A 72,089-nucleotide genomic window follows, 5' to 3' on the forward strand; every position below is an offset into this window, starting at 1 on the left:
CAAAAGCAAAGCGGAGCGCAGCGAAGCGGAGCGGAGCGTCTCCCCACATAGCGGAAACAATACAAGTCTTCAAAGTTTGAAAGCCAAACGAATATAATAACCTTATAACCTATGCCATAGCATTATTATGCTATTCAAGATTTGGCCATACCATTATTAGGCAAAACAAGATTATGCGAAATAACTTTTTACTAAACGAGATTTATGCCATACGGTTTTCGGCGAAACGAGACTGACCAAACGTTACTATGCAATACGAGATTAGGAAAATAAATCTTAGGCCAAAAAAGGTAGAACCCCAAAATACCGATCAACGATTGAAATCGAAAATTAACAAAAATAACTTTAAAAAAATAGCACGGTCTTTGCAGTGCTTTTTAACTAATTTAACTTTTATAAAAAAATTGTAAAGTCATACGAGTAAGTAATGTAGATAGAGGTGAAATTTGATTGATTTTGAAATGTAGTTATGAGTCACACAACCTTTTGTTCGGGTAGACTACTTTTAAACGTGTTCATACTGGATGCTAAAGAATATACTACTTCAGCGTTACGGCACAGTCGTGCAGATTCAATATGCCTATTTAATATATACGTATGTCAATGGCCTATTTGGTTTCTTATACCTTCTTATGCAAATGTAAACTTATGTGCATGTAAGCCATTCACATCGATCTTCGCTGTGCGTATTCGTTACACGTTGAACTTATAACACCTCTCTTTTTACGTCAGGGGTTAAAAATATACTAAGGAATATAAACAGAGGTAGGCAACATTGATTACAAAATTACATCTTATACAGACGGGCCTCCGACCCCAAGATAGGTATAGGCTCTAAATCGAACCCGGGACCTTCGGTATAGCAGTCAGGCCACTAACCACTACACCATTCGGTCGTCACTATGTAATACTCTATAACCAGTAGTCACACCCTTCTATCGCCATTGTTTCCGCCAACACTCGCCGTTTCACTAAACGCTAATTTGCTTAAGTTGTGATTATCCGCCGCAGCCTGCACAGATATGCTCGAGCCTCTGGACTCGATAGGCATCCAGCTATGAGATCGTTAGCAGCTAGCTTAGAACAATGGACAGCGGTGCGAGAGAAGTGCATATATCGCAGGCACCTGGTTGAATCTCCTTTTTGATTGAATCACTAGCTCGTTCATTGAATGGCGCTATTTAATTGTATGACTAAAGAACAACTCATCAAGTCGTTGAATATAAAGTTCGACGTCTTGACTGAACGTCATTCAGCGAAGGCGTTGAATGGGATATAGCCGAACTATACCTACACTCGCGACCAATGAAAAAGTTCCAACTGCCATTTCCGTTCCAATATATACAGGTCGAGTCTTTGTAGCATACTTTGTAGGTGCACAAAAAATGCCCCAATACTATAACTAATACCTTATTCTATACACGGAATAAACAAAGTTTTGTTTATGATTTAATTTGATTTATTTATTCGTATTTTAGTTTTTAGTGCTTAAAACAGTAGGTGTATAAGGGCAACAAAAAATAATTATTATTTGTAGTTCTGTTACTGACTGGTACATCTTCTCTTCTTATTTCATTTAAGACTACCAATTAAAGCAAAAAAGTAATCTCCCACCTCTCAACCGTGGCAAAGTGAGCTTTCTCGCACTGTTGCATATTCACATCTCCCTATATTATTGTTCCGGTCCTAAGCTATGGCGGGCATTTTGCTGCAAATTAACAATTATGGCCCAAAGCCCGATTTGTTTGTTGGAAATGTCGAAACTCACAAGAAACGGGTGTGTTGGTAGATATTTAGTAGATTAGTGAAAAAGATAAGTGGGTATTTTCTAATGAAATTACATAGTTAGGGGGTCGTGTATACAGGGTGATTGGAAAGTCGATGTATTCCTTTAAATGGGTTGTAGTCGAAGACATTTCCAGTCGATTGAACCCCATAATGCATTATCCGAAAGTCAACCATTTTAAAGTCAAAGTTTAAAAGCAAAATATTTCAAAAATTAAAATACATCGACTTTCCAATCATCCTGTATAATAAATTAGTTGTTTCTGAAACTGGCCTAGGTAGATTAGATTATATTTTCAGTACTTACTCTATCTATCTATAATTATGCTATAGATATTACGCGTATTATAATATTTTTTTTTAATGCAGCGTTTCATGGCACCTCATAGTGCAATAATGTTTTAATAATAGTTCTTCATCGGATACACGCAAATATTTCTCTTCAATACACAATACACAAACATTAACTAATCCTAATCGTGTATGTAAGCTTCTTGTTTCAGTATATAGGAAGGTAATAGCTACATACAAACTTTACTTACTTTATAACAGTATATTTTATATCTTACTATATAAGTACTTACAGCATTAGTAAATAAAAAGTGTTGCACTTTCAGTCCATCTGTAGAACTGTCATGCCATTATGGAAATATAGTAGGTAAGGAAAAAATAGAGTGCGAAGTGCGATTTTGCAACGTTTTTCCATAATAATTTAAAATTATTTACTTAAAATTTAATACATGTTCAAAATTAAATAGCGACCGATAATCTATTTTGAACAGATTCGTGCTTAAATAAAGATCTGAAATCAACAAAACACTCACTCAAATAATAAAGTAGTACCATTTCCGTTTTCATAACTTTATAGAATCAGATGGACTACATTGCGTTCATTATTCTACAACCTAGAGTAACCCTGCAGCTCAAACAGCGCAGTATTTAACACATCCAACACCAATGGGCAGTTTTCACAAAGCCGAGCGCCGTTTGGGTAAATAACCGGCGATTACTGTCCAGCTAACCATTCCGGAAGACGGACGGGTCACAGTACCAACACACGTCTCTCCGGAATCGACTGTAACAACCTTCGACATCACACGACGGGTAGGGATGTCTGGGTGGACGGTTTCGGCTATCGATATCGATAATTTTCGGCAATTGAGCGGTTATGTTTAGTATCAAATGGTATGTAAAGGGTGGTTTTTTATCACATAAACAGTCTAAAGGGACAAATTGTCAGGTTTAATCAGGGGTCTGCGGCAACTTTTCTTAAAATATAGTCCATAGTCCATACATTGTTGTCAACAATATGGGTAAAAGCATAATTTGTATTGTAATATCAAACCACCTTCTGGTTATCTAAAGGCAAGAATGCTACCAAAACTAATGTTACATTCCTTATTTAATGTTATGTAGGTATACCTAAGTTAGGTTAGGTATCCAATGAAATGCAAACTATGAAAGCCGACATTAATTCTCATTAACAAGCTCATACATACCCTTCAAGGCATATTGTTTAGATAAATTACCCGCCACTTCTGAGGTTCACCGAGATCGAAAAACATATTCCAGTAATTGGCTCGCTAAGTTCTTCTGGAATTATGCAATGGAATGACATTTTCAAGCAGCTAACTGAAGTTTAAGCGAGCGCCGGCGGAGTAAGGAGTAAATTCAAAAAACGTTCCATGCCAGTTACCCGTGGTACGGTTAAATCTCATCCCGGACTAGGTAATTACCCTGGCGACACTCCAGTGTCGCGCTCATTTCAATTAGCTCTATTAAAATATTCAATGTCTTTAAAATAGGCTGCGCGATTCCACGTCGTCCTCGGGATTAGTTCGGAAGTTTCATTATATCCGTCGGATAATTGTTGACTGGAAGACCCCTCTCCTTTTATTTTTACGATGTCTCCATGCCACGTTTATGGGTTTGGTACTTCGAATTTTCGATTCAGATTTTGGAGTTGGTAAAATGTAATCTTGGAAAGTGAGTTAAGAGTTTGACGTCACTTTGTGACACTTATTATTTTCTGAAGTTTAACTTAATTTGAAGACCTTTAAGAAGACTTTTGTACTGTTTACGTCAGTACGTAGTATAATGCTTCCCCTATGGTGAGTTCATGATGATTCACCGCCTTAAACAAACAAAATGAAAATCGGTTCTACCGTTTGGGAGCTATGCTGCCACAGACAGATACACAGACACACCATGACGTTACATTTGTAACACCTGTCTTTTTTCGTCGGGGTAAAAAAAATTGTAAAATTAAGGTTGTGTTGCATTTGTTAAAAGATTTTTTTATTTGTGCAATGTTTAAACACAAAAGTAAGTGTTTAAATTCAATGGGCAAATCCGTGAAGTCATTAACGAAACTATCGACATTGCCAAGAATGCGGCCGCCCCACCCCTAGACGCATGCGGACTGATGATCATTGCCCGCGCATGCTCTCTATAAATAATATGTTGTAAAACGATTTTCGATAGATTAATCTGAATCGTGAGCGTGGTCGTGCGCCGACCAGAGGGATCTATTGTAGATCGATAGTGGGCTCGGAACCCGTAGAGGTGGCGCGGTAAACTGACCATTGTTGTTTGTCTACGAAATGTTTTTTAAATGGATGGTGATGATGAAGTCAATGGTGATTAGTATTGAGAAACCTGTTAGGGGTCGAGTTCTATCAAGAAAAGTACAAAATTTGTCAGCCAGTTCCTTTAGGCCAGATACTTTTAATTACTTAACCTTGACAAAAATATCCTCTACAGTACCGACAGCCATAGTTCGGTTAACTATGACTCTATCTCGTTGCACTAACCGAGTACCGATCGCACGACATCTCACTCCTCTATTTGCTCTTTCTTTTGTAACGCAATATTATTATTTTTTTTCAATAAAGTTACATTGTATTCTACTGCATGTCTATGACATTCTTAGCTCTATGGCAGGAACGCACGCGTGGCCCGTACGTAGTAAATGGTCCGGGACGCGGCCCGCGACTGGTGGGAATGATGCCGGACCACAGACACGCCAGATTAATGCTCCCACTCCGCATGTGAACTGATCCACTGTTGTGTAGAGAATTCGCAGACGAATGTTTGCTGGGATGATTGATTTGGGGTGCACGAAAGGAGTGAGTCATTCGAGTGACGTATGACTTATACATAATACGTTCGGTGCCCCCTAGACAGTCAGTGAGTGAGTGACTGACTGGGCAATCCTTCCAAAATGGCGACGAACCCAAGATTCTTGCGTTTGTCACCGACAAGACATGATAAGAAGAATGATAGAGCAACGTTTACGAAATCAGGGATCATCAATTTATTAAAAACATAAACTCTAATTCAAAGTACCCACCTATGTATCTAATTGGGCAAAAATTTAGTTAAAACGTCGAAACTACCAGATTTAAACCATAAACCCCACATACACACAGCATAAAATCTAAAGAGGCTTTTACACTTTTATCATAAAGTTTAAAACAAAAGCGTGCGAGATAAAGCTCGTACACACTCGGTGCCGTGCGCAGTTTATGATTATATCCTAGTTGCGAGCGAGATTGCATTTTACGCTATTTAAGTATCGGCCCGAGAACTTATGTGGAGCACGCCTCAAAAGTTTTATGGAGCTTTAAGCTCTGGGTGGCGAGCTTAGAGAGTTTTACTGTATTGTGGGTGTATGTTTGTTTACTTGTAAAAAAAAGCTTTGCGTGTGACTGAAACTTTTGACAGTATGAGCGTTTTTATCACCACTAACCCGCACTAGGCCAGCGTGGTGGACTAGGCCTAAAACAGACAAAACTCATTCCTGATCAGAGCTTGTAGAACTTTTAACAAACACTTTACTGGTTCTGACATAGATCTTTTTTGCAACAGTTTGTCCTCAATGAAACATCATCTCATAAATGTGTGCTGTTAGTTTAAATTAATAAGACCCTTTGTTTTTTATGTGATTGTGGGTAGGTACCTATTTGGGTTTTTATTTAATTGTCACGGATTTTTGTTTGCTCCTACTTACAGTCATTACTTTTGTGTTATATGCGGGAACCTGTTAATGGCATCTAGTTGTTATATGTTCATAAGTAATATTTAGTTATTAACAAAATGCTGTTGGTTCTCCACGAAAATGTAAAAATAAAATAAAAAAAAATAAAATAAAAATAAAACCCTTATTTCATTGAATGGGGACCCGTGCCCCAGCAGTGGAGGGTCGTGATGTGTTTTATCTATTTAGCTTCTTACGACCTAATAAGGGTCAATAGGCATTTTTTTTACAATTATTATTAATAATAGGCCAATTTTCTTGGTTTTCTAATAACAGATTTCCTGGAATTACGACTAGTGCGGTGGCTGGCATGCTAAATATTGTGTCGTTTGCTAAATATTTTATGAATCTAAACATGATGATGATGATGATGAAATCCTGTTATCCCTCATCAGGGACATAGGGCTCGCGGCCGCTTCCAGGTCATCCCAGTGTGTAAGTTTGGTAGCGGACTGGTCGTCAAGGAACTCTTTGGTTCTTAACCCTGTGATATCGAAATTTATGATAATAGGAACTAAAAAAAACAGATTGGAAATATTGAAAACCTACAGCCAGATATAACATAAGTGTTGTTAAATCTTTCCTTCATAATGCCTATTTATAAAAAAAAAACATAGGTAGGTGTACATTACGATTTGTTTTAAAAACTTGTGGCAACACTGCTCAAGTTGCTTGAGAAACTGCGGCGGAGTCAAGCTTTACTCTTGCAGCGCTCTCTTCAAATAGGAATTCTCTTTGTTAAAGTGTTGCGCAGTTTTTAATTAATAAAATATACTTACTTGTAATATCGGAGGCTGTGGGCGGTGTAAGAAAGAGTTTTGAACCCTACATCGTAGACTTAGTTCTTTTTAGTTGTAATGTTTTTAATTTTTGGGGTAGGAAACCTTTTATGATTCATGACCATCATTTCGCCCCGGTGAAATTGCTTGTCGACAGCTCTAAATGTTTATCACCAATGTTTTAACTAATAATAGGTAGAGTAATCTGCTACGAACCCATATTACATTCAAATAAAGTAGTACCTAGTTAGTTTCAGATGTTTTACCTATTTGTTTCTAAGAAGAAGAAGACGATTCATACCTTGCTTATTAGAAATACCTACCTAAGATACTTACACAAAACTACCTACTGAAAAATTAGAAAAATTACAAACATAATCGCTCCGAGTACAAACCTACACAACACAGCCTAATATCGTCACATTATCACACGAGCTCCACAATATACAACGGCCATTTGAATTTATTACAAAATTACCATTTAGAAATCTAAATCCAATATTCGAATTCATTATTCAAATATAACCGCGGCTACATGTTTGCCATTTCGCCGCGCGACAATCGGCGGGCGCAATCACAACAACGGCCGAGATTTTGTCACACACACGTGCTGTGTAGCGGCTGGGGGGCTATTCTAGTGTCTGCACCACATCGGAATAATAATAATAATATGTGAGGACATCTCACACACGGCCATCCGACCCCAAGCTAGGCAGAGCCTGAGTTATGGGTATCGGACAGCTGAGATATCTATACAAATACATACATATATATTACTGTATTGTATATATATAGAGGGTCGAAATATACATACATAACTGCATAGAATGAAAGTACACTCGCAAGCAATGAAAAAGTTCCAGTGAGAAAAGAACCTAATTACCTAATTTTAAACGGAAAAGGCTAGCTTAATGACGCCGTCTGCAATACAAACAGACCACAAAGGCATATTGTTGATACTCAAGAACATCAGCTGAATATAAAAGAAATATTCGTATAATTTCTTAATTAACTGTCAAGTAACTAAACAACTACTAAAATGTGGTTTCCTCAAGGGCCTGTTTCACAAAGTCTGTGTCATTACCGAGACTTTTTGAAACAGGCATTGAGGAATAACAGCTATAACAATAATTGACTGCCTGTGGGATGAAATACACTATCTCAAAATGTATAACTTTAGAGAGTGACAACATGTCTTATAATACCTCAGGAAGTAATTATCCAGAAATGGTGAAACAGTCTAAAAATCACATACGAAAGTCAGCTTCTAGAATAGTCCACTTAACCTATAAATGCATTGTCTGCACGCCCATTAGTCGGTCTGAATGCAGTCGTTTTTATCGTTAATTGTGATCGCTCCCTGTCATTTTACGCTTACGCATAAGCAATAGGTTTGCCTATCGATTTCGGCTGATCTAAAGGATATGCAATGTGAGAGATAGTTGAACTGTTCGCAACGGTTTCGGTTAAATATGGAGGTTTCGGTCATTAGCGGTACTTGAATGATTATCTATGTAGGCACCTAGGTTAGGTATTTGAAGTATTTATGTAGGTAAACTAAAATAAAAACATAATTCCGACTGAAGGTAATATGTGTATTGTGTATTACCCGACATGGTAAAATAACCACACGTGGGCACTTAGGTAGGTTTTCGTAGACAATCAAAGCTTCGGTTTGTTACGTAGATACGTACGATCATTGTCATCGGCCTTCTATCAGCCACTAGTGTTCACATACTATTCGATCCCTTTCTTATCCCCTGCTTCTCCGTAACCATGCTGTTATCCAGCATATCCTCACACCTTTTGGCTCCCACAGGTCCAAATTAAATAAAATAAAAATAAAATCCGAGAGAATATTAACTAATTAATATGTACTTATAATAAAAGTTTATATTTATCTTCGCACCCAAGAAGCATATTTGTAGCCTTCTTCTGGGATACTACCAAATTTTAAAACGTCGACTATTTTCACTTAAGTTCAAACCCACGCCTAAATAATATGAAGACGTCCTTCCACTTTGGCAGTCCGCATACGAATGAAACGAATGGCTCTTATTTTGTCATCGACAATTGACAAGTTGACAAACGGCTGCGATTGGTCGTCAGATATGCGCGCGCGTCGATTATTTATGAATCTTTTGATACAGATTGTGTCGGGCAGACTGTTGTGATTTGTTCCCGCTGATTGGTGGAGATGATTTAGCTCCGTTGCGGGTAGATCGAGTGTTTCCAGTGAGGCAGACGCTCACGACAAGTCATGGCTGTGTTGTAAGCTAGAAGATAATGTGGTGAGTTTTATTTTCATTTTTGTTGGTGGGATTTACTTGATGTGTAACTTAATCTAATTTTACCTGTACCTACCTATCGTGAACTTGTTTTGACAACGATTTTGAGATTCAAAATGTATTGAATATGACACTAATTACTTCGTAAATGATATTCGATACTATCCTTCTTTGAAATTAGTCGTTTTTAAATATATTTAGAACTCTTTTCACCCTTTTTGCCTAGATAGATACAACAAGCTACTTACCAAAAATGCAACTTATTTCTTGTATTACTAAAATATATAGGTAGATGTGTATTATTTATTATTATAATTTAGAATCGCACATAGTTAAGTCACGCAATGTAATTGGTCACGTAAGTTGTTGTAGCACATTCCTAGCTATTCTATAACAAGCCCAAGTACATAAACTTGCCACACGTCCACAATATGAAATCAGGTAATGCCGTGCTCTGGGGTTAGTCCCGGTGGGTTACTTTAGCTTTCTTAATACGTAGCAAACTGTCAATTGTCATGCAATCGGTAACGTTTGAAAATTCATTATCAATAAACGAGCAAGATTGAGTGTCGGTGCAAAAGATACGTCTCCACGAATAACTGTACAAGTGAGCTTTTATTTTGAACTAGCTGTTCCCGCGCGCTTCGCTTCGCCTTAAAAAGTTTTCCCGTGGGAATTCCGGGATAAAAAGTAGCCTATGTTTTTTCCCAGGGTCTAGACCGTATGTATACCAAATTTCATTCAAATCCGTTCAGTAGTTTTGGCGTGAAAGAGTAACAGACAGACAGACAGACAGACAGACAGACACAGTTACTTTCGCATTTATAATATTAGTTAGGATTAGTTCAATACAATGCTGCAATGGTTGTCATTAGGTTGATCTTAATACGGTTTGACAGTACATAAAATGCGAACAGTTTTTGGCTTTGTCAAACAAGAACTTGCATAGGCAAAAACTAATTTTAATCTAAGACTAGAGACTAGTCTTAGATTAACGATATACGAACGATGTCGACTCGACAAATCTAAGACAATAATCGTGATTCGCACACTGTTGTGTCTGGCATTGTACACGAAAGGTCTAGTTATTATTTTCTTCAGTATATTATAACATCTAAGTAGTTAGACACACCCTGTATAATGCAGTACATATTGGTAGAACCGGAGTGCAGTCTCGCTGTAATGACAGACCACAGACCACACGCTGCCGAGGGCAGTTTTTGCACTTGATCGGGGAAGACGGGGCGAAATGGCCTCATAAGAACATAATAATTATTTGATTGCATACAAAACAAAATATTTACAAATAATTAGGTATAGAACAGTAAAATGTATATGTAAAAATACTCAAAGTTGGACTTATCGCCTGAATGCGATTTTTTTCAGATAATTTTTTTACACAAACGTGTACAAAAAAATATTTTTTTGTGCACGTTTCTGTAAATTTTTATACCTTGTAGAATTAAAATTTAATATATTAATTAACTACTATTGAATTTATTGTCCGTTTTTGTGTTTTTACTTTGCCAGGGTAATTAATAGTATAATATATTTATATATCTGATATAAAGTGGGAGTTTATAGTACCTATGATATTAATTATCATACGATACTTACTGTTCACATTATGATTGTGGAAAGTTTATCTGAGATAGTTTCTGATTCTAAAATAACATCACGTTAATTCGATTATCTATCGTTAATTCGGCTATCATTAATACGATTTCTACAGTGGAATAGTTAAGCCATAACTGTTGTACCTCAGCATCCACCATACTTGAGAGCCATTGCACCCCATTCCCCCCGATCTCAGTTACCCATTTGACACAGATCCGATATAATTGTAGCCATTTACATCTAAGTCTCGTACGTTTGCTCCGGACATATGTCAAAACATATCGACATATCCTTACGCAACTTTTGATTGAGCTATTCACTTATAATCAGTGTCATTATGCCAACTTCACTCTGGGTTAAGTAACGTATGAGTTAAATATAGGTGACCAGTGTGATTGTCCCTTTAGGTTGTGTCTCGGCTTGTTTTGCTGTGTAATGTTGATGTATGTTGAATGGCGGACACCTGGTATTAGGTCTAAGATGCTGTTTAGTTCCGAAAATCCCCAACAGTTATATTTATGACAAATAACCGTATAAATTCTAAAGAAACAAGGCAATTTGTAAACTAATGTACTAGTTATCGAAGAATCTCAAAAGTAAATAATGTCCATACAGTCAGAAAATAACAGATTTTAATAAAATATTTATCTAAAGCATTCAAACAACAAACATAGTAATACATAAGTATGTTACCTAATATGTAGATACCAATTAGTAAAGCTCTGTTGCTCAAACCAAACTCAAAAATAAGAAATCTCAATTCAGAAACAGAAATAGGCTTTGAGAACGACTCAACCTCAAAAACTTAGTTGCAAAAACGGATGATAGAATATAGTATTTGTTCAAACATCACTGAGCTTTAGTTATGTTGGTCTGGTTGAACCACACCATGAATAGTTCCCAAAAGCTCTCACTAAACGTCATTACGTGTAACGCGGTAGAAGATCATTTCATGCCGCATTGTCGCTGTGAAGAAACCAATTAACGGGAACTTGGTACGTACATTTTAAACACAATATAGTTATTTAAAAGCCATTCAATTAATTTAGGTTCAAGTCTCCATGTGACAATTATTAAAAAATGAAATTATCTTAATCATTGATTGGTTAGTTAAGTTTAGTTTGCCAAACTAAGATTACTATGATATGAGATTCATAGATGTCATAATAATTAAATATAAAGTACTCAAGTTACTCTTTAGATGACGTATACATCTGTATCTAGCAGTGGATTATAATTCGCTGATGACAATGTGAGAGTACAAAAAAAGGTAAGAATAAATATCATAGATATAGATTACCTATGAAACGAAAATATAATTGATTAAACCTTAGATTTCATTTTACATTGCCTTAATCCCGTTTATATAAAAAATACTGTATACTAGATCACAGCAAGTGCAAAACCACCACGCATGAGCGCCTACATATCACGTCATCCGGAAAATTACTTCTAATTGCTACCACCGTAACTGCCGACCAAAATACAACCAAATGAACTTAGGAAAATAGCTTAGGTCACAACTTCAAGCCAACTACGAACAATACATTTTGATTCCTAACGTACAGAAATAAGACTCGGTTTTGTGAACCCCTATAAAGGTAATGTTAACTTTGTAACTCCACACCCGTGACAAAACGGCTAGAGTGTAAACACAGTGTTAAATGTAGAGAACACTTTTTTTTTCAAAAAGAGGTTTGACATCATTTCACGTCGATCAGTGCTGGCTGGCGATGAAAGACCCGATAGAGGTAGCTACGTAAAAGAGGAAAAAAACGGGCAGCCTTCTCAATGCGACTCATTTTATGAATGAAATAAGATTTTTTCCTACGGAACCGCGGCGAATACGTGCTTTCCTCTCGCCGTCTGGCAGACGTGCATTCATTCTCTATCAGACTCCAACCTACCTATCTCACACTCGTCCTGTCACTCTACATCCAACTCTAACTTATCCCCACTGAGTGTAATTTCCTTCAGCAGGCTTCCAAGGTGTTGATAGTACATGGCAAGTTTCTTTGAGGAGTGTAACTGCGATGGGAAGACGTATTGGACTCTTTGAGCAGATGCGGTTTAAGTAACGAGATTTTATATTCTAAAGGGTGCTCCAGAGGTGATTAAGTTTTTAAATGAGATAGACTGAGAGAGGATACATATCCGTATTAAATAGTTACTTCAGACTGTATAAAATTTACTTACTCTTTGGTGGCACTTTGTAGAGTCAGAGTTTTGCAGGGCGCTAATAAAGTGTATGTGTTTTATGTATGCACATAAAATTGAAACCTTTTATAATTAGGTGAATTTAATGAAATAAGTGCATTATAAATATGTGGGTATTATGAAAAATCTGCCCGTTGTAAATTATGAATGATTGTAACTTTTTATATTTACAAATCGAATATAAGTATAGATAGAGATATTGAATCTGTTTGATTATAATTTTAAACTTCTGACACTCTGTATCACAACATCGTCTCGGTACAGTAAGCTCAGGCTAGCCCTTCTATAAAAAAAAACTACGGACTCATGGGAAGACTATTACGTTACGCCATTACTGAGATACAGTCGGACAAGTACAATTTACCAAACACACTTAGTAACACTCTTATTACGAGTGTCATTAGGCCTATAAGATTTATTATCGATAACTAAAGTTATACAATCGATGCATTTGTTACTGTTCCGTTCACTCTTGCTTCTGAATGAAAGGTTTTTTGGAGGAAATTCTTATAGTAAGTAGACACAGGAATTTTATCAATTATTTCCAAGTTGTGGAGAGTAGTGGAACGGGAAATGACTTTGGGAGGTAAAAGCATGGGATTTTGGTGACTCATCTTAAGGTTTTGATTCCTTCAATGGGTTTATGGTGTATCCTTTACTTACAACATTTCATGGTAGGCAATTTTTGCTTACATTTTAGTCTCAAAATATAAGTTTGATATATATAAGTATGTACGTAGAAAGCTTATATTATTAAATTCATGATTCTAAATGCAAAATTGCGCTAGTAATAGTACTTACATCCAACGATGATTCGAACTACCTTAAAATCCAGGAATCCTTTTGGCTCATAAACCAATAACCAGACAAGTCGCCTCGTCAACGACTGTGTTGCAAGACTGGTTGTCTCAAAAATCGTTCATAATCGCTCATTACAAAAGCCCTAGGTATTTCGCATTACTCGGTTCACGCGCGTCACGTCATCACGTCTCACGATATCGATTCTAAGCTGGATCGATCTGATTGGATCGTGGCCAAAGAATAAACAGGGACTAGATTAGGCAAGTCATAGATGTATTCATATACTTCAAAGTCTGAAGACATCAGCATATATATAGTGGCTGGACCAAACTGGATGAGTGTGGCACAGGACCGTGGAACTTGGTCTCACATAGAGGAGGCCTATATCCTGCTATGGGTAGACAATAGAAATATAGGCTGAGGAAGAAAGAAAAATAATAAATAAAAAAATATTGTAAAATTTAAAAAAATAATGAATCTATTCAATCAACTCCGAATATGTATATAATTTGAATTGTTCGAACACTTAAAATTAAGTATAAAAGTATTTTAATACATATTTTTTTGTGGTTGCATGTTTAATGAATTTTAATTTTGTTTTCTTTTTATGTATTACTTGCATGCTGGGAACACATATCTTTTGGAGTGTTAACCGTACCAGAATTTATTTTTTTATGTTGTGTTATTGCTAAATTGTTAACTCTCTGTATTGTGTTCCAATAAATAAATAATAATAAGTAAATAGATAGATAGATAGAAAATACTCCACAGAACGCTATAATTACTTATGTGTAAAGGCGTAGATGCCAATTGTGCTACTATTAATAATCATTCCACTTTGAATAATAATTCGTACAAGTACTTACGTGATAAATACAAAATAATACATATAAAAATACAAAGGCTCCGACACTAAGAAGATGAAATGGCGAAAGAAGCTTCTTGAGCATCTGCGCAACATACTCTATGGCCCGCCGATCGACTACCGTTTGGTTATTGTTCGATATGTTTTCTAATAATCCGTCGGATTACCGGGAAAGCCGCTTCGCACGGGCAGCCATGCCCACGGAAAGTAGTTCAAATGCGTGCAACTCGTAACTAGCTTCCGTACGCTTTTGACACACAATTACTTTGTGGAATTGGCAGCAAAATAAAAGAAACTTTGCGGAAAATTCGACACGGTCGGACTCGCGACACGATGGGCCCGCAAAAAAGTGTGTGGGTTTATTGATTTCTACTTTCACTCGGCATAGGAATCTGTGTAAATGGGAATATATAAAAATTTAATTAGGCGGCTGTCGCGTCGTTTCAAACCACCTAGGTGTAACTGTAAAAGTATAAGTTACTAAATTTACACTAGTAATAGATACCTATTAGTTGTGTAGCTTACCTTATTTGCTTATATAAATGCAAGTCTTTGTCTCCCGCTAAACTGAACTGCAGTTTGGAAGTATATATGTAATTTTGTAAGTTATACTCTGGTCAATAAATAAACGTTAAAATTAAAATTAAACTGCGATGCATACGAAAGAGCCTTCTTTCATCCAAAGCATGCGTACATTCCGCGCCATACAAATAAGTCAAAGGATACCATGTAAGCTAACATTACCCGATTGTTACACCGATTTCCTTATAACTTTCTAACAAATCATGTGGCACATAGCACATGCATTCATACGACATGATGATTATATATAATATCTGTACCGACGACTACATAAACCACCTGTATCCTTATTACGGTGCGCGGAGTGCCAATTATATCTGCGGCCGACACTACTGTGGGCTATTCTACGACAGAATATGATTAATCGTCAGTTAGTCGCGAGTTAGTGAATCGGACCGCGCTTTAGGCGAATCTGACGAGTCTACCGATTGAAAATGGACATCGTACATACTTTTTATTTACTAATAAATATTGTCTAGATTTGATTGCTCGTAAATACAAATGACGACTCGTTTGGCAGTTAGTTACTTGTAGATTATTCGATTTAACTTATAGGAGTAAAAATGATTTATGTTACGAGTAGAAGATGATCTGTACTTAAGTGTATGCAAGGTGATCGAAATATGTTAAAAAAAAACGTTTGCTTGGCGCTAGAATAGCCCATCGACACAAACATATTTAGAAGTATCACCTTCGCAAACCTAATAATTAGTACGGTATAACATGACTCCCGCACTGCGCATGGAGTAGGGCCCCGCGAATGCACTAGTGGTGTCCTGTCATTATCGTATAAATCAGTGGCGATCCGAGCGGTAATTGCATCGATTCTTGCATCGATTCCTGCATCGATGTATCGATATTATCGCCACTCGGACGCCGGCTTCCACTCGTTCTTATCGGATCACTCGTATCAGTGTTCTGATTGTAAATTGAAAAGTGCGTACGGATCTTATGGGTATGCGGAATGTAGATAAAAATAAAAATTGTTATTTTGAGATTCAAATTAGTTTAGCAATACTCCCATATTTCATTCAAGAATCTTTTTCTCAAAGAATGTAAGGAGTCATTTACTTTTCGGTTCTTTTGCTTTTGTTTTACGGGATTGTGATATTTTTGTTCATACACTTTACCAAGTAAAAGGATGTCATTTAAAAGCAATGTGCAGGGGTACCTACATTTAATTAAATGCCCTAACGTCATTCAGTGACAAAAAAAGCATTTTTATTTTAAATAATCAATCTTGGATCGGTAAGGAACTAGCTCCAAGTATTCATACACTGCCTATAAATTAGAGGTGCTATCAATATAATTTAAGTGAAGTGTGTGACGTTTGATAAATCGGCCTACAACTGGTAGTTCTCGTGTTACATGCTAAATTATAACCTATATTATACAGGGTGTTGCAAAAAGATATAGTAAGCCGAAAGGGTATGACTCAGAAGGTGATACTTTTGAAAATTAAAGATCATTATGACGTGTGTAGGTAATTCAGTAATAGGTGCCTATTACGATAAGTCTTAAGACTGTTTCCTGTACGGAAAAATGCTGGTTTGAGAAAAATATAGGTGTGAGTGTTGTGCAAGCGAAAGTGTCCAAAGGAAGTTTAGAATTACATACATACATATGTATTTAAGTGTCCGCGTGGGACGCCCTCCAGAACACTGGACCAACGATCTAACAGAAGTAGCCGAGTGGCTGTATGAGGAATTGTTGTGGGTGGACTATATTTGAAAGTCTCCTTCAGGTTTTCCAGTTGTTCTTTATTGTTCGGATTTTGTTTTCTTGAATGACTCTTCGATAGACCACTGTTCAGTAGGTCTGCCAATTTCTTTCTTCTGATCTGGCTCCTCGAAGGTCCAATGCTGAAGAAGACTTTCAAATACAGTGCACCCTCAACAGGAAGGCCGAGAACAGTGTTGAGGCTCTTATTATGAGAAACCTATATCTAGCAGTCGGTGATATTTTGTTTGTAATACATAGCTTGTTATTTAACTAGTAAGTCCAGTTTTGTCCAAGATATTTAGGAGGTCATACTTACTGATTTTCCGTAGTAACTAAAATACATGATTATTCTATGATTAAGTACTTATAGGATTTGGTAGCTTAAATTTTTTCATCACAGTAAGTTTAATAAGTATTAATCAGTAAATAGTTATAATAAAAATAGAACAGAGAAATAAAATGTTGGATCTCATGCGGGGGGTTATTACACTCTTTTGACAATTTCAAACTCACAAATCTCGTATTTGACTATGTACTCAATTTGACTGCTGTGTGTACTTGTGTAGGTCACGAGCTCACGAGATATTCGAGTTCTGAAAATCTCCCCCCGGGCTGTGACTGCTAAAACGGCTACGAAAGTCTATTCACCTCAAAGGGTTCCTTACCTTTTGTATTCTGTGTCAATGAGCTCTCATTTAGATACTGCCTTGTTATTTTCTCTGCCTAAGTTCAATGAACTTACTCGAGGAAGTGTTTTCGCAAATATTAGTATAAATAATAAGTACTTACTTATTTAGCTGTATGACGACTAGTCTTTTTTGCTCGACTAAGGTTTGTTTCCATATTAAAAAAGATTAATACGTCAGTCATATTTGTTTTCAGTCTCTGACTGCCCACTACCTAGGGTGCGCCGGACGTACTTATGTAAATACAAGGTACTAAGTTGATACGTCACTCGTGGAGGTTCCTTTCAGCATGACTATAGTTACAGACCCGAACATGTACAATTGTACAAATGGATCAGTTGAGAGAGCCACGTAAGTACTAACAGTAAATTTATCCTTTCCAGAATAGAGTAGAGTAGAATACAATAAATACTTGGCAGCGTAAAGACAAGTCCTATCAAGTTGACTGGAAAACATTTCCAAACGGCTTGTCACTCAAAAATTACTTTCATTACATCCATAACAGTATTTACCCAGTAATCCAGTTGGGTCAATGTTTATGTTAAAATATGCCCGAGAGAGACGATCAGGAGTCATAAATAACGCAGGCAGGGACGTGCGCGCCCAGTAATTGCAGCCTTGAGCCCTCCCGATGACATATTCCCTCAAAGAACCTAACGGTCAACCGACAGCGCATAAATTCGATACATCAATATGAGAATCGAGTTCTCGGGTAAATTACTCGTCTAATAATCGTATGTTTTATTTAACATATGCAAAGAGAACATCCCCGGGGACGTGGAATCGATTATAATCGATTAACATTAGTTATGGTGCAGCGACGGTAGAGGGCGATTAGGCGGTGTTTATGCTTAATTAGAATGTGCCAACTTGTTGTATAAATCTTGTACATGTGTATAATTGGCGCGAATGCTGTTCGGATTATTGGGAGGCATCGTTGATTGGGTTCCGTAATGGATCGGGTCCGGACGATACAGGTGCGGGTAATTGCGTTTAATACGCACCCAGATCGTAACAAGAAGCTAGCGTACCTAGGACCTAGGTATGTGTGCTATTCTAGTCTTGGTCCCAGTGTGTTCGCGCCCACATCACAAAACAAGATCTCAAGAATCGCAACATTTAAACGCTTAGCCCTTGAATTAATCATGAACGATTTTGTGTTACAATGTCCTTTTCAATAACATAGATTACCGATGATTGGTAAGTAGGTACTTCATACGATTTTGATACCTACTTACATAAAATTTTCAATCTGTCCACATTCATCTGTAGATCTAGTTATTATTAAAATTGGCAGGAGACGAGACTTGATAATACAACACTACCTAGAGAAAATGGTAAAAAATACATTTGAGTATTGCGTGCTCTTAACATCTTAATTATTTATCACGTTTAATACAGCATAGTCCCTTACATAACAAGTACCCAACACACTTGCTCATTTTACAAACAGAAACAGGCACCCCCAATCGGCGCAAACAAAATCGAATCTGAATAAAACGAAACCAAAAGTGACCCGGCCGGGTTTGAACCCGTGACACAGTTCTCTCGCCACTACCTGCACATGCCGGGCATGCCAGCTGTAATCACCACACTCGTAATAAGCACTCCGGTGAGGTTATAATATCGGCTGGTCAGTGTTAAGGCGAAGCACTTCTTGTTGGCTAACGAGACCTGTCATATTTGACAGGTGGCAAAGATATTAAATACGAAAATATTATATTGTACAAATATTTCATTAGATGGTTTAATAAATTAGGGCCATTTAGTGTCGGCATTTTGTAAATGGAACTTTATCAAATGAGTTCTGACCTCTTCAAAGGCTAAGTTTTCATTTTAAATAAGTTTTGCAATGGTTATCTTGAATTATAGTAAATTTAACTTAACCTATAATTGTGTGACATAAAAATTAAGATACTTAGTGCCAATTTCGCCATTCTCGGTTAGAGCATAACCAGGGAGTAGTGGTTGACTTTTGACACATCTGTCATGAATTTTATATGGAGATATAACGTTAATTTATAAATCAATCCCTGTCGGTTAGATAACCGACAATGGAGAAATTGACACTTAACCTGATTATTACTCAAACAATTTAAGATACCCCGTGCTTTTTTGAAATGTCCTCTTAAATTGTAAAGCAGTTACATTACATTACATGAGAACGCTGGTTTTATGTCAGCACTTAACTGAATTAGCGATGTAAATAATGATTAGAGCCTTCAATAAAATTTGTATTTTTTACTACTAAAGACTTACACTACACCTGTGCCTAATAATACGGCTGTACGATTGAGTAATATGTACTTACCTAGGGATAAATATTTGTACTCGCAGGTTCAAATCGATGTTTGCCTATGTAGGTACCTATTATTGAAGTGGAATGAATATGAAATATGTATGTAGCTAGTGTTAGAACCACATGTACGGTGGCCTGCGCCTAAAAGTATACAGGCGGAGTTTTTAAAATAGTGATCTCAAGCTCACATGCTGCTCAAGCACATCCACATAAACACCACTGCTACACACATCAAACACAACAGGTCCCCGGATTTATAACAGATGTAGCTGGTCCCTTCATCATCAGGGATCGCTATTTTAAAAACTACGCCTGTATACTTTTAGGCTCAGGCCACCGTACAGGCCATCTTGTTCTACCTTTTACCCGACTGCCGAAGGAGGAGGGTAATGTTTTTCGATTGTATGTTTGTATGTATGTATGTATGTATGTATGTATGTTTGTTTCTTTGTTCCCTCCTGAGTGAGGTATTGTTAGAAGCGTCTTAATTGCGCAATAGTTATAGGCTTTGTGACGTTACATTAAAATGTATATAGTGCCCTCTAGAAGACATAAAGTGATGATCGAAAAATTTATACTTTTCCAACTATGCCGTGTGGGGTATGAAATGAAAGCGCTTCATTAGCACATTACAAAAATACGCATATTGTAGGTAAGTATATAATCACAACACCAAAATAATTGAAATAAAAAAATGTTCATAAACTAAAACCCGACTACTGACATAATATTTCATAAAATATAAAATAACGAAAAAGTTTCAAATAAAATAATATAATTATAAACAAACAAAAAACTCGACTGCACGCTAAAAATATGAAAACAAGCCCCAATGTTAATGGAAAGTATCGCAGGCGGGGCCCGGGGCACGGGTCTCCTTCCAATAAAGAAAGGGTTTAGTTAGACCTTAGTCCACCACGCGGGTCCAGTGCGGATTGGCGAACCCCAACACAAGCAAGCCAGCGCTGAGAGAACCGAATGTCAGTTTTTTTTTTGGCAGTTCCTCTAATCGATGTTCAGTCTACCTATTTGACAATCAGTTATAGCGACATCATTATCATCAGCCAGTAGTGATACTATTGAAAATACTAGTCGTTATTTCTGTTGGTGCTATACTAATCCCATCAAAAACAATACTTGTCAAAAAAAAAGTCTCGTAACTCAGTTGTTCTACGGTAAAAAGTTGTGAGATCCATGTAATACCAAGTCTTATCCACGCGGGCATCTCAATCTATAATAATCGCAATAAAAAATATTTAATTATATTATTAAATATTTAATATAAGGTAGATATGGCCGAAAACAAAAACTGTGACATGAGTCTGATGTAATATAACCTTATTTACAACGTTTTCTGTTCTTGATACCGAAGTATAAGAGAAAATGTTGCATGTCTAGCAGACGATTTAATGTGGACCTGCGTGCGCTCTCAAATAGCGACATGGAACTCCTATATAAGATCAATCTGATAAAACATATTTATAGGATAAAGAACGACCACTTTCTAATAAGATTAATAAATGTCTTCGGTCTCCAATATTAATCACACGTCCACTTGAAACATTGCTTTACGATATTAGATGCACAATTTACTCGACCGCTTACGAAACTAATAGAATGCCACCGCGAAATTACTTAATACAAGCGAGTAACAAGTAAATTAGCAGCGCGAGCCTAAACAACGGCATCTTATTGATTCTTGCCTTATTATTTCACAGTGGAACTCGCTAATAGTTCCATATATCAAGCTGTCGAATACCGGACCAATTGCCGTGTTTAGCCCGAGATCCCTACTCCGGCCGGCTTCCATCGAGAATTCTTGCCAGGGTTTCGCAATATCAGCGGCTATCGAACTCCGCCCAGCTCAAAACCCACCCATTACAGAGCTATCCGTTCGCTACCGAACAGCCTTGACTACCGACTGCGCGCGGTCTAATACCGACCATTACCGGAGTCTGCGGACGCACGCATAAGCAGGGTCCCTGTCGCGTCGTCACCACGGGCTGATATCTCGTCGACAGCTCGAATTACGTTCGGAATTATCCTATTTTCCGTCCGGGAGCCCGGAGCGAGCGGCTAACAAGCGCGCTTCGATGCGATACGTCAAGCCGCTCCCATATTTCCTTCTTTAATAAAACCGATGATAGTCCCAGGGTGTGCTTAAAAACGGCAACCACTACATCAAACGTGCTCAGCGAATAAGTAGGTGCTCGGTACGAGTATAAATTCTAATAAGCGTTTATAGTATAAGAGACTCCCGAGGCAACAATGCTCTTAATCTCGGCTATTTCTCTAGCGAGAAAATTTTAAAATCTAGGAGAACGGTAGTTGGTATGTTTATGGTTAATTTTTAGTTGCTGCCTACGCCGGGCCGGGTAATAACTCAACAGAGTCGCTGCAGGTTCGTTGCTCTTTTGTCTTTTTTTTTCGTACTGTGTCGTCGAGGTAAGTGGTCTATGCGGCCGATCCGTCACGCTTGCTCTATGGGAGATAATTCATATGGTGCTCTACCTGCAATTAATCTTCCTTAGCTTAAGTGGCGTTTACCGGCTACCACTCATATATCTATGAGTTGAGTACCTATAGTTTTTTTTGTGAGTCACCTATCTGAAAGCGTTTTGTTTATTAGCTTTAGCTACGTCACATTTGATCAGTTATGTTATGATATGAGTGTAATGTAACAAAGAGTAGAGATTGCACAAGGATACGATATAAGGTAGGAGGCTGCGATTGGTTATAACTTTGAAACACTATATCTGGCGGAATACAGCACGCAATCACTTTCATATAGGCGGTCCAGTGTAAAGCATAAATTCACTATCAGGTATTACGAAGAATAGGAAGATAATTTGCTAAAGTGGATACGTTATACAAGGAACTATTATTAACAGAATGGATTGAACTAAATTATTGCAATATTTTTATAAACATTTGAAGATAGATAAGTATATATAGAGGGCCGTATAATAGGCTTAATTGATTTATATTGTGAATATTTAACTCTAGTAACGCCAAAGCCAAAGCACAGGAGTATTGACAGACTCGATAGACCTAAAATTACAAATTAATTTATGCTGTTTTTGTACCAATATTCAGGTTCAAGTTTTAATAAATGTACTAATCCAAGTTTTGTAGCTCCAAGTCCAGTTCGTGATACATCGCTCTCCCATCGACCATGTCCTGAGGGTTACAATTCTCATTGCCATAGGAACGCGTAATGTACACCGTCAAGATATTACGTGATCGTCCTATCGAATCGTCCTATGAATATTCGCACCTTGTAGAGATGAGTGGCTCATGTTATTTTTAGATTCTTTAATAAGATTAGCAGAAAGTTTAATTCACTAGAATGTTTAAAAAAGGTAAGCTCGTGTTTTACGTGAATGTCTTATTTTCTATGTTTAGTCTTTCAGATTTCCTCAGCATGTCTGAAAATCAAATAAATAATAGGTACAATAAATTAATATTGACATGTCCACTGAAAACTGAAGAATCTTTCTATACACTATCAATGATGAAACTTGAGCATACTTCTTCAAAAGTGCAGGTGCAGACCACAAACTTCTATTATGATAACTCTCACATTTAAACCTTCAATAACGTAAGTTACTATAGTATTCAATACTATAACTTAACAATAGAGCTAGCTTCGGGCGATCACACGGTTCGCTAGATAAAGGATAAGATCTCATATATTATTATGCATTACTACCACTTCTTCTCAACGATGGTTTAAGCGGGATTTTAATGATACGAGTGCTTAACCTGATCGAAAATTTTAATGCTACGAATATTCTTTCCATATGTTCGAGTTGATTCGAAAATACCTAGTATCGAATCTTGTGATCGCTGTACTGCACATTGTACAATTGTAGACAGTTCATTCGACCGCACTCAGAAGACTATGGCTAATTTGTAGCTTTGGATCAAACCCTATTTTTGGAAAAAGAGGGGTGTTATAAGTCTAACGTGTTTGTGTATGTGTGTAGTGGCGTAGCGTAGCTCCCAAGTGTTTAACCAATTTTAGTTTTTTTTTAAGAATAAGAATAAGAATAAGAATAATTTTATTTCCATAAAAATGTTACAGTAACTTGATATACAAAAACAACAATTGGGTATGTCTCTACTCCCTAAAGTAGGGTGAACCCTGTGTCTTAGGATGAGTAGTAACACTTCCCGAAAAATGAGAATTTATGCTAACAAGTCTCAACAACAGCAAAACAAAGAATTATCCAAAAACTAAAAACAATAATAGAAAAAAATAAAAATAAAGTATTTTACATGCATATTTATCTTACTATTTAATTTAGATACAGAAGATAAAAAAATAAAAAGTGATGTGTGTAGATTTGTGTAAGTTTTAGAGAAGATGTGGAGTGTAGTGCATGTATGTAAAGTGTATTTATAGTGAGTGTTAGTGTAAAATGTATGTGATTCATTTTCAGTCAGTGGTTTATATTTTAAGTAATATAATTACGATGTCACTGAAATAACTCTTTCAGTTTCATCATAGTTTTTAGATTTTAGCCAATCAGTTATAACCTTTTTACATTCAAAATGGGTTTTTGGTCGTCGGTTATGTTACCCCGACTGTTTTTAGCTATATTTTATAAAAATCTGCTTATCCGTTCAAAATGTATGCAACTGGATGGATGGATTTTAGCTCCCAATAACTAATTCAACTCGTAAGTTACCTTCTCTAGTTTATAGGACACAGTGGCTAGTGAAAGGAGCGAATATATGAATAGACCGTATTAATATTAACATTAGAAATCGCAAGTCCTACTCTTATTATGGATAGGTGAGAGTGTAGGTGCTAGGGTTTGGGCTACCGCTACTGCTGCTGATATAAGAAGCACATAATAGATTACTACCAGAAACGGTACTTCAATTAATTTGTAAGCACAAAAGCCAGACCTAAACACATTTAACTATGAATATAGAAACCAACACTATTTATTTATTGAGAAAAACAAAGTTATTGCATTGGCAACAAAATATTAGATTTGATTTGATCTGAATTTAACGTTACCTAAGTTAAGTATATCTAAATAAAATTAATATAAAAAACGTATTATTATTTTAACTATTAATACAAGTCGGGGAGGCCTTTGCCCAGCAGTGGGACACTGAACTGGCTATAGCTGCATAGACAATATTAGAGAAGTGGTCTAGAAACCGCAAATGTAGCCTTACAAATATACGTAAAGTCTATTAAACGAGTAAGGAGTACCTACTATACGCGATGTAATAATATAATGGTACTGTTAAGCTTCCTTAGCTGTGCCGAAGCTGATAGTAGGTTTGTGCAATATTGAGGCTTATGTCGGTAGCGGTAAATGTGTAATTGTAGGTTAGCACAGGACCAATAAAGAGAAGCCTTGATCTCATTAACACATTTGTGGACCGACCACGTCAGGTAACTTTAGAGCGAGTCAACATTAGTGCATTATTTACTCAATTAATATGAAAAGTATAATATAACATATTCAGCATAGAGTTCGTTTTTCGTTGCACTTTTGTTTTAAATGAGGACAAATATATACAAGATATAGACAGAACGTCTAGGTAATGGTATAACCAAAATTCATAATGACCAGCTACCGTACCACAGTCGGTCACCTGTAAATCATCTATCAGATCCATACAAGTTACATCAGATTTGACAGGCGAGCGACGCTGCTTATGGATGTCTGCTAGTGCTAGGTGGTTCCCCACAGGGCGTTTTCCTAACACCCTGTTTTTTTGACAAGGTGTTAGGAAACCTTTAAATATTAGAAATGCAAACCCGTTGTCAATAACCGATTGCATACAACAATTTCCATCACACATACACAATCTACATCGCCAGTGTCGTCCATCTGGCTGTCAGTGCCCACACAATGCCACACCGCATACGTTAGATGCTCATCTCACTTCTATGTGCCGCCGTACAGGCAAGGACGGGGTCGCTTCCGAGACAGAGAAAGACAGGGAAATGATTGGAGACTCTTGTGATGAAAGATTTTTTTGGAATTGATACTGCGGTTCGAGATGTTGATCATTCCTGATGATTTCCTTTACTGCCTTGATGTCTGCAAATATTTTACATGGCTTGGTTTTAAACTGTATAAGTAAGTATACTATAAACCTAATAAATTTGATATTTCTTTATGATGCATGTATAATTATCGATAAGAACATAATTATAGTTAGGCTACAAAATTCAAATGAATTCATTAGCTAAAACTGTATTTTCCCTATCGGTAAATTCCGCACCCATTTGATTTGTTTACGTGACAAGCGTACCCAAGCGTAGGTACCGGACCACCGCTAATCGTCTTGACTCATATTTTCAATAACCATTACCACGACTCTCAAGTTATATCGTATTAAGTTATTAAATTACAAATTACCATATGTAAACGTGCATCGATTTATTTAATAAGTAGGAAACAAGATTATCAGCTGGTTTGTGTGCACAAGTCTTGTCGTGAAATTGATATAATTGCACGCATTTAGAGAGTGAAGCCATTTGACGGATAACATTCTCGCATGTTTACTCACTCATACGCGTTTGTAAATTACTATGAAGTGAAATGTTTTCCTACTATACCTGCCACTTAAAATATAAATGTGTGTGTACCTAATAAGGTTAATGACAAAAAGATAAAGTTATGCTTATAGACAACGCCTTCGATTCATCTTTGATTATTCAAATCATTCAAATGACAGAAAATAAATACAAAAGAAAGGTTCTAACATAGGCAGACCGAACAAAACCAACTAAAATGGTCGACTCCACGGATTTATGAATCTAAGGACAGCTCAAAGATATACCGTCTATGGAGCTCCATTCATCACCAAGCAGATACTAATCTCCCCACTATCGGCCCAAGATCTGCCCAGTCCGTATGATTAGTATTGTGAGCATTATTTTAATAGGGCAAATTTATAGTCAGGCTTTACCAAGCTACGTATTATGTCGTTGCGCAATCTAGACCGAGTTGGCTTCATTCTTTGAATTTTAATGTAGATTTTTTGTGATTTAGAGTTTAGGTTAGTGATTTACATGATTGGTAATTTACCTACGTATGTATTTACTAGTAGTGGTATAAATTCGTTGTACATAAAAACATTCTAACTCATAAATAAAACACAAAACAATATAGGCGGCCTTATCGTTAAACGCGATATCTAAGGCAACCGAGATATATTTAATGTATGAGGAAGACCGAGTGAAATGAGACTTGTCAGCTGATACATGTATGTTTAATAATAATAATAATAATAATTTATGGAGATGCTGGAGATGTTGGAGCATCCCCATGCAAAGAGAGGATCCTCCGACCAGGCCGGGTGGTGTGGCCTGGCGGGCAGCTGCCCAACGGTTAGCGTTGGGGATTTCTATATATTGCAGAGTAGGTGAGAAACTTCGAATGCGCGATGTAGGATCTTCATAGTAATTTGCGTAGTTCCCATACATCTTCTCTGTATTGCGTTCCGAGCGCCATCTGTTGATCTTCGTCTGAACTAGTAGCTAGGAGTCCGCCACATCACTCCCCCACCGAGACCGGAGGGCGATAGTTTTCAGTGCAGCCGAGAGTCTTGATTGCCAGCCAGTGCCGCGTAGTCCGCAGTGAGTCGGGACTGTGAGTGCGGTGAGGAGTCCCCAGTGAGTCGGGGTGATGCTGCAGTGGCGATGTCCACGGTGAGTCGGGATGAGCCTGCAGTGGAGCATGGTGGCAGAGTGCTGCGTCGACCAGGAGAGGATGGCTCTGCTTGCTGACCGGCCGAAGTGCAGTGGTGCTGTGCCAAGTTGCTGGTGTGGGTCGAGGGTGTGACCAGGCCTGCGCGTTCGCTGCATGCTGGTGGTCGTGATGCCCTTTGAGACCGGATGCTGGCTGGTTGGCTCCAGGGGCTGCTTGCTGAGAGTTCTGCTGCACGGCTGTTGAGGTGAGGAGAGAAAGTCGATGGAAGATGGCGTGGAGGCTGCTCTGCGGGTCTTCAGAAGGCTGCGCTGATGTTCTTCACGGGGTCACCACTATGGAGATGCTGGAGATGTTGGAGCATCCCCATGCAAAGAGAGGATCCTCCGACCAGGCCGGGTGGTGTGGCCTGGCGGGCAGCTGCCCAACGGTTAGCGTTGGGGATTTCTATATATTGCAGAGTAGGTGAGAAACTTCGAATGCGCGATGTAGGATCTTCATAGTAATTTGCGTAGTTCCCATACATCTTCTCTGTATTGCGTTCCGAGCGCCATCTGTTGATCTTCGTCTGAACTAGTAGCTAGTAGTATGGAGATGCTGGAGGTGGTAGAGCATCCCCATGCAAAGGGAGGATCCTCCGACCAGGCCGGGTGGTGTGGCCTGGCGGGCAGCTGCCCAACGGTTAGCGTTGGGGATTTCTATATATTGCAGAGTAGGTGAGAAACTTCGAATGCGCGATGTAGGATCTTCATAGTAATTTGCGTAGTTCCCATACATCTTCTCTGTATTGCGTTCCGAGCGCCATCTGTTGATCTTCGTCTGAACTAGTAGCTAGGAGTCCGCCACAAATTCTTCATCTCTGGCTTGCCTTTATTGGTTGTCCAGAGTGAACACTGACGAGGAACAGGATCTCCCACCTCTTGCTTGCCTTCATTGGCTGGCTTGAGTGGTGTACCGCTAGAGCAGCAATGCTCGAGGAAGGATGTATTACCCAGTAAGGTGCTTGTAGGGATCTTGACCGATAACGCGATTGTCCTGAGAGCCGTGGAATACCTCTCCATCCTTAGCACCTCATGCCATGTTGCCCCCTAGTTGCTACGTCACTGTAATGTGCTAGCGACTGTTTTGGGGGGCCCATTTACTGTGTGTGCGAGTCACCCCCTGCCTTTTTATCCGTGTGTGAAACATAGGCCAGGCAGGGGTCATAGTCCTTCCATAGTCCCAGTTACCCAGTCCATTTAGCACCCCCTTCCATAACCCTGTATTAGTTTTCTCCATATTCTACAATAGTCCTGCACTAACCGGGGGTTTTCCTTGGGTTTACTTCTATAGTTTACACAGGGAAAATCGTCGGTAGGTGTCACATTTCATATAAATTAATGTTGTCAAACGGGCCTCTACATGTTGGCTTCGGCCCCATGCACGCCTTCCAAATGCCCGGGACCCCATGGTCCCGTGATGGTAACGACACAACATAATAATAATAAAGTTCTTTATTTACAGGTAAGACCCATTAAAATACAAATACAATAGTAAAATTAAATGATGTACACTCACGGGCAATTAAAAGTTCCACCCACAAAATGCCGTCACCAAAAAACCCTCAATTTTTTCAAACATTAAAATTTTGAAGTTTTTTTTTTTAGTTGGTAATTTACTGATGCACTGTTAAATGTACTTCAATGTTGCAGAAGGCGTCATTAAGATAGCCTTTTCCGTTTAGAAGTAATTTGGTGTTTTTCTCAGTGGAACCTTTTCATTGGCCGTGAGTGTATATTGGTGAAGTAAACTTCATGACACAGCCAGCACAACGACCTATGACGTGAGTACAAATAAATGTACTACGAAAAGCGGGTGATTCGCTTGCGAGTCACCTCTGACTACAGCCGATAGAGAATCAAAAGAAATCATCGTGGCACGGACTGCTACACCCACCGCCTCTCGAGGGTTACTCTACACTGACAAAAAACGAACGTACAACGTAAAATACAAGGTAGAGTCGTGACTCGAGCAGCGCACCGAAACTTAGTCGACATAATATAGAGTGGCCTCCATTAACAAATAGTAGGGTGACCACACGACACACATAGAGTGACCAATGACCAGTCCATCTGTCAGTGCGACTGCCGGATTCCTGGCGGCCCACGTGCCCCCGCGGCTGGTCTCCCGCTGGGCATCCATTTGTCTTCACACACACATACGGGTCAAAAATGTCTCATTTGTTCATTAGTATTCTGATTCATTGGACTCGCATTTATTTAATGCGGTTAGATTTTATCGGGATGCACTTTGGTGTATTAATAAGAACATATTACGTGTACACAAACGTATCTATTATAGATACCTAGTCATGTATGTAAAAGCTATGGGTTTCCACGGGACGAAATCATAATAGTTCAAAGGCTACCCTTGTTAGGTAGTACTCTACGACGAGTCAGGTTTATTTGCCCTAGACTGTACTTAAATTCATCGTAAAATGTTGCTTATAACATAGTAATGTTGTACTCAGGTCTCTGTGAAGAAGATTTGCCAAAGTGTTGAAAATTTACGAGGACATCATACTGTTTTACGAAAAGTAAGAACAAAATGTCATACTTACGTTAAGTGGCCAAGTAAATAAAGTTTAGGTATAAATAAAACAATCTGAACAGTAAGTATCTTACCAACCAGCATGGCAGACACTAACAGGTATATCTCAATACAAGTTTAATTCTATTTCACTCAAACTAGGTCAACACACTATACAATTCATAGCTGTGTAGCGGACCACAGTGCACGTATCTGCACGATAAACTTCATCCTACAACATAAACTCGCCCATTTTAATCTCCAATAAATTCTGCGGAACTCTTGAACCGAGCTAGCTACTGTTGCCACTCCTTAGTACCAACACATAGCTGGCTGTGTAAATTATTCCATCTGTGCGCGTGTAAGTAAACCCAACTGAAGTCGCAAGTTCCCAGCGCTCATCAAACTTAATACACAGTCGAGCAGACATCCACGGCTATATAACTGTATTTGCATAAATTTAGTGGACGAAGCCACGCAGGTTGCGGCGGATTTACATACTCATGACTACGTCTACTTGCAGCCAAGTTGCTTGTTACTGCGAGCATAATGCCAGCTGTATAAGAGATGGCCAATTAACTCCAGATAAGTGAAACTCCAGAGCCTCTACAGTACTTGAACCCATCGCCTGGTCCCAGAGTAATCTCGATAGAGAATGCCATTAATTCAACCAAATCCACTATGCCGGTCGGGCTCCCAATATGGCTGTACTCAATTTTTCCGCCATTAATCCGTTCTCCGGCCTCATTTTCCAAGTTTTAATCTCAATCTCACCTCATTACGGCTCCCGAATACTCGGAATAGCCAATTTGCCCATTAATTACGGCGAGCAGCGCTTACCCTTCCTTTTTCGAGTAAAAATAAATTATAAGTCATTTATCGTTACGCCCGCGCGGTGTCTTTGCCGGAGAAGGAATAAATTGGCGTCACGTTTATATCGCACACAGCCTTCTGAAGGCTTGTGACACGGAGGAGAGCGGGGAGGCCACGCCCAGGGACATGCGCAGTGCGACGCGCACGCCCTCGCGCCACACACGGCCACACACATGCCGTGTGTGGGCGGACCGCGGGGCGTGCCACATGTGCCCACAGCCGACACACATAGCCCGGGCCACGCATTGGCTGACACCAGTACCTAACCCCGCAACCCCGAACAATCCAACACCAATATCAGAAAAACCCAAAACATCAGCCCGACTAAAAGAAATAACCCTCCCACCTGCGGTCGCAATTATCGGCGCAAACCACGGAAAATTGCTGGCGAACGCCAAACTGACACCCGCGGAACTTCCTCAAAATAAAACTTAGTAAAAGTTCAACCGGAAAAGAAAGAAAAGCGAAAGAAAAAAGCCATTGACTCCCGACCGTCCGGCCTCGGCCCCAAACTTTCAGATGCCTTTTTAAACATTCCCACGGATGAAATCTTTCTCGGCTACATTTTTTTCAGTATTTCAATAAACTTTTGACTTTGAAACTTATCGACATTACATCACCATAGACTGGCCGTGTTGCGTAATAACTCTCGTCGTAACTTAGCAGCGGAGCGGGGTTCTCGGAATGAGACATAAAACAATGAAATACAGCTGTACGGACCTTTACAGCGCGGAGTCTGAAATAATATGGCAGAACGTAACACCAGATCAATACTATATAGGCTAAGAAAATGCGGGCACAGAGTAGGCGAAGCGGTGCGAGGCATCGGGCTACATGGGCCAGAGAGAGCAAAACAAATCAGAGCCGGGAGGCGCAAATTGAACACGTACCCGTTCCGGCTAATTTTATTTTGCAATTACCCCCCCAACCCACCCCCACCCCGCGGTCTCGGCGATTGCGGCATTCTAAGCGACAGCGAGTTTAAGAAGTAGAGCATATCTGTGATGTAGTGTAACGTTTTCACGCAATCGTCACTTGTTTTTGCCGTCAAACTAAACGTTTTTCTGTGAGCGCGCTTCAGGTACTGTATGCGATATTGTGTCATGCCACGGTACTTGGACTTACCTCATTGTCCAATGTACGGCTGTTACTGCACAGTTTGCTTGCTTCATCAAACTTATTTACATAATCACATGTAATTTTATTTTCAGTCTGAGCGATTTACTTCAAACACTGTCATATACCGTCGTTGTTTCATCACTGTGTAATAAGTACATGTCTTAAAGGCTTCTTCTGTTTCCTCCCACTGTCTTAGGGTGCTCTGTGCCACCCACCCTCTTTAAAAAGGTTGTAAGAAGGCGGTGGACAGGGGGGCCGGGGCCGATCGTCTCAACCCTTTCGCTTTTTAGCCGACCGTCAGCGCCCGCCAAACAGGGTGCTCTTATTTTTTTAATTGTTTTTATTTTACTTTAATGCCGATTCTAATAGTTTATACGAGGTCCACCAACCCGCACTAGATAAGCGTGGTTGACTAAGATCGTTGTGGATGCGGAAAGCTAAACATCGTATCCAGTGGCGTGCTTTGGGAGAGGCCTACGTCCAGCAGCGGACAGCTATAGGCTGATGATGATGATGATGATGACTAAGATCACCCTTCCTTCGTTGGAAGGGGACACTTCATCCAGCAGTAAAGACGTGATGGGTTGTGATGATGATGATTATACGAGCTCACTAACTATCACGTGGGTACAAATGTAGGTACAGGTAATAGCTCTCTGTGCTATCGAGCCACCTTTACTATCCCTTCGGGGATGATTATTTGTGTGTATTACATAGGTTCTAATAGTGGAATCTTCAGGAAAGATTTAATTCATTACACTGAGTATAGGATTTTCTGGGTAGGGATTATTTAAGCCACCTGCAACGGATTATTAAGAGGTTGTGTGTATGTTGCTGTATGTAAAGAAGTGCTGGGTAGAAGACTGAACTTGAGTCTATACCTATAACGACTGTAATCACTGAAGGGGTAGTGAATAGTGATATGTGTTAGAACTGAGCCATCTACTTTTCACTGCTGTAGGTCACGAGATTTGTAGCCGTTTTGAATTTTGTATGCTTTAAAATTATTGTTTATTATTTATTATCAATCTTATTTCCGGAGCATCCTGTATCTGGTAAGCTTCTAGCATTTCTTCGTCGCTTCTTAAAGTGTTTTACATACAGAGTCGTACGGTGGTGGTGTGCGTTCGTATTTACTCACGCATAAATGTGTGAGTCAATACGCATTTTTGCTTACCCCCTCTTCCCCCCAAGAAAAATATCTTACCCCGTTCCCTCCCCGCCCCTTTGATGTACGCCGCCTCGGGTAAAGAAGATATGAGACTTTTTCAAAAGCTTAATTTAAATGACTTGGAGATGTCTCAATGAGAATATTTCTTAATTTGAATGGTACCTTGAGGGCTAGCGGAGCGGGGGAGCTGAGAAAAATGGTCGTTTTAATTGGTATTGAATTTCGATTGAAGACGACACTCTTTTTTTATTTTTTGCGGAATTGTTTAGCGACCTTTTGGGGGATAAATAGGATTTAGCGAGGCTATAAAGGATTGTTTTTAATTCTTAGAAAGGGTTAACAGTTGTTGCAGGGTATCGGTACTTGGATTTTTTGCATGAAGTGGTTGAGCCAAATATCAAAAAGTGGGGCGTCATAAGTTGGAAGTGTAGCGTTATTCAAAATGTTTTTGGTATTGATTCTTCTTTGACATCGTCTAGTTCCTGGTAAAAAATGTTTCAGCCATTTAAAATAAATATATAGACAGTAGAGGCCGTATATATCATGAGCTGTTATAGGGTGTAAGCATTTATTGAAACTGAAACTGATACTTTTTTCAATACTTGACAAACACCTTTCACATTGACATTGAAGAGGTCCATTGATGGGCCAACGATGGTGTTTACAAATTAGCTTATTTTTTTTTAAACTTCAATATTTTGATAGTGCACAAATAAAGAGTAAGTAGGTGCTGTATCTATCTGTACCTAATCATTGCTAGCAAATCAAAATATTACTAGTCTTGACAACGTCGAGGAAAAAGTTTTTCATTTCATTTCATAAAAAAGAATACATTACCATTTCCACATTGCCTTAATTCTCAATAATTGTATGCATTTAAGTATTTAACGGTATCAGCTTATAAAAATTTAAATACCTTACATTTTACTCTAAAATTAAAAACACATGCAAACTTTTAAAATGAAAATTGCCGCTACCCAAACAACCCTTTCCCTAAAAATCAATACGAAAAACGAATTTCAAAGACGCACCACCTCATGACAACCGGTGCACCCTTTAATGAAACAAAGAACTCTAAAAACCCCATTTAAATACATGCTTCTTAGATTTACATCTTGCAAGCAAAAATTTCACACACACACAGATAAGGCTGCCGCACACTAGCGCGTGTTCGCGCGTACACGCTGACGGGGTGTTAAACACCCCTACAACCCTTTCTCGTCCGAACGTTTCTTCCCTTTCTTTACATTTATTTCTTATGGCCTGTTTCTTCTTCTTAAATTATAAAGCTTGGTGTTGGTGGAACGAGTTTGATACTTGGGAAAAAAATCATATATTCACCTACGAATAATGAACATTATAAATGAATATGTTACGGTTAATGTAAGATACAAACTTTATGAAATTACATGCCCATGCCATTGGGATCTTCTTGGCGTTGCGATGTGGAGTCAAACACTACAGGTGAACTAGGGTTTGTCGCCGCAGTGAGAAGAATAGCCAGGCGGATCATCAGCCGCCTGCTGCCCAGGGTGCGATGGACGTAGGTTTATAGAAGTACAGATGATACATCACTCTCTAAAACTCTTAAAGTCCTAGTAAGTTCAATGATAATCCCAGGTATACATACAAACCATTATCTCTTCACCAAGTCTCAAACCCGTGTGTTCCTACTACACCAAGACCCAAATGATGTTACAAAGGCTCGGAACTGGGCTAACACAAGTTTTCTATATTACAGTGCGTACCCCTTCCCCCTACCTAGCGGGCTTAAAGGGTTCCTACCTACCTTTGAAGATACGCAATGCTTTTTCTTTCGGGATGGGATGGTGGCGTTTCTGAAAAATCGATTCATTAAGAAAATGGTTCTTTGTTAAGTTTTAATAAATTAATTATTGGGGAATAGATTGAATTTGTGCTGTTTTTTTAATAGTATCATATGTCATGTTTACGTTGACAATGGCCTATGCTTATGTCCAGCAGTGTACATAATTAGGTGTAGATAATTAGATGAAGGTTCTTACGTAAAATATTTTATTTCGCGCCCTGAATAGTTATAATTGGTAAGTAGCATCTATAATATCAATATACGTCTATTATGTGAACCAGGAAACGCATAAAAGCTCTATGTATGTGGATACTTATTACGTAAAAGTATATTTAGTATATTTATGTAGTACACAGAGAGTCGATAAACGAATATATTTTAGAAAATCACTTTGCCATCCCTAGTTCTTGTAAAGACTGTAAACGATTTAAATTTCGTTAAGTCTCGAATTTCTACGAGCGAAAAATAATTGCTCGCGACGCTCTCCGTTCCATCGTTTATTTGGAAAAATACTTAGAGATTTCCAAGGAAAGGTTTAATTTTAATGACGGTAATATGATGTGATTAGGCTGCCCGTTGGTTAAGTTTTTAATTTTTATTCCATGAAGGTTATTAAAATGTATTCTTACTGTGTCGGTGTCAAAAAAAAAACTAAAAACAAACGAACAGACAATTTTGATTAATGATTAAAAAAATTCATTAATAAAGTCATACACAACGGTGTGTGGCAGACGTAAACGCGAAACGATTCGTTTCTCGCGACGTACACAAGGACAACTCGACAAGACACCGTAGAGATGTGCGATAGAACACGCGTGAACTCGACAAGGGAAGGAAGCGCTCACTACTGTGGACACGGCTTCTTATCACATATTTAAATTGAATCCTGCAAAATCTTTAGATAAAAATATATGATGAAAAAATCAAATAAAAAATATTCGGTTTCTAGCACCATGGCGAAAACAAACACTTCTTTATAAAATAAAAAAATAAAAAGATCTAATAATTATCATACATTTATTGTAGAGCGGGGTTCTACCTTTTTTGGCATAAGATTTTTTTGCCTAATCTCGTATTGCATAGTAACGTTTGGTCAAAGTCTCGTTACGCCGAAAATCGTATGGCATAAATCTCGTTTAGTAAAAAGTTATTTCGCATAACATTGTTTAGCCTAATAATGGTATGGCCAAATCTTGAATAGCCTAATAATGCTATGGCATAGGTTTATACAAAGTAATAATATTCGTTTGGCTTTAACTTTGACGGAGCGTCTCCCTACATAGCGCAAACTGGTGCCTTGTATTGTTTCCGCTGTTTGGAAAACGCTCCGCTCCGCTTCGCTGCGCTCCGCTTTGGTTTTGATGAACATGTGCACCTAACACGCTCCTCCTCGCTTTGCTCGTCGTCGCACCTATTTTTAGGTTTCGATCTCATGGGGTTTGTAATAATTATATTGGTCGTTAACTTTCGATTTTTTGATCATACAATATCATGATTTTTGGGATGTAGGAGAAAAATACCACAATTTGTACATTTACTACATACTTAATATATTATTTATTAAGATAACATTAGGAGAAACAAGATTATACACAGGTACCTATAGACGAACATAAATTTGAGCAAACGAAACTTAGGTGTTTAAAGATTGTGCCTAAAGAGTTTTAGACGAAACGAGCCTTATGCCACATAAGTCTTGGCAAAGTGATGGTTCGGCCAAAAAAGTTTAGACCATACGAGTTATGCGAAATGAGTTTTGGTCAATAAAGATTATGCCAGATGAGCGGAACCCGTAGAGCGGTGGTAGCTCAGTCGGGTGAGCGCCCGCTTCTCAATCAAGAGATGCGGGTTCGAATCCCGGCGCTGACATGTACCAATGAGTTCTTTTAACTTAAGTACAATGTATACCATCGCTCTTACAGTGAAGGAAAACATTGTGAGGAAACCTGCATATCTAGATCTAGCACATCTAGATATGTGAACCCACCAACCCGCAGTGAACCAGCGTGGTGGGAAATGGTCCAAGCTTAGGAAGGCAGTTTAGACCTTGGGGATATGCACAAAGGTTCCACACGAGAGAGCCAGGTGCAGGTACTTACACCCCCACAGAGAATAGAATAGAATAGAATTGTACGGATTGTCAGCTTGGTGGAAAGATTAGGGTGTACAAAGTCAACGTTCGTAGATGTTCCATATCCACATGCATTCATAAAAAGCAAAACGCGCGTGATATGGGCTCTATGGGAAATGACAACAAAAAAGGAGTAGAGCAAATGCTGGTAGCCTCATAATAATAATATATCTTAACAATCGATAATTAACGATTTCACGTCAAATAAATACCTAATGAGTCTAAATCTGAAAATGAGTTTAAGTAGATCTAACGAAAAAGTTCAAAGTTCCTCTCCACGCTAACCTACCATCACTAAGACGCTTCTCCAAGACAATCTGTCTTCTTCAGGAGCGAGCTGTCACTGCCAGCACCTATGTGCGGTGTGCGGTTAGCCTTACCTCACGTTGCTACCCGTGTGTGCGCGCCCTTATCTAGCGTTCTGTTTACAATGCTAATGGACCGGGAAAATTAATAGTGGCTAAATGTAAGTTGATGATACTGTGTGCTTACTTGGAAGTAACTGTGTAAGTACTTTTGTGTTTTAGTTAATAACACTGATGCGTGCTAGACTTGAATGTCTTAGTATGGTTAGGGAAATAATAATCTAGCTAGGTTTTTGATCAATTCACTGGGACTATTACACTTTAACCTAAGCAAGGTTAACCACCGACATCCAACATTAAAAATCATATAACTTTTGAACGGCTCAGCTGATTTTGATAAAACTTACAATAAAATCGAGCTCATTACATGTCACTTTTTTCAGTAGCCACGTTCGATTCTAGTTTTCTGTTTAGAGTGTAATATTATTTTCCTCGTCTTTATCTGTGACGGTATCCCACAGGAATACCAAATAATTAATGATGTTCTTAAGTACTGGCCATTGACATTAACTTCCTATTTTTTTTTATTACATAATTATTTCGATAGGCACTAGCGGCAATAAGATGCACTATTATCACATTAAAATTTACACTAGCACCTGCAAAACTTCGTGAATACTCGTAGGTAGGTATTACTGACAATCACAACGTTATCTTCAGTGATGCCAACATTAACTTGATCCACCACCCTTCTTATCGCTATCATTGCCAACATTGCAAACGACTTCGCTGATGCGTAAAAGGATCTTAACTTTTTTTTCTGTGGCAGTTTAGGTCGCACTCCTTGCCCCCAGTCCTGGAGAGTTTAAAAAGTTAAAAGTAAGAAGGGAGCGGGAGCGTCAAATTCTGTTAATCCGTGAAATCTTTTGCTCTCGCTATATTTATTTGTATTACGTTAGTTTCATGATATAGGTATATGGCCTAAAATTATAATAGCTATAGACCTACTTTATTTTTTTATGTTATACATTCTTACATTTATTTGGATAAATAAGTTTGTGGAATACTTTCTTACTACACTACTTAACCTATACTTACTAAATTTTATCATACAACCAACCTGTAATCATGGATCCTACAAAATTTAAAAAATCCTAACTTAATATTATAAATGCGAAAGTAACTGTGTCTGTCTGTCTGTCTGTCTGTTACTCTTTCACGCCAAAACTACAGAACGGATTTGAATGAAATTTGGTATATATGTCGCAGGCAACTGGTTTAATCTCCTGTTTGATTGAACCACTAGACCGTTCATTGGATGGCGCTGTTCAGTTGTATGACTAGGCCGAACGTTGATTGTACAAGCGTCACAAAACGTCCAACTAGTTAGCTGACTTAAAATCAGTCAGGTGGTGAATAAAACAAATATGGCGTCTAACAGCTAACAGCTGACACAAAAAGCGCCTATATTGTTAGTTTTTTGCAAATAAATTAGCTTTAAAGTGCGTTATTTGTGTTAAAATAGTGTGACAACATGGATTTACCTATTATTACGCCGCGGGCGGATAGTTTCAAAGAAAAAAAGTGGCGAAACTGGATAATTATGAACAACAATATGAAGGTACGTTTATTGTTATTGTTTAGTTAATTTGTGAGATAAGAGCTTTGTAACATAGTCTTTTTGTTGACTCTTGTCTGGTGATGTTCACCCTAACCAGACATTACAAAGTTGCTATACTATATCCCATTAAACGACTTCGCTGAATGACGTTCAGTCAAGACGTCGAACGTTACAATCAACGACTTGACCAGTTGTCCTTTAGTCATACAACTGAATAGCGCCATCCAATGAACGGGCTAGTGGTTCAATCAAACAGGAGATTAAACCAGTTGCCTGCGACATATATATGGTATAGACCCTGGGAAAGAACATAGGCTACTTTTTATCCCGAAATTCCCACGGGAAACTTTTTAAGGCGAAGCGAAGCTCGCGGGAACAGCTAGTAATACATAAATATTCTACCTCTATATTCTACTCTACATATCAAAAGTAACAGTAAATACAGAATATGAAAAACACGAACGCCTACCACCGTGCCAGCGTCAATTCTGGCCAAAGATAAGGCAGACTTCGAAACAAACAAAAGTGATAACTTGGCCGCCATCTTGAATCCATCATAATTTTCAACTTCCCAACTCTTTCGTGCAAACCACAGCTTTTTAGCAAAGTTAGAAGGGACAAGGCGGTAATTTTTGAAAATTTTAGCGGAATAATAATTATAAGACTGATCGCATTAGAGACGTCATTTTAACTTTGGGAGTAGGCAGAAACGTCATGGCTGTTTCAGAAAGATCTTTATGAAAATGGAAGTGAAAATATTTGTCAAGCTTAACCAATAATGGCCGGCAAACTGACCTCTAATAAGTGGGTTGAAGATCGTGCTAGAGCGACTTGCCCACCCTAAGTATAATATAATTAACAATAAAATTTAACTGTGATTATCCTTACCAAATTAATTTAACTAAATAAATATGTATATTTAATGCGCGAATATTATGTATAAAATAGATAACGTGGAAAAGAAAAAAATAGAAAACAATGGCAATGGAAATTCTTGGAAATGCCGCAGCGTCCACACACTTAATATTCTTCTCTCGTTTCATTGCCCACACATTAATACGTATTAAGGCGAATACCCCCCACCCCCATATTGTCACCCCCAAAGGGAAGGGAGGGGGTGGGTAAGGACACGTGCTTTAAGAAAAAGTCACCCTAAGTGCGTGCGCGATTTTTAAGAAGTCTCCTCTTTGGTGAAGCTTAATTAATTGCGTTTTTTGTCTGTTCCTAGGGGAATGAGTTTGTTTGATTTGAAACTTTTTGCCGTCGTGAGCAAGAAGGCGGACAGGCTGCATGGGTCTTAGGTGTAGCTAGACGCGTAGAAATTTTAATAATTTGAATATTAAGTATATTTATATAAGGTAGGAAAGGGAAGAAGGGTATACCTACATAATGGATGGGTATTATGATTTTTTATTTATTTACTTATTATAATTATTAAGTTTTTATACAAAAAATGGTGGAAGGTGATAAATATTAATTAATTTGGCGATAATAAGTTATTCATAATGAAAAATATTTATTATTTCAATTACTTAACTAATTGTCATTGTTATAAAACATATTACTAGATCATTAACCACACAAAATATAAACGGAAAAGCTAGAAACTACCTACTAACTTTTAGTTTTCATAATCGAAATTACCATCTAAACGCTACGAGCCAAAGAATATACTTACAGCAAAAATAGTCTAGAACTCTTTCGCAATACGGACTTAGATGTTAACCTTTATTTATTAACCAAACTACTAGCGATCGAGGGTGCTACTTCACTTACTATACCATCGAAATTATAAAATAGGGTACCTAAGTATTTATTATTTATATATTTTTTTTATCTTCGTACTATTGCAAGTAAATGAATTTAATAGGATATTTTTTTAATTTTTGATCCTTACTGTCATTATATTTTTTTTACTTTTTTTTATTTTGAAATAGCATCAAAATACTTACCGCAATCATAGATAGAGTTAAAAAACTGGCAGTAAGAGACAGATTATTTACTATCCAACAGTTTTTTTAGATAAATACAAAATCAGCGCAACGATTCGCGCTAGTGTAGCGACTCCCTCAAAATGGCATAGTTCTATAGAGTTCACATTGAACGCTTATAATTTTTTATGTCCTTCATAATTTGTTCGGCACTCGTTGGTACCGTGTGGTACGGAGTATCGTGCATGGCGTTTAATTTTAATTATTGACATGTTAGTCTTGCTCCTGTGTATAATAAAATGTCATTATTGGCACAGAGTGTTGGACTGTAGTGGCGAAATAGCGTCTGAGGATATTTGGACATCGTTGATGCGGAAAAGTGTCTCTGAAACAAAAAAGTTGGCGTTTACATTAGGAGTCCTGTAACCTAGATTGGGTGATACAGGGATGATGATGATTATGATGACGATATACTGTAGGTATAATAATAATAATAAATTTATTTATTTCAAAGCCAAAAACATAAGAAAAGGAACAATCTTCTTCTAAGGTATATATTTTATGCAATTATTATAGTCATTTCAGCTCGTTGGTTTTATAAGAGACTTTCTTTAAATAAGTTCCATAAATTATTCTTCAAATTATACTATAATTATATGTTTTTATTACGTTATAGCATCATTCAGGTATGTATTGAAAGCTCCAGGTGCAATAACTCTTAGTATTCATCGTTACTATGAGGCCCTGTTACTGTATTTTTGAAGTCCCGTGCGTGACTGTATGTTAGCAAAGGGCATATTTATGCGTTGAGTAACTTCGGTAAGTTATGTGTTAGATAATTTCGGGTTAAAATTCTAAATAGTAGGGTTTAACTAGCACTTAATCATATATTATACCAATATAATATAAAGTGAAGTAATAAAAAAAGCTTTGTAGAATACTAACCTACAAAAAAAGTAAAGGTTCGTAGAAATATATGGATATAATCAGTCTTAGACAATTATCGGTTTTGGGATGACAAACCAAAAGGTACTAAATTTGCTCTACCCTATTGTAAAGCTTTTCTTTTAATTATCGTGTGCCTGTCATAACCACCTATCTAACTTTTCACTGTAGGTTCTTTCTAAAAACTCGTATTCGCCTAATAATTAAAACAATTCTCCATCCAGCCATCACACTACGTTCATCAAGCGCCCAAATATCGAGCCATAACAAGGAACAATAAGAAGCAGGCATCCCGAAAAACGCGTTTGCTCCTCACCCCCCCACTCGCGGGACGGGGGGGCACCCCACTTAAGTCCTACCCTTTAAAGATTCCTCCGTCCTCTCATTTTTAAGACTTTACAATACCAACACATAGACATCGCATGTATTTGAGGGGGTTCTTAATTTATATTGAAGCCACGCGCGGACGCGTCGGTATAAGACTCTAAGATATTTTCTTTGCGAAATTACTTAGGAGGAAGGATAATTCCGGCGAAGTTGGATCAAGTGTAATGACATTTTCTTTTGTCCTGAGTTTAGAAGACAATAGTTTTGTTTCGGCTGATCTAGCTCGCTATGCTGAAATTATGTACTAAGTGAATGCACAATGACCGCATTCTTTGAAATTAGCCACCTGTGTAGGATATTAGTCATTAAGTCCCTTTGCCTCTGTTCCATCTTTCTCATAGGTACATAACACAATGGGATAGATCTAATTTCTAACACAACTGGAGATCATTTTCATTCTTGGACATCAGGTGGCCAGCCTTCTATGAATATTTTTACTGACCAAACCTGAAACCACAATTTTGGAATACATGAAACCATTATTTATATACATTTTGTGTTCTGGGTTTAGAAGCACAATTTATACGGAATACCTAGATGACAGAAAACAAGGTAAGGTAAACAACCTAAAGGTAGGTTCAGGTTCATAATTCGGTGTTCCTAAAGTACAAATTGTGATCCTAGATCAGTATGCATATAAGTAGAGAATCCACGCCGTGTGCAGATGAGATTTTTCCGTGTTAGTAGTAATTACAGATGGGTCTCGATTCATTAGGGCCGATGTGGGGCCGGTGACAGGTAATGAGGTTGCGTGGAGACTGATCTCGTTAGTTCACGGAAAATTCTTTGATGAGCGACGTATTATGTAATTAATGGCGGCTGAATTTGAATAAATTGCTGTGTGTAGCTTTATATGGATTGGTTTTTGAATTTAATTAGATTATGTTGTTATCTAGTGTGAATAAGGGATTATACTTGTGATCCTTGTTGTAGATGATCACTTTTTTATAATTATTGTGTAACTTACTGTATACTGTATTTAACTGTATCACGTCCATCATGGGTGAATGATAAGCACCACTACATAAAGTGTTAAACTCTAGACTCCACAGAGTACCTAGTTCCATTTATCTTACCCAAATAATTGGGGCAAATGAGGCTATAGGTTATTTGTTTTTGTTGGTCGCTAATGCCAACCAATCCAATCACAAACTAATCACCAATCGCACAATTAAATAATAGCCCCAACTAAAAACAGCGTCCACTCCACGGTCCACGTTCGGGGAAAACCGGAAAACCTCAATTCATTAAAAATCTATTCACAGAAAAACTCTCCCACAAATACTGGCTTATTCACATAGAATACGCGACCGAGTTTCCATGCTAAAACGACGTCGAAGTGAGTTGTACGGCAATGGCTTGCCAATTAGTGACGATAGAGTGGACCTCGGTGGACGGCGCGGCGACTTTTTCTTCTTTTAACTTTGACTCTCAGAATACGGCCATTGTTGTTCGGGATGCAAGTTGTGCAATGCGATTTGATTTGAGGCGTTGAATTGAATTAGTCGGGTCAAGCCGCGATAAGCTGGAGCCGTGAGTACGGAGTGCGGAACGGCAGAAATTCTTGCTGGATTGCGAATGAGATTAATTTACTGACTGGATTTTGTAGTAGTTACTAGAATATACAAGAATACGTTCTGTATTAAGGTTGTAGCCCAGTGTCGCATCATAAACAACAAAATGTATATAAAGTATTACGCAGACCCTAAGAGTGACCCACTCATAGGGTATCGCTCTTTACAAGTGTTGATCAACGAATTCGGAAAATTCGCGAAAACAATATTTCCTTCACCCAGTATCGGTTCTGTGAATACTGCAATACCTTGTTGGTCCAGATATAATATGAGTAAGTGGGTACTTTTATAACTTCACGGTTATGAGTGCTAGCTAGACAGATTTTATTATCATTGGCAATAGTTATAACTTAAGTATGACGTGCTCGATTTTAACGCCCTTTCCGATTGATTAACGATTATTGTGTACTTAAATAGAATTCTAATAGATTTGAATAAGAGTATTATAAGTTTTTAAGTGTTTGTTTGTGTCTGTATTTCTATGGTATCGTAGCGTCTAAAAATCCAAATCATATATTTTTTGGTATCAAAGGTGGTTTTATCGCGAGTTATTTATTCAGAATCGGTAAACTTTTTTGTCCTACCTTTTCCCTAAAAATACAAGACAGTTTAATGAACGTGTCGGAAATGAGAGACTTTCAGCATGTGAGTGCGAACCACGGAGTTTAGTGTTTGCATTTGACGAACTCTTTTGAATACAAAGCGACTCGGTACGTGAGACGAAAAAAATATGTGAAAAGTTTTTAAATTTCGAACACATTCAGGTGCCACACGTTTGTTTTACTTTTTTTTCTCACTAACGAAATTTGGTTTTCTTTGTTTTTCCTCTTGTGCGTTTACTGAGTTTCATTGGGGAAATCAAGAAGATAATGATTACATTCGAAATAATTATTATCTTTGTTTGAAAAGACCTTTACATTATCTTGTATAGAGTGTGTAAATACCGCGCAAATTAATTAAAACACTAATTTAATGAAATCTGTGGTTTTTCCTGAAAAATATGTTTGCGTTTATAAATCTGAAAAACAAACAACAATCAATAAAGCCTCTCAACATAAACATAACAATTAAATAAAACATCAAAGCGTCACTCCTACAGTCACACCACACTTCAAATAAGTACGAAGGAAATTCACATTCCAAAAACAAAAGAATAACAAATCGGTGGAACGAAACAATGACCGAAATCCAACTGCGATAAAACATTCGTGAAAATTCACATAAATATTAAAATTTAGAGGCTCCAATTTTAAGGCAGCAATTTGAACCTACACTCTTATCCGAACGTAGGATAATTTATCTTAACGAAAGAAAGGGGTGGGCTGAGTAAAAAGATGGGTGGGAAATGGGTGAGGGGGGGCAAAAATTGGGTAAAAATGTTGCTGGCGAACGATTAAACCATCGAGGGAGATGCGTTGTATTAATCACCACCCGCGCGGAGTAGTCTTCGAAGATTTTGGTGGGACCTAGTTGGAGCTGCTGCAAAATAAATATGGATATGCATTCTCAGCTCATCCATTTTACATAGTTACATAACTGTTTTATTGATCTGACTGTAATGTTTCTTGAGTTAATGTGTGTTATAATTTATTGTAATGCACAGATTGCGTATATAAAACCCGACAAATATGCCTAATATGCCTCTACCTAATTATCTGAAAATAGGTACCAGCGCATAAGTCACTGTATCGCTACGGCTCCACCGATCAACAATCATGATCATGATATACCAGTTTAGTCTAGAAAAAAAATACAACTAAATATAATTATGAATATATTAAAAGAGCAGAGCAATGACAGCACCATATAGATCCCTAAGGACAGGGTCTTGCCCAGAAGGAGGGCACGGGGTGGCCTCGGCTTTGTTTTAATATTTTCGCAAGCATTATGAAGGGTTTCCTTCAAATAATTTTTGGCTTCTGCGCTTGAAGTTTTGATAAAAGTTTCATTCTATCAATAATTAAGGAGAACAATTCCCGGCCCGCTGATGCGATTATAAAGGTCTTGCGGTCTACCTTCGGGGACTTTGGTTTCACTTGCAAGAAACTTGTTTTTTGCTCTGGCAACTTCGCATTGTTTGAGTATCCCGACTCTTTGTGAGACTAATTTCTTTGGTGGTGTCAAGAAAAAAGGGGTAGCTGTCTTGAGATACAAGCTGTACTACTGACGAAATACTACCATGATTATCATTATGCCATAATATTTTACATAAGAAAAAAGTGACATAATAAAACATCTTGGATTTATACCCATACATCTAGCTAAATATTTTGTTATTAAAAATGAATCTGATTCTATCTGTAAACTATATTTTCCTTCTCCTTAGCGGTTGGTGACAAACACTGGAGCTGAACTAGCGTGTGTAACCGAGGTGAAATGATTAGCCAGTCAGATTTATTATCAACAGCTGAATATAATAAATCAGACTGGCTAATCATTTCACCCCGGCCCTACTTACTAATTTAAAAGTAGGTAAAATCCAAAACAAAGGCAATAGAAGGAAATATCCTTCAAAGGTTGAAAGCTTCGCCATCCCGATTCCAACCACACACTCACGGAGTCAATTCCACACAGCAATAACAGAAAAACCTCCTCAAAACTAATTCGGCTATAATAAAGTGGGCTCGTAAAAACCAACTGCGGATGGCTGCCAACACGCACACACGCGCACACCACAATGACATACAGAAATGTCCAAATATAAGACATAGTATACGTGAAGGAGCTGCGGGAAACTTCCACAAAATTTGCTCACCCAAATGACGACGCTTGTTTTTTGGAGGTGGGTGCTTAATGTCGACGGAAGGAATAGGGTGGATGCGCTAATTGGATCTCCTTTTTTTATAGTTAGAAAACTCTAACTATAAAAAAGGAGATCCAATTTTACATACCAGGCTAAACAGCCGACAGCAACTGAAGTCGTGGAAATGAAAACGAAATATTATAAATCCCATAATCAGTCAACTATTATCCACTATGACTTTAGATAATTATGTAATTTGTGTTGTTACATGTAATATTAATTTGATAAATAAATAAATGTAGTCAATAACGACGAGGGAGGCCGAGGACCTAGTGGTCATTGACGACGACGAAGCGAATGGACATTTAGATTTTATTTGATTGATGAGTTATTTTTTTATTAAACTGTACTGCACATTCGTTTCATATTAAATAATAACCCTCATTTCCCTATAAAGCGTAACTTCACACGCCCAAATAGGAAATTGTATGCCATGTGTTTCTTGCTATAGGCTTCATTAAATTTCCTCACAAAATCTCATACATATGGAACAGTCGAGCGGAGTGCCGTGAAAGGCTAAATATATCGTCACTTGTTAGTAACTGCCGATTGTTCTAAGATTTGCTCACACTCCATATATCCTGTTAAGTATGCAGTTTAAGTCAAGTATAGCTTTTAACGTCTACAGTTCAAGTAAGTAGAAAAGGTTATAAATATTCAGCATACAAATGCCAAATGCTAAAATGATGTAAGTAATCCATTTGCGACGCAGTACTCAATGAACTATTATTTTCATTCAAGAAACCTTAATCGTCACGTTACTTACTTATGACGTAGTTTTTTTAATTAGGACCGTCGCATCCATCCTGCGCCACCGCACCCTTACAAACTTATTAAGATTTCTTTTCTTTTTACTCTGTACGTGGTTAGCGACGTATGACGCAAGCTAACGGCCGCGGAAGGAGAGGGGGGCAATGACCCCCCCTCCCGCCCCCCCCGCACGCATGGCCGCTCTCATGATTTAAGCACCGGGATAAGAATGAAATTAAAAATACATCCGCGCCCGCTCCTTAGGGTGCCAAGGGGGACATATATGCAAATTAACCCCCCCTCAAAAGATAGGGAGCATTTTTTTGTTAGGATGCTATTAATTTAGGGTGTAACTTGGCTAAGTATACGTGTGTAGTGAAGTCTATACACGCATGGGGGCAGCGGCGTTATTACATTTTCTTGTAGATTTTTCCTTTTCCTAAATTATGTGGGGATTTAAGCGGAGATTATGAAGCGGGATAATGTGTTCAGGTGGAATTTATGAAGGTTTTTTTCTATCGTGTACGCCTCCTGTTTGCTTCGTACCTGAGATGGTGGTTGTGTGCTGCATAAGATGTTGGAAATTAATATTTTTATCTGCTCTGTACATCGGCCCCTTTTTACTGTTTTGCTCTAGGCCATTTCTGTACTTGCTAATTATATTCTCGGTGGGTTTACTTGTAAGTATGAGGAGGTTTTTTTCTATTTGATAGATACTTGGAGTTTTCGTGGTATTTTTTTTATACGGCTCGTACTAAAGAATAATAACCAAACATTTGGTTATTATAAATTATGATCACCTACATCTGTATATCTCTACATAAAGTATATGTATACCAATTGGCCTTATGTACCTACCTATGCTACGTTTTTTACTACTCAGAAAAACATTTATAACACTATACAGGGTGTTGCAAAATTGGTATACTAAGCCGAAACCTACATGTGCAGCATGTTATATCTAAGCCCGAAACTGAAATCAGAATTTGGAAATTCGCGAAAAAAAAAAAAAATTTCCATACTAAAAAGTCACGTGACCAACAAAGTTTCTATGGAAAATTAAAAAAAAAATTCGCGAATTTTCAAATTCTGATTTTAGTTTCGGGCTTAGATATAACATGCTGCACATGTAGGTTTCGGCTTAGTATACCAATTTTGCAACACCCTGTATAAAGAAAGCTTTTCAACTACCGGCAGTAAGTTCTAGCCCAACCCCAGACACTCTTATTTAACCTCCTTTGGCTTCGCAAAAGAAAAAAGAAAAAGTCAGTTAGCAAGAAAGAATATAGGCCACGCTTCGCACCTCTTCGATAAGGAAGGGAGTGGACGTGACATTTATTGTTTGACAAGCATCGATCTGCCCTTTGCAAGGCGCCTGCGAGCGCTGTTTTTAATAAAGAAAATTATGTATGCGATTGTTGGTTGATGTTTTTCGCTTCACCGTGGTGATGGAGATGATTTTTTACGGTTTTATTGAGGTTCTCGACAGTACTTTCATAAATTCGGAAATAAACATACTAACATTAATTTCCTTTAGAATTAAAAATAACTTCTAGACATAAAACATTTAAACAGAAGTTTTTTTTTCAATCGGTGACACAATGGCCCATGTAGCGTTCTTAACAAACTATCGCACAAAGAATATACCTTCCATAGTTAAAGGTAAATATGAAAAAAAACAAAGCAAACCAAAATTCCAAGTTTCAAGATTGTGCTAAAAGAGTTTTATGCGAAACGAGTCTTAGACCTACAACTTCATATTTGGTCGAATAATAATTAGGCCGACATAGTTTAGGCGGCACAAGTTATACGAAATGGGTTTTGGACAATAAGGAATAGGCGAGATAAGGGGAACCCAAAGATAACACCACGTTTTTTCAGATGCCATTAAAATTCTGAAAATTGTTGATACCTACTCGAAAATAAATCTCAAATAATATAATCGATATTAAACCGTATTCAAAAATCGGAATAAAATACACGCGTTTAAATCTAAACTCCGATTATCCAATTGATCCCCGAAGGCGTCGCGACAGGAAACAATAAATGTCCCATCGATCCCGCACGCCCCGCGAGTGTGTGGGGGCACACAACCAGTCCAAGCTATGCGATAACAATATATGGAGACTTTATACACACCGCCATCCGTCCCCAAGCTAGGCAGAGCATTTATATTTAATATGGGTAAGTATCGGACACTTGATATATCTACACAGAAACATATTCACAACCCCCAAGACCCCAGCACAAATTTAATACCTATCTGTCTTTCAACAAATACATATGTGTGCTGACTGGAAATCGAACCCGGATTTCGGCATAGCAGTCAGGGTCACTAACCACTTCACCATTCGGTCGTCCACATAGGTACTTACTTAAAAATATAACTAGATAGAATCAAAACAACTAATATGACATAAGTATTCGACTGTTTATTCTTTATTAAACAGAATTTCTTCAAAAACATACCTACATACTATTGGATATTGTTATAGTGTAGTATATCCGTCACTAGACATAAAGGTTATCGCACAACCGCGAAAGAGTCGACTCATCGAATTGTGTGCCAAGTGTGTGAAAACTCGAGGTGAAAAGCCCCAAGCCCGGAGCGTAGATTGTATCAAGACAAGTGTTGGTGTGTTAACACATAGACCGGGGTGTTAGACACTCTCTATTGTTACCGGGAGGTCGGCAGAAAATTTGTTTGCAACGGATGTTGAAAACGCGCCTTTTTTAAACGCTTAAACACGTGTTTTGTGTAGCTCACAATGGAATATTTTCTTTTTACTGGATACGGTGCTAAGCAAAGGGTGGCAAAGGTGAATTTTCTTTCAGTTTAGGCAAAATTTGGGTTTCCTAATAAATAGTGCCTTGAACTGGCCCATTATACCAATAAGATTGTTTAAAATATACAAAAAATGTTACAAATGCTAAAACAATAAAATTAAAAAAGTAAAGTTTTTTTTTTCACAAAAAACCTATCATGAAAAACTTATTCAATTAAAATATAAATTCTTGATTATATCATTGCAAATGCACATCCCCAAATGTTACCGACACCTCAAATCCGAAATCACGGAAAGTCTTTCCCAAAGTACACACATTAAAAAACTTACGCAATCAGGCGCACCCCGAAACAGAATCGCGACAAACGTCAATAAATTAGGGCTCGGAACACATGTATCGACCTCCCCCGCGGTACGATAACTTAGTAATTAAGAAACGCATTAATCAAAGATTGGAGACATGCGGAGTAGAAAACGCGTTTGATTGCGTCGTCGTGCCGGTGACAAACTGCCATAAGTCATGCCTCGCACTGTGTGTACCGGCCTTTATTGCAGGCTTGTATGCCACTTTTGTTGTAGGCTGTACCTACCTTGTGGGTTTTGCGTATTCTCTATTCTGGTTTATAATATTGTATATTCAACGAGAATATTTTTTTGGTTTCAAGGTTTGCCAAAAAATGGTAAAGCTGATAAAGCTTATAGCATAACAGCATGAAAGTGTAAAAATTTATTATGAATCAACCTAGTAATTTTTTTTTTCCAAAAAGCTATTAAAGTTAATCGTCTTTAGTAGGTTAAAATAGCTTAGCTTTTCATGATATTGAAAGAAAATCTATTTTATATAGCTAGCCTTAATTGATAGATAGTATTTTTTATATGTATAGCATAATTCAGCCCAATGTTAGAAAATTATTGAACATCAAACAAAACCCACAATCAAATACCGCGCCACGCATCAACGGTTTAGCCAAATAGGTGCCGAAAACATTATTAAATGGAAAATAAACGCACATATTTTACGCATATTTTATTGTTGACAATTAAAGCGAACGAAATCGCGGACCGCTCACACTTTTATTGGCAATAAACGGCACGCAACGCTTAAGTGCCGAGTTACCAACAAAATTACACATCAAGGCATATACAAATACATATATCTATAGCCTGTGTGTAAGGAGGATGGAGCCACGCGGCGATGAGTTTTTAAAGTTTTTTAAGGGTTCGGCGAAGATTGCGTGCCTTGATTACCGCCCCCGCACCCCCTCTGAGGGCAAGGCGCCCCCCCGCGCCCGACATACGAGGGCGGCCAAAACACCGCTGGCCTCCCTTTTTTAAGAAGGGAAAATTAAAAGTGTGGGCCGCGTGTGAACAGTCTTGGTCGTTTCAAGACGGATTTTTAATTGATATATTTGTTTCTAGAGTTACTTAATTATAGCATTATTATGAAGTTTCAAAATATGTATTATGTACCTACCTACAGAGAAGGCCATAATAATATCATGGAATATAACCCCCATTTGTTTTATCGCTCTACTCTGTGTAACATGCATATATTGTTACGGTCTATGTAGGTACCTATATATTTATGTAGACTTTTCTGTCCCTATCAATGAAATATCAAGTTTTTCGGGTGTTTAATGAACAAATGAATAAATTTTTAGAGGCTCCTCTGAGGACTATGCTAGCAAAAACATTCACATCTATTATTTTGAAGCTACGGTATAACACAGGCCGACATACGTCAAACTAACCCACCCTTTATTGTTTCAGGTCAAAATATTCTTCATTTGGCATCAAGTATCAAGATGGGTGGATCTCGGTGCTTCGGCAAACGACACATGCGATGTGAAGGACAGACTCGCTCATTCATTTACGAAGCTCGCTTCGATATCAGCATGAAATGAAGATTATTTTTAGAATTTTCCTTTCATTCGCGAGTATGAAATGTATGACGGAGTATTGTGGAGACGGATATTGCATTTCTTTGTGTGTTGTTCTGTCTAGGATGAGATTAGGAGGTCTGGAAGTGAGACTTTGTTAAATTACACGGAATACGATATTTTGTTGCCTCCTATGGATAAAATTAGGCACGTGAGCCCTAGGTAGTTAAGTACCTACTACCAAGCGAAGAGATAGCCAACCTGAAACCCTTGTCTAGAATTATTATCCTGGTTGAACACTTTTAACTAAAGTAAACTTAAATTCGGAATATGTAAAATGAGATTTACAGAGCCAGTCATTGCATAGTCGAGTATAATTCGAACATCGTGTTAGATAATATTTTATTTAATTCATTACTCTTTATTATTTTATAATTTCAGGTTTATTATAATGTTATTATCTACATAATTATTTCTTGATTTATTTGGTTTGTTTAATTAAAGGAAGTGCTCATGACGAATATGAGCATTTCCGGTTAATGGCTGTCAAACTGAATTTTTAAAAATGGAATAGAATGTACGGTAGGAATGAGTGTTGAGAATTTTTGTCTGTTGTCTTGTGAAAACGAAGAATAAAACAAAGTTAATCGTTTCTGTGAGTTTTACTGAAGAATCCAACAAATTCAGAAGCAGGGATTGTTTCTACGTTCCACTTAAGTGTAAGTTGCATCGGCCGTGTTTTAAAAGGTGAGCAAATATTCTTAATTTTGCGATGCATGCCCCGAAGTGATTGTGAAATATGAATAGTTAGTTAATCTGATGTGTGCTGGGAACAATAGCCGTTTTAATAACGAAATCATCGTGAACTTTAGAAGTATAAGATTGAACTTTTTTTTTCTTCTCTTCTGCTAACTTTACTACTTATATATATTTTTTGTTTCCACTGAGAGATACCTACATTATTATACCGGCTTAACCGTTTCCTATGTGTTTACCGTTGAAAGCCAAATTAAAAGTATCGTTCAAAACCAAGGTCATTCTTAGAAACGTAATAGATTTCCACTCGTCTTCAAGATTAATTAATTAGGTACCCTGTGACACGAAAGTACGTTATGTATGCTCGTACAGACGTAGACGTTATCCATGTCTGATGTAGGAAGTTGTGTTTAAATCAAAGTACTGTTTGGGCAAAACTTGGTGCGTTCCAGGAACATTAATAACGAAGGCCGAGGTTCACGAGAAGTGCGTACACCATCGCGACCGCGGTCTCCGCGCAGCCCACTGCGTCAAAGTGGACGGCGCTCGCGGAGAGACCGATCGCGTACACGCACGCGGGACAGCGGCCGACGGTCGCAGCTGGACGCCGACGGTGCACGGCAGCGTTCGCATCGCAGTGCACAGCAATGGTCGCGCAGCCATGAGCGCGACATATCCAGAACTTCACAACGTCGTTCGCGCAGCCCGGAGCGCGCTAGCAGTCGGCGGCGGCGCCACAGTCGGCGCTCTCGCAGCCCGCTATCCCGCGGCTCCCAGCGTGCGGCTCGGCGCTCGCGAAGCCTCGAGCGTGGAAGCAGCCGGCGGTCGCAGCGGCGCTCACGCAGCCGCGAGCGTGGCAGCGGGCGTCACTCACCCTGCGCGTGCAGCCACAACCGAAGTCGGTCCCGTCAATCCACGGCGGGCAATGAGCGTGATGATCAGCGTGAGCGAAGGGTGAACGATCGTGAGTCCAAAAATAGTACTAGCTTACTGTCTAGCCACCTACCTAATAGTGATAGTATACTGTCTCAGCTAATAAATGCATTGCAATCAGTAAGTAGGGATACGACTAGCAATAAGTTATCTGGGCATAACACACTACCCGAATTTGACCCATCTCGCAAAGAACAAACTATAAACATGTGGCTACATAAGGTGAATGAGTGCGCCCTCATATATAAATGGAATGATCAGCAAACTGTTCATTTTGCTTTGCCAAAGCTGAAAGGGTTAGCTCAAAAATGGTACGAAGGCCTCACTACGGTACTCCATACTTGGCAAGAGTGGCAGGAGAAACTAAAACTAGCTTTTCCTGCCGATGAGAACTACGGACAACTACTGACGACTATGCTTGCTAAACGTGCTCGTTTTGCCGACTCTTTAGAAGAGTATTTTTACGAGAAATCTGTTTTACTAAATCGCTGTGCTGTTGATGGGAAACGGGCCGTTGATTGCATAGTCTTTGGTATTGATGACCGAAGTGTTCGTTTGGGTGCTGAGGCTGCTCGTTTTGAATCGCCTGATCAATTACTACCATATTTGAAAACTGTAAAGAATAGTCAGGGTATTAACGAACGTAAAAGGGCGCAGAATAACGACGGTAAAATTGAGTATACGTCGAAAGAGGAAGGGGGTAAAAATAAGGATCGGTCTTCTATCAGATGCTTTAACTGCATGCAAGATGGGCATTATGTGTCTAGTTGCCCCAAACCTATTTTGAGGTGTGACACTTGTCTACGCTATGGGCATACTAAAGAAAAATGCCGTAATGCCACATCCACGGCAGGCGCCGATACTAAAACTACGAATTAGTTAATAAAACAAGCTTTAGTTAATAATACCCCTCTAGAAAGCTTTATTGACTTCGGTAGTACGTCGACGATGATCAGTCTGGATGCAGCACAAAGATTAGGACTTAATTGGAACAACAATGACGACCTACCTTTGTTGCGGGGTTTTGATGACGCTACCGTAGGTACAACCTTTGGGTACAATTCGAAGTAGAGTGTGCATGTGCTCGTGTACTAGTCCTTGTGGTGCCGAATCACGTTATGCACGTACCTATGATTATCGGTCAGACATTTATAGAGCAATCCCATATTGTAAGTTGAAAAGGATAGTTGAAAAGTACTACGTTGAAATTTAAGTCCCAAAACTTATGAGCCATCTTTAAAAAAAAAAGACTTAAAACTAGTTGGTATACAATACTTATAAGCTTAATAATATACTGAATTATAATGTGTAGGTATATGAGCAGAGCTAATTACTTATCATCACAACCCTGCATTGGCGTCCGCTAAGTAATCATCAATTTTTATAATAATCTTTTTTGTTAAAGAGTTACTCTTTAATGTAACACTTGAAGTTATTCTCTGGCATTTCAGTAACTTATGTTAGAAGCTTATTATAAAATCTAATACAGTACCCTAAAAACGATTTATCAATTTTTGCCAGACGCATCGCTGGAGAAGCCAGCGTATGCGTATCTATAGTCATCCCAAGAAAGACAGTATCCTTAACTAGGTCCAATTTATTTCCATCTAAAATAATGTTAGTATGGCATTGTAAAACATTCGGCAGTGTACATTTAATACATTTCGTTTTCTTAGAATCCAATAAAAGATTATTTACGGTAGACAAATCGTGTATGACGGAAAGAATAGAATTAATGTCATTAAAACTATACTGCTGACTATGAAACAATCGAGCTTCATTGCAATGCAAAAGCATCTGACTGAGTAAGACCCTCTCAAATATTTTACTCAAAACTGGAAGAATCGAGACAGGCCTGAAATTTGCAGGGTTCTCCATATCCCCACTTTTGAACAAAGGTACAATTTTACTCAATTTCATAAGATCTGGGAACACACCTTTAGCGATACATTTATTAAAAATGTTAGCCAAAATTGGAGCAATTTTAATAATAGTAGAAAGAACAAATTTAACTGACATTTCCCACAAGTCTCGAGTTTTCTTCATATTTAAAGACATAAATGTTTTTATAATAGTTAATGTATTAATATATTTGAATTTAAATTCCTTATCGGTTTAAGGTGAGCCCTCCTTCGTCAGGGTTTCAGCTGATACCGCCAAAGAATCTAGGCTACAAGTAGTCTCTAAAGATGTCGTATGTGGATGCACTGAGCATCAGTATATTACGCGTTACCAGGACAAACAAAAAGCTTATTAAGACAAAAATACTGTAGAGCCCAAGAAATACTTGGTCGGTGACCTTGTAAATGTAGATCGTGAGATTCCTTCCACGGGCCAGAGCAAAAGTTAACACCACGTTTTCAGGGACCTTACAGGGTTACGGGGGTCCTTGATAACGATAGGTATGAGATTGAGGATACCCCTTTCACGAAAATAATAATCGTAGTTACTCAGCCGTCGTAGTTTCGGATAAATTAAAACCCTGGGCCTGGTTGCATTTTCAAAGATCTTATTCCTTGTCTTCTGTTGAAGACGACGACTAGCATGATTACAATTTTAATTGGGGATATTACAGATGATGTGTGTTATGTTAAAGCTTTTGGTTTGACCATTATGATTTTATATATTATTTATGTTTTACTGATTGCAATTTAGATGAAATTTGATAATATCATTTCGTATATAATATTGGTAGATGTGACGTATATTATAATTAAACGGTTTCAAGATAGATGAGGCTTGGTCCGTTGAGTGTTATAATAATATGTACCTATATTAAGGTAAATGTCCCAGTAGTTGACACAATAGTGGCAATAACAAAAACGTTGTTAGGGAAAAACTTTTATTACGAAATCAGGCGGTAACTAAGTAACAAAATTTGGTAAATCAGTCTTCTATCTAAATAATCTCCTTACAATCTAGTATCTAATTAAACGTTTTTTACTATTTTCCGAGAAAATTCAAACAGTCTCAAAATGTACCTATAATTGATAGGAAATTTTTCACTTCGCCCAGTAATTGACAAAGCAGTTTTACATTCTGTGTTCCAGTAATTGATATGAAGTCATCAACAAAAAAAATAATAAAAAAATACAAAGTATTAAAAATCTGTGATAGCAAAAGTAAAGTAATTTTCATACATAAAAACACTGAACATTTTACACGTCTTCGCAACATATTTTACGCATTAACGTTGTTATATAATGAGAAATTATGAAATTCACCATTCAAAATAAGCATTATACAACAGTATAAATCTTTAATAGGAGAAAACAATCATTTAAACTTCTTATACAAATCAAAAAATTCTAGAAAATATATTATATAGTCATCACTCTCGAGATCATCCGTACTATCATGAGGAGGCACCCACTTTTCGGCTTCACTTCCACTTGTAGAATATAATTAAACTTTTTTCTTATTTACGAAAATATGTTTTCTTTTTCACTGTAGTTTCCTTCGCTTTAGATTTATCCATTTCTTGTTTCTTCTTTCGTCTTAATCGTTCTCATTCGTCCTTCTTTCTCCATTTTCATTCTTATTATTTTCTTCCTGTATTTCCACATCATCCTCGCTTGAAGAATCAAACAATACTTTTTTGGTCATTTGCAAGGCGTCTAGATTCTGTTGTGTTGCAGTTTTATTTGCTGAATTCTTTTCTTGTTTAATCTTCATGGCTTCATCTTCTTCTCTTTTTTCTTTGTCTTTCTTCAGCTCGTTTTTCTTTCGGTTCTGATATTTTTTTCTTTTTCCTTTTCCATGCTTAATATCTCCTTAACTATGGTGTTTTCTTGCGCTGGCGATAAAAAAGTTTTTGGACACATACGCCAGCCAAGTGGAGTCTTACCGTTCACTTTATAAGCATAATATAAATTGCATTGTATTTAATGTGCAGCAGCTATTGGTAAACCAGATTTTACCTCTTCATAAGCTCGTAGCATTGAATCCTCACCATAAACAAGCATTTTAACTTTAATTGGTGGCATCTTATCAAATTATAGTACCAGCAACGAAAATTTTATTGTAATTAATAATGTGTATAACCAATAGTTGATAGCTAGATGACCAGTACTTGATACCCTATCAAGTACTCGACCCGTGCAATATTTTCAACCCAGAAATAAACAAAGACAAATTTAATTGTATTGTGACCCTTACACCTTTGATATTACGAGCAAATTAAAAAAATAGTTTTGACCTATTACTTGATAGGGGGTATCAATTACTAGGTATTTTGGTTTTTCTTGTTCTAGTAGATGATACTCGTCACAAACAAGTAAATATAATAAAAATTGGTAAAATAAGCATAAACCAGCGAAGTTACTTTACATGCAAAGGTAATAAAAACAATACTTACCCGTAAAACGCCATAAATCAACTGCAATATCGTACCGGCGAACACTCCGAGCTTAGTTATTCAATTAACGAAACACAAGTAAACGCGTTGATGCAAACGGCTGCACGGGAAAAAAATTGTAACTTGAAATTGAATCGATGCAGAATACTGACACTTTGGTTGTCAATTTAACAGACTTCAAAGTTCAAATATTGATAGGAGTGCATTTAAAAACTGAATTAGTTTTCTTATTGTTCAACCATAAAGTTGAAACTATCAATTACTGGGACCCTATCAACTACAGGGACATTTACCTTAAATGGGAGTAGGGTAGATGAGACCTACACCATTCTCGAACGGTTCCAAGATAGATGAGGCTTGGCCCGTTGAGTGATATAATAATGTGTATATTAAATGGGAGTAGGGTAGATGAGACCTACACCATTCTCGAACGGTTCCAAGATAGATGAGGCTTGGCCCGTTGAGTGATATAATAATGTGTATATTAAATGGGAGTAGGGTAGATGAGACCTACACCATTCTCGAACGGTTCCAAGATAGATGAGGCTTGGCCCGTTATTAATAGGTAAATAAATATTTTGATGATGTGATAACTTAATAAATGAAAATTCTGATATATTCTTTATAAAATAAATTAAGTAGTGAAAAATTGCATTGTATAAATTGTAAACTAGTATATATGTTAACTGCTCTACTCTATTATGAGGTACTACATGTATATCTATCACATAGCTTCAAATTAAATTACTATATGTATCAGTGTGCTGATGTGCTCTTATTGTTGTCAATATTTCTTATTATGTATTTTTTCTTGCTTGTCGTAGATTTTGAGTAGTCTTGGAGTGTCTTTTTATTTGAATTAATTTATAAAATAAAACATAATGACAAATGAAATACTTACAAGCAAAAATAATTGATTACGTAGTTAAACCATTTATTTTGGCCGTAGTTTATTTGTTTAATAGTATTTTCATTAAAAGGACACACAAATATTGTTTACCTTCTTCGCCAAATAGGAATGAATATAGTATAAATTGTTGCTTACTAGCACTTACTTCATAATACTATAGGTATTTTTGTTATTAACTGTTAAATTGCTACACGAGGACGTGTAAATATATTAACGGATGGCCGAGTGTTAGATAATATTTTATTTAATTCATTACTCTTTATTATTTTATAATTTCAGGTTTATTATAATGTTATTATCTACATAATTATTTCTTGATTTATTTGGTTTGTTTAATTAAAGGAAGTGCTCATGACGAATATGAGCATTTCCGGTTAATGGCTGTCAAACTGAATTTTTAAAAATGGAATAGAATGTACGGTAGGAATGAGTGTTGAGAATTTTTGTCTGTTGTCTTGTGAAAACGAAGAATAAAACAAAGTTAATCGTTTCTGTGAGTTTTAATGAATGTTGTATACAACAACATTTCGTTGAACATTCCATGTGAACAACATGGTTTTGTCAACTGTAAATCGACCACTACAAATTTAGCAGTATTTACAAATTCGGTGCTAAGGGATATGGACAAGGGAGGACAAGTAGACGTCATTTATACCGACTTTGAAAAGGCGTTTGATCGAGTCGATCATACGATCTTACTAAATAAAATTGAGACATTGGGAATCTGCGGCAATCTACTGCGCTGGACCGAATCATACATAAAGAACCGCAACCAAGCTGTTAGAATAGGCAACTGTAGATCAGGTGTAATTCATGTGCCATCAGGCGTCCCACAAGGGTCTATTTTGGGACCACTTCTTTATGTAGCATATTTATATGATATCGGACAATGTTTTAAAAATTCGAAATTTCTTCTATACGCCGATGATAAAAAGGTTTACAAGAAAGTTGCATCAATTGAAGACTGCGAACTACTTCAGGAGGACCTGAATCGTCTATCAGTATATTATTATAAGAACAGAATTAACGTGAATGCCGATAAATGCACCTACATTAGTTTTACTAGGAAAACGACACCTGTTTCATATTCTTACTCCCTAAATAATGTTCCACTGAAAAGAGTGTATGTGATGCGAGATCTGGGTGTGTTATTGGACCCCAAACTAACTTTCCACGACCACATTGAAAGCATAGTCAATAAGGCATTTAAAAGTCTCGGTTTCATATTGAGAGTCAGTAAGCCATTTAAGGACATTAACTGTGTTTATGTTTTATACTTTGCCTACGTTAGAAGTGTCCTAGAATATTGTTGCTCTGTCTGGAACCCACAATACACCATTTATATGGATATGATTGAGCGCATTCAAAAAAGATTTATATACCATATTAATTATAGATCTGGACTGCAGGATGATTATGAGTCTTCTTGTTCTCGCCTAAAATTTATGACCTTAAAGGATCGTCGTATAGTTTTGGACATGAAACTACTATATAATGTATGTCATGGCATTGTGGACTGCCCTGAACTCGTAAACATAATGTTATCCCTGAATACACCATCCACCCGCACACGTCATACTCGCAAAGCCCTTTTCCACATACCTTTAGTGCATACAAACTACGCAAGTAACTCCATAAGTTGCCGACTACCTAAAACTTATAATAAACAGTTCTCAGACTTTGACATTTTTCATTTAACGCAAATGAGCTTTGTAAATAGAATAAGGGAATGGTTTTTCGCCAAGGACAGTTATTGATTTACAATTTAAAATTTTAGAATTAGCCTCCGAATTTAGATTTTTGGTAACTTTACGTCTTTTTTTTCTTATTTTTTTTTAAATGACATGCTGGTGACTTTTGTGTTTAATATACACGAGTCAACTTTAAATGAATTTTTGTTTATGTTTTGTTGCTTGTAATTTTTAATTGCTTGTAAACTTTTGTAATTTTTTGTTTGACTGTATTGTAATGTAACCTAAATTTTGCATGTATTTTTTATACTTTATTTTCTGTCTGATGTAATTGTGATTCGTTTGTATAATGTAAGTCCGTAATTGGCCTATGTATGGCTTATATAATACCTAAGCTATTATTTTTTCTTGTGCTGTGGATTTTGTGAAATAAATAAATAAATAAAATAAATAAATGAAGAATCCAACAATCGAGAAAAATTGTTCTAATTTCAAAAACCTCGCAACGGACATTCTTAGGCGCGGTGCACACGTAGCGCCCGCGTCACGTCGCGCGCTCATTTGCACGCGTCCCATCGATCCGAGACAAAGCCACGGCAGGTCCCGATAAACGAATTAGGGAAATGAGAGATTTTTTATCTGGCCCCGGTGGGGTATCCCCCCCCCCCCCCCCCCACCGCCCCGCGACACGCGTCGTAAAACGCAAGGAGTACGCAATACTTTCTTATGCAAAGTCCCTCCCGCGCCGATAATTAGGTAAATGCGTAGCGTCGTGTCGCCGACACGCTGTTTTTTTATAATTTCGCCTCGTGTGCTTGGTGTTTACTGCTGACTGGCTTGGCTGGCTTCGCTGCTTCGGTGTTTCGGTGGGAATAAGGGATATTTTTTTGCATAATTATGTCACTGTATATGTTTCATAACAAAAATTAAATAGAATAATTTTCCTAAAATGAATTGTAAGCGTTGGTTACATTTTTTTGTAATATTACTCACAAAATAAATATATATTAAACTGTAAATTGGACGTAGACTAAGCATAAGCCATCATGTAGGGATATTACTTAACTGAACTGAGTGGAACTGTTCCATCAATTCGAAGATTTGGTAGGTATATACATTACCCATTGCTGGACAAGGACCTCTTCCATAGACCGACACTTCCCTCTATCCTCCTCGTGCAACCATTATTTTATCTGCAGTCGTCTGTACCTACAGTGGATTGAGAAACTAGATTCATAGACGGTTAAAAAAAACTTAGTTAATAAATAAAAAACAAAAACTAATTGAGATATCATCGAAAATTCAGCGGGTCCCATGAATCCTTATTGTTACTAGAACATGTTCTATCATTTAAAATCACCAGTCTATAAATTTTAAAATAATCTCTCATGCTCTCGCAAGCTCATCAAAACAGTCTCCTTAAACTTTTTTGCATAACAACAAAAACTGAAGCACCCGAATTTTCCCCACACACGCACACACACACATCCCAGTTTGAATAGTTCATTAATTTCGTGCTTACGCGTGTGTGTGTGTATTGCATAGGGTTTTAATTTTTGGGGTTCTTTAATGACACTTCTTCGAATCGATTTTAGAATTCGTGAGGGTTCTTTTGTTTTCCGGTTTATCGATTTAGTTTTTTTGTTGTTAATGCATGCGTGTGCATACGTGCGTGTGCTTTGATGCTGCCCCCGCTGTGCACACGGCTTTACTGTGGTGGTAAGCAAATTATGTTGCTGGCATTGATTGATTTTGTTTGTTTTTTAATTTTCTTTTATTACTTTCATGACGTATGTGGGTTCCAGTAAAAGCTGACAAATAGAACACTAAAAAAACTGTTAATTATAATGAAAGTAAATATCACCAACCAGCCTGCCAAGCATCGAGATTATGGCAATAATCGTAGTTAGTTGGTGGATGCACAACACACATAATATGTCCTACAGTGGAATTTTAACGGACATCGGATAATTTGATATGAAAATATTGTTGGGGAACTTGCACATAACATAATATACTTAATAAGAATGAAGTATCCACACAAAGGTTGTCTGGAAGAAGTCGCATCTTATAAATTTAAGTTGAATTATTATGTTTCTTTGTGTTCTATTTATTAATTTCGTATACAAATAAAAAATATCTATTTATCTACTGCAAAAAATGGGTAATCATTTGAATGTGTCGCTATAATTACGCTCATTAATCTAATCATCCATTTCTTAACATCTCCAACATAGGTAGGTAACTAGGTACAATATTATTTCTCTCGACGAATCGCACAAAATAATAATTACACACAACGAATTAGACAAATGCGAATCTGATGAGTTCCACGTCCCTATAGGGGGGAACCGGGGGGTTTGGCTCCCGCTAAAAATTTAATTCATCACTTCACGAACGTATCGCCGTGTCTTCCCCTTTCTTACGCTATTCTTTGCTTTCTTCGAAAGGTTTTTCGCGAAGACATAGACAATACATAGCCATTACCGCAACACCTTAACAAATACAATCTAATCTACACCGTATCCGCTTGATATAAGAGGCGGAATTGTTTGTGGCTATTAGGTAGATATGACGTTATGGTTGGTGGCAGTAAAGGGACTTTGTTTCATTCGCTCGAAATGAAAGCTTAAAACAAATAAACGTACCACGCAGAGATAAGATTCTGTTGGTCGTTTTGGAAACTACCGTTAGTGTTGGCGCCTTTCTCAGGTGCTGTATGTTTGGGTTGAATGTTTAGTACTTACTAGAAGCATTGGCTGAGCTTTTACCATTTAGTCGCTCATATACACGATGACCGTCTTGCTACAAAACTTGACATTTACATGTAGTCGATGAAAGCCTCCACACATCAATATAGCTGGGTGATTCTGTAAGAAAGTTATCAGAAAGTTATCAGAGTCGTGAGCACAAGTTTCGATCCTCCGTTAACGTTGCGTATCGTCAAATGTCACTGTCAAAATGTAAGGCAAAGTTAGTTCCAAAAGTGACATTTGTTTTTTCCATATGTTAGGTGGAATTTCACCAAACGCTAAACGTATTTAGTAGCCTGTCATGCGTCTGTCAGTACAAAATGTATTTAAAATTTGATTTAAATACGTTTAGCGTTTGGTAAAAGTGACCCTTCATGTAGATTCGAAAATAGTATCGAATCCTATGCTCGCGACACAGCTCAGCGCTAAATCCAAACGAAAATATATAAAAAATACATCATCTGTGGACAATTAGTTATTATAAGTACATCTAACCAAGTACTATAATCAGTAATTGGCCAGCTAGTAATAAAATATTTTTTATGTACTTAGTACTTACCCTCTTCCAAAACAGTTGACATATCTAACAACTCTACCCAAACTGCCTTATCAGAAAAGCGTAGCGTTCACAAATTACGCTACGGAAATATCAGTTTTCAAAACGGAATCGATATTGAAAGTCCAGGCTGTCTTTAACAACCCCGTGGTTATCAGCAAACCGCTTTCAATTAACAAGTAAATAACGCCTTATGTACTTGTTAACTCTTCACATAATGAGTTAATAATGCCCGTCACACAACACTATGTACGCCGCCGTCACAGCCGGGAAACTCAATACATACGTAGCACGCACACTGACGCAAAAATTCGCGTCTTTCTTCTTGTATTCTTAATTAGCGTGTCGAAGTCGCCTGTCCCGCTCGCTCTCGGGGTGTTAATTAGTAGGTCGTCCCTTTCCCGCTTTCTTAATACATTCTTCCTCTCTCGCGCTTCTTTACGTTTTTATTTGTGTGCGTGGCTGTGTGCGTGTGCTGTTTAATTTACATGTACTTGTATGGCGGCGTACAGTCGCGGGGAAAACGTTGCGGTGAGGAAACTAGGGATGTTTATTGTGTTTATTTGTTTACTGTATGATAAATTTATAATTTTCTAATACAGATAAGAATAGTGACAGATCGGTTTTTAGCAGGCAGCTCCTGCAATAAGTATACAATCTTTTATTATTTTTAAATCACTTACTTTATATTTGGTAGATTAGATTTTTTCTTCTTGACCTTTTAACTATTTTCCCTTACATAGACATGAATTTCATGAAGACATTCTACATACAATATATTTCGATAAACACTTTAAAAAAACCCGTAACGTATTAAAGAGGTTAATTACGGGCGTACCCGTCGACTGTGCGAGTGTGGGTACGCGAAAGGGTGTCGGGGACGGGGAGGGGGGGAGGGGCGCACATACACATAAACACTTATAAAACTTTTTTGACAACAGCGGGGGTGCCTCCCTAGAATTTGCTAATTTATGTTGCTTTTTTAATCAATACTGAAGGGTAGTTATAGGTGCCATCGGCTCGTGTGCTGGCTTCTTTGTTAATTTGTTTTCGTCTTTTTTTTCTTTTATTCCGTTTTGTGATTTGCTTTCGCGTGATTGGACGCCAATGGACGGTTATTGCGGAGCTTTGGATCAATTTGTGGGATTTAGGTATGTATTAGTACAGATCTTTTTTGTACGATTTGTTTTAATTTTTTCGCGTTTATTGGGCAATTGTTTCGTTGATTAAAATACTTGAAACAAATAAGTAGAGCTTTTTTACGTATTTGTATTTGTTATTTGGCCGATAATAGTTGACAATGTAGCGCGGGACGCCCTCCGGCCTACTCTTACTGGATCGCTGTAACATTTCTCTTCTATTATATTCTCTGTGGGAGTGTAAGTACCTGCACCTGGCTCTCTCGAGTGGAACCGTTGTGCATATTCCCAAGGTCTTATAAACTACCTTCCTAAGCTTGGACCATTTCCCACCACGCTGGTCCACTGCGGGTTGGTGGGTTCACATATCTAGATGTGCTAAATCTAGATACGCAAGTTTCCTCCCGATGTTTTCCTTCACCGTAAGAGCGATGGTATCCATTGTACTTAAGTTAAAAGAACTCAATGGTACATGTCAGCGCCGGGATTCGAACCAGCATCTCTGGCGTGAGAAGTGGGCGCTTACCCGACTGAGCTACCACCGCTGTCGTACGATGCCGATGATGTCATACGAAATACCGATCATGTGCAGTGTGCACCCTTAAACAGAGGAACACGATTTTATCTACCTAAATTGGCTTAAACATATCACCCCACTTCCCATAACAGGCCACCATATATTACGTAACAACTCACTTTCACTCGTCAATCTTGTTCAGGAAAAATAAAGTTAGCGCAATTTTACGTTTCAGCAACCCTTAGAACGTGTGACGGAAAAAAAATCTGGGTCTCAAATTGGGATGTGCGATTTTGTGCTTTACGCCTGTCAAGTTAAGGTTGGCGAGGGTTGGGCTGGTTGTGTATGCAGAGTGATGGATCGTCTGTGTCACGTGACAGGGCTGTCACGCTGAGGTTTCTCGTGATTCGAGTGACGGACGCACTGAGTGTGAATTCTTTATTTGAAAAGCGGCGGGAGATGCGGAAAATATCGGTCTAGCTGTTCCGTGTGACGGTTAATTTTTGATAATGATCATGCAGATCATACATAGTACCTACTGCCGCTACATGGGTTCGCTATCGACGTCACAGATGAACTTCACTATATCGCTAATAACCATACATACGGCGCTGTGATTGGTCGAACCATCAAGTTTATCGACGTCGGTAACAGACCCGTACCGCGGCCGCTAGAATAGATACAATCAAGCTGTACATGGTACTTACTTTGTTGATTTTAATTTTTAAGTTACTAAGTATACTCAATTATTCTCGTTATAACATTCTATGCAGGCCTAAGCAGTGCGCTCAAAAAACCAAAAGAATTTAGAATTTCGTCAATAAAATCAGCCCATGTCTTTTTTTCGCTATTCAATAAAATCATATCTACATACGATAATTTTGCTTCTTAAAAATAATAAAATTTCCACAGAAGTTAAGATAATTTTGATTAAAAAGACCTCATTCTGAATTGCTCTCGCAGTACTACTACTAGGGCACCATAATCAGCATTGAATAAAGCTCAGCGGCAATCAGGCTCATAAATATAATTAATAACTACGAACTACCGTTAGGCTGCTACACTGTGGCACAGCGACACACAGTGACGACATGTGATTATTTGTATGGTTAAAAGTAAGAAAAATTACGTTTGCAGGCAGCAATTTTATCAATGAACCTCGCGATGGAAGTAGAATTTACCTTACACACTGAGCAACTTTCAATAAGTCTGTCCAACTATTATATCTGGCTGAAAAAGACAGCTTTTCTATTACAGCTGTTATATAATTACCTACTCATGCGCAATATGTCGAACACCGCTTATTCAAATAGATAAACTGCATTCAAATCTGTTCATGCACCCAATCCATACAGTAAGCCCATAACATGTATCTTTTCGGTTTAAAAATTTAAAAACATGCCTCAAATTTTCTTTATATAAAAACAAATCCACTCACCTTTAGCTTAACAACTACACCTGTCTCTAGAATCCTCCTCCTCTTCCTCAATATGTGAGCAACAGAACATCCAACTCTGCTCCAAAACCTCCCTGTATCCTCCACAAATTGCCGATGACGTATCAGATCTCATTAAGCATAGTGCACACAGTGGAGTGTCGCGCCCCGCGGCCGCGATCCAGGGGCGCATTCAATGGGCGCCACGGGCACTAAATGAAGGCTCGATAATAGCCGCCCATAAATCTAGACCAGGGATGGTGAAATCGGGCCTGTAGACAAGCATTTGTAAAATACAAAGTTTTTGTTGACGCATCATGCCACTGAATTTCATAAACGCTATCTATTTGACCTGTAACTGTCTTGGCCTGTTGAATAACACCCCTTTTTTCTTCCATTTGCGATTGAAAGTTGAGTTTTATGACTATATATCATACGGTAAAGGTGTCCACTGGATAAATCTACTGTCCAAACGACTATATCGGTTGTTTGAGAGACTTTACCAATTGACCAGTGACAGTGACCCATTGTTACGCTTGCTGAAAAGGACACTAACTTTTTTAAATAATTATATCCTCAACCTTTAAAGCTTGACCAGCCCTGGCTATAGTCCTGTTAGCCGGTGTGCACATGCAGAGCGGCGGCGGCGCAGCCTGCGGGCAGTGTGCACCAGCCTTGGCTTTTACCGGCGAGTGTGGCTGCGCCTTATGATCTTTAATTAATTGTTGAATTATGCATTAAGAAAAACCATTATTGTATATTTTGGGCTGATTAAAATAATTGCGTAATAATATTAAATGCATACATTTTTTACTTGAGAGAGCCACGTAAAGGAACTTTTCGTTCTCCCAGAGTAATCCAAAGCAGTATCAGTGGAGGTGAATAGATCCCAACCCCAAACCAGGTTGTGGTACCTAGGCAAATATGAAAGGCTACAGAGTATTCATAATTTCATACTGTCTACGTAGATATAGGGTTGAGTAGAACGTCTGGGCAAAAAGGATTGTGGCAGAAGACGTAATCAGCTGATAATGGATAAGTATTTTGCAATTATATATTAATTTATAAAATAGCTATTCCTACAAATTACGTTTTTATTTATCTCTCAAGAAACTTCTGCTAACTGACTTTCACAACTATTCGAGGTCTCGGTAATATTACCATCTACGAGGATATTAATAACCCCATTACGAGCTCAAAACAATCGCGAAATCCGTTTCACCCCGCGAGTATTAGCTGATAATAAGCAATAAATAATACTTCTTACAATCGTGCACAGCTTACCTGTGTGGGCTTACTCGTGAAAATTTAAGTGTTAGTTCTTCCATGCAAAGAATGTGAAACACTAACGTTATATTATGTGTAACATTGTGCTATGCATTAAGGTATACCATGTTGTAGGATAATCATGGTCCACCAAAATGACAAATCATGATTTTTATCATGAAAACTTACTCAGAATAATAGATATGGTCAGTAAAGTATTTACTAGAATAGAATAGAAACATTGTACGGCATTGCAATGGGGTAAGAGAAACTAAAAATAAATAGGTAAGTATAGTAAGTTTACGATCAAACGTAACTTTTCGATCGAATAGCGTAACTTCAAGAGTAAAGTCAGCTGATCGACACTACTGCGATTGTTAGTACCCGGTGTAGTCGCGAACTAACTCGTTCCCGGTTATCTGATCTGTGAAGAATGACACTGGTCTGTGATGAACGTCAGCTCGATGCCACAGATTATATGCCGGCGACACGAGCCTGTCACACAGAGTAGGTAGCTTGTGACGACACTTTGCGTAAAAAAAAGTTATCTATAAAGTCACGAAAACGGGAATGCATGCTAACATGCTAACTAATTGATTAGGTCTCAGATAGGAATCGGAAAAATCGAGAGATTTGGTATATTTCGTGGTGGTATACTAAATAATAGTGATATGTATCACCAGTAATAGGCCTGCCTAGCGTGTAAATTGTCTTTCTCAAACTCTTGTCGATTATTTGCTGTATAAACGAAGTACCCAAGTAATTATACATTTTTGTGGTGCTTGAACTCAAACGAAGCAATCCTATCATTCGATAATTAGACATCTTTACATAATTTACATACGATGTAAATTGCATCGAAAAAGCCAGACTAACATCGAGTGTACCTACCATACGCTTTCCCTTCTCAATAATAAAGGGCTGACACAAACCATAGGAAGTGAGTCTACAATAACACGGTACAGTAACCGTATCATGATACGCAACAGGTGGGTCGGATAATTTATGCACACATGTAACATGTTCGATCTAAATGTTTAGCTTCTCGGCCGTAACAAGAAGTAGAGACAAGGGCTGGAAGCTGCGTCGACGTCCAGACTGATCATGGTCGCACTTCTGAATATACTGATCACGGATGCTCTTCTGATTATGCGAGCTACACTGGTGAGAGGCGAAGAAATGGTTACTTATATTATGTACACATTCTGCAAGTAATCTTTTTTGTTTGTAATTATTATGGGCATAAATAAATAAGAATAAGTTACCAATTAATTACATGTAAAATTGTCAATTTACAATGAGGTAGGTACATGGCTATCAACATCTGCGAAAAAAACGTGTAATTAAACAAGCATATTTTTGACGCCAAGTGTGTTCTCACCGAACCCACTCTCTCTCCTTTTGGATCATACAATTCCAAACATTTTAATACAGAACGGGATGATCCGATAGGACGCCGAGGTATCGCGTGGCCAGTTAATTGCGTATTAATACGGCGGCATCCAGCCGCAAGTGTTTAACGGTAATTATTGACCGCTCTGATATTACGACACGCCCCCTAAAGGGAGTCCAATATTATGGGACCAGTGGGGAATAAACCTAATGCAAAAAATTGCTTGCTACTTTATATTATAACGTATGAAACATATGGTTAAGACTAAGCTGGTAAGCTGTAATTAACTGTTTCTCAGTGCGGAGGCTGCTATTAATGATATTATGCTCACATTATATATGATGTTCAGATCAAAACAGATGGAAAGCTAATAATTATATGGCTTTTTAAATAGGTACCTACTTACTTACTAAGTCACAAGTGGAACATAATTTGTCACATCTTATAAGGTTGGGTCTTTTAACGAAAAATAAGTATAAGTATAAAAAAACCGACTTCAAAAAACCACTAAAATGTAAGAAATAATTTAAGTTTTACACAAATTCTACTCGTATGTGACAGTACAAATATACCTAAGCAGGAACTGTTCTTTTTTGATGTTGGTGCGGTGACAAAGTAATCTAAAGAAATATGGCACCAACTTCAAAAAAAAACAGTTCCTGCTTAGGTATATTTGTACTGTCACATACGAGTAGAATTTGTGTAAAACTTAAATTATTTCTTAGATATTCTCTTTTTTTAGATATTCGCGTTTAATTTTTTTTACTAGATTATTGCAGAAGTTTCTGTAACGAACATAAGAGATCTTTAATATGATATTGGTACTGTCACATACGAGTAGAATTTGTGTAAACCTTAAATTATTTCTTACATTTTAGTGGTTTTTTGAAGTCGGTTTTTAATTTTTTTAAATTATTATTTTATTTTATAGTTTTTAGTTTATTTGCAATAATTTTCAATCAAAAGTAAGGTGCAAATGATACCAAAAAGTCCTACTAATCAATACGAATCATTCAAGCCTAAACACGAAGTAGTTGCTATATACCGTTGAGGAGTTCCCCTGACTGCCTTCCGTTTCCATCATCAGATCAGCTCAAGGTCACCATCATATTTTTTTGTTATAAGAACTATATTTACGTTCTAAATTTCATTAGAATCGGTTACTAGGTGCCCAAAATGGAAATTCATACCCTGTTTTTACCCCTTTACCCACCCTTGGGGGTGAACTAAAATTCTGAAAAAAAAAATGGAACCACCTGGGAGCTCAATGCAATACAACAAAAAAATAATTTTCAAAATCGGTCTATAAACGGCGGAGTAATCGGTGAACATACATAAAAAAAATATAAAAAAAAAAAAAAAAGATCCTGACGAATTGAGAACCTCCTCCTTTTTTTGAAGTCGGTTAAAAATAAATATATAACTAGGAACCTTACTAGATGTATAACATAGACTAATACTTTGTCGTTAGTTACAAAAGATCTGGGTTACGAAATGGTCTTTTAGTATTACTTACATATCCTATCCATGTTATTAGGTTGAAGTATTTGAATAATCAATATGAAAACACTATCATTGCCTAAGAATGTATGTATTGCATACTAAACCCTAGTGACCTATAGTCGAAAGAAATTAGCATTTAAAACCTATATTTTAGCTTCGGACAGCAAACCACGACATGTTTATACTTCAAATGGCAAAAACCAATCATATTATAGTGAAATATTGTGTTAGCCTGGTTATGAACTAAATCAAACACAAAAAAAAAAACACGCACTCACGCCTTGTACTAATGTACTCCCTTGCGGGGTAGGCAGAGGTGCATTGCTGCACCCACTTTTCGCCAGAGTGTTATGTTAGTCCCAATGTAATAGGGGGCGGGCCTATTGCCATTTTACGGGCACATCCAAGACCCGAGAACAAATATCTGTGTTTAAACAAATATCTGCCCCAGCCGGGAATCGAACCCGGGACCATCGGCTCAGTAGTCAGGGTCACTAACCACTACGCCATTCGGTCGTCAAATAATTTAGCAACAATATAACCTCTATTCTATTCTCTGTAGGGTGTACGTACCTGCACGTGGCTCTATCGAGTGGAACCTGCTACCACACAACTTTAATTTCATTAATTTAACGTAAATAAAACACATTATTTTCTTAAGAAAACAACCACAAACAACATTTTTCATACACTTACCGGCAGGAAATCCCAAAACTTGACTATAAGAACACGTATGACACCTGATATCAGTAATCATTACTTTGCAGTATTCGAACTCTGGACCTCCAGGCGAGGCGTCTAGCACTAGACCACGGCGGTTGATAGATGTGTGTCGATCAG

The sequence above is a fragment of the Plutella xylostella genome, chromosome 3 (assembly GCF_932276165.1).
Source record: "Plutella xylostella chromosome 3, ilPluXylo3.1, whole genome shotgun sequence".
In the NCBI taxonomy this organism is placed as follows: domain Eukaryota; kingdom Metazoa; phylum Arthropoda; class Insecta; order Lepidoptera; family Plutellidae; genus Plutella; species Plutella xylostella.